The sequence below is a fragment of the Ascaphus truei genome, chromosome 6, assembly GCF_040206685.1.
Source record: "Ascaphus truei isolate aAscTru1 chromosome 6, aAscTru1.hap1, whole genome shotgun sequence".
NCBI classification, from domain to species: domain Eukaryota; kingdom Metazoa; phylum Chordata; class Amphibia; order Anura; family Ascaphidae; genus Ascaphus; species Ascaphus truei.
The window spans coordinates 139,004,465-139,076,553 of record NC_134488.1 but is presented as its reverse complement, the minus strand read 5'-3'; the positions used below and the strand labels follow the sequence as shown (position 1 = coordinate 139,076,553).

The window sequence follows — 72,089 nt, the reverse complement described above, 5'->3', positions numbered from 1 at the left end:
CCCTGTAATAATCCCAATGGGATCCCCCTCTCTCCTCACTCTCAGCCTATCCTTTACTATCACCCTGTAATAACCCCAATGGGACCCCCCTCTCTCCTCACTCTCACCTTATCCTTTACTATCACCCTGTAATAACCCCAATGGGATCCCCCTCTCTCCTCACTCTCACCTTATCCTTTACTATCACCCTGTAATAACCCCAATGGGATCCCCTCTCTCCTCACTCTCACCTTATCCTTTACTATCACCCTGTAATAATCCCAATGGGACCCCCTCTCTCCTCACTCTCACCCTATCCTTTACTATCACCCTGTAATAACCCCAATGGGACCCCCCTCTCTCCTCACTCTCACCTTATCCTTTACTATCACCCTGTAATAATCCCAATGGGATCCCCCTCTCTCCTCCCTCTCAGCCTATCCTTTACTATCACCCTGTAATAACCCCAATGGGATCCCCCTCTCTCCTCACTCTCACCTTATCCTTTACTATCACCCTGTAATAACACCAATGGGATCCCCCTCTCTCCTCACTCTCACCCTATCCTTTACTATAACCCTGTAATAAACCCAATGGGTTCCCCTCTCTCCTCACTCTCACCTTACCCTTTACTATCACCCTGTAATAACCCCAATGGGATCCCCCTCTCTCCTCACTCTCACCTTATCCTTTACTATCACCCTGTAATAACCCCAATGGGACCCCCCTCTCTCCTCACTCTCACCTTATCCTTTACTATCACCCTGTAATAACCCCAATGGGACCCCCCTCTCTCCTCACTCTCACCTTATCCTTTACTATCACCCTGTAATAACCCCAATGGGACCCCCTCTGTCCTCACTCTCACCTTATCCTTTACTATCACCCTGTAATAACCCCAATGGGATCCCCTCTCTCCTCACTCTCACCCTATCCTTTACTATCACCCTGTAATAACCCCAATGGGACCCCCTCTCTCCTCACTCTCACCTTATCCTTTACTATCACCCTGTAATAATCCCAATGGGACCCCCTCTCTCCTCACTCTCACCCTATCCTTTACTATCACCCTGTAATAATCCCAATGGGACCCCCTCTCTCCTCACTCTCACTTTACCCTTTACAATCACCCTGTAATAACCCCAATGGGATCCCCCTCTCTCCTCACTCTCACCCTATCCTTTACTATCACCCTGTAATAACCCCAATGGGATCCCCCTCTCTCCTCACTCTCACCCTATCCTTTACTATCACCCTGTAATAACCCCAATGGGACCCCCTCTGTCCTCACTCTCACCCTATCCTTTACTATCACCAGGTAATAACCCCAATGGGATCCTCTCTCTCCTCACTCTCACCCTATCCTTTACTATCACCCTGTAATAATCCCAACGGGACCCCCATCTCTCCTCACTCTCACCCTATCCTTTACTATCACCCTGTAATAACCCCAATGGGACCCACTCTCTCCTCACTCTCACCTTATCCTTTTGTTGCCCATGTGAGTTGCTATTCCTTTATCGTACATAGGGGGACATGTAAAGATGCAGCCGCCTGTATCCCACCAAACTGAATGGGACGGCAGGGACCCCCGCTGTGTTAATGCGATGGGATTCTGGCTGCAGAATCTCACAGAAATGTAGCAGTGTTACTGGGAGAGAGCCCCAGTATTTCCCAGGCAAGTCATCGGATACCGGTGGCTGCATCTGTATGAATCTCCGTTACATAGAAAAGCACGAGACTTGGGGCACAATCATTAAGTGTCGGTACTGGTTATTGCACCAGTTCGGGTGTCAACTCTCATTGACTTGAATAGGCGTTAACCCCGTAACGTGTGGTATACCCCTACCGATACTGGATGAATGTGCCTCTGGGTGTGGGACAGGGGCAGTTTCATCTTGTTTCTCCTATTAGGTTACAGTGTCGGCCGTGTAACACAAGCGTGTAACATAAAACCAGCTTCTGTTACAGCGGAGAATATCTCTGACACTATTATATCCTTGGGTTTATATTTAAACATTTTTTGTCCATTTGCATAAAATTATTAATCTCCATCATATCTGTGGAAACCAAATGAAACCCCATCAGTGACGAGGAGGCAACAACCCCGCAAAGTACGAGATGTTTGCAATAAACACGTGTTGTAGGTTTGTCGATAATAGTCTAAATAATAATTCCTCCAAATTTAAATAATAAGAACCCAAGCAGATAAATGGTAACGTCAGCACACGGGGGTAACAGAGGCTTATGTACATGCATTTAGATTGTAAGCTCTGAAGGACAGGGAGTCCCTGTGAATATATCTCCCTTGGGACGTCTTGTCACATAATGACTACATATGGACCTTTAATGGCATTGAGTGCTCTCCCTGCCTCTCAGATTTAGTTTCCTTTGCTTCTGAGTCTCTCTCTTTTTTTAGCAGAGATAAAACCCCCAGAGTGTGTTTGCATGTTTCCCACAGTTCAGTTACACAAACCTGCATTATTCTCCCCACTGTCACATGTCACACAGAGGTGCGGCTGCAGAGAAGGATTCTGGGTAGTGACATGCAAATGAGCACCTCAGTGACAGTTTCCACTTAATGAGGTGGATTCCCAGGAACATGAAACAGATTAGAAGAGATGGCGGAGCAGAGGAACCGCTTAAACACGTCTGTTTCACTCTGTAGGACTCATCAGTTTGATCTCAGTCACTGGACCTGCTTTATGAAGCTGGAAGTGGTTACATGTCAGACACTCAGATTATGGTGCGCAGGAAAGGAACAGATTTAGGAATTGTTTCATTAAATTAAGCATTACAGTCAGCGCTATCCTATATCTTTCTAACAGGATTACTGTGTCTCTGGTATACCTTACCTTCAGTTCAATCAGCCATTCATTCTCTCTTATCATTTTGAGTCTATCATCTTCCATCTTCTCCTTCAGCATCTTCTCATGCTGCTCATAAATTCTCTTCTGAACTTCCATGAGCTGCTGCAGACGTTTGTTATTCTCCTGCAGGATCTGTCTGTCCCTCTCTGCGGCCTCAGCCTGGGATCGCTGCTCTGGGGAGGGAAGTTATATAAATATGGAACGTACTCTACATCACAAGCGGCGCCTCTCCACATCCAGCGCTCTTACACTACTCCCCCTCACCCAGCTCCGAACACTGCTCCCTGCATCTCCCCCACACCCAGCGCTCTTACACTGCTCCCTTCAGCTCCCCCACACCCAGCGCTCTTACACTGCTCCCTGCATCTCCCCCACACCCAGCGCTCTTACACTGCTCCCTGCAGCTCCCCCACACCCAGCGCTCTTACACTGCTCCCTGCATCTCCCCCACACCCAGCGCTCTTACACTGCTCCCTGCATCTCCCCCACACCCAGCGCTCTTACACTGCTCCCTGCATCTCCCCGAAACCTACCGCTCTTATACTTCTCCATATATCTCCCCCACACCCAGCGCTCTTACACTGCTCCCTGCATGTCCCATACACTCAGCGCTCTTACACTGCTCCCTGTATCTTCCCCACACCCAGCGCTCTCACACTGCTCCCTGCATCTCCCACCCACACCCAACGCTCTTAAACTTCTCCATGCATCTCCCCCACACCCAGCGCTCTCACACTGCTCTGTGCATCTCCCCCACACCCAGCGCTCTTACACTGCTCCCTGTATCCCCCCCACACCCAGCGCTCTTACACTGCTCCCTTCATCTCCCCCACACCCAGTGCTTGTACACTGCTCCCTGCATCTCCCCCACACCCAGCGCTCTCACACTGCTCCCTGCATCTCCCCCACACCCAGCGCTCTTACACTGCTCCCTGTATCCCCCCCACACCCAGCACTCTTACACTACTCCCTGCCTCTCCCCCACACCCGGCGCTCTCACACTGCTCCCTGTAGCTCCCCCACACCCAGCACTCTTACACTACTCCCTGCCTCTCCCCCACACCCGGCGCTCTCACACTGCTCCCTGTAGCTCCCCCACACCCAGCGCTCTTATACTTCTCCAAGCATCTCCCCCACACCCAGTGCTCTCCCACTGCTCCCTGCATCTCCCCCACACCCAGCGCTCTCCCACTGCTCCCTGCATCTCCCCCACACCCAGCACTCTTATATTTCTCCATGCATCTCCCCCACACCCAGCGCTCTTACACTGCTCCCTGCATCTCCCCCACACCCAGCGCTCTTACTCTGCTCCCTGTATCTCCCCCACACCAAGCGCTCTTACACTGCTCCCTGCATCTCCCACACACTCAGCACTCTTGCACTGCTCCCTGCATCTCCCCCACACTCAGCGCTCTTACACTGCTCCCTGCATCTTCCCCACACCCAGCGCTCTCACACTGCTCCCTGCATCTTCCCCACACCCAGCGCTCTCACACTGCTCCCTGTATCTCCCCCACACCCAGCGCTCTTACACTGCTCCTTGCCTCTCCCACACACCCAGCACTCTTACACTGCTCCCTGCAGCTCCCCCACACCCAGCACTCTTACACTGCTCCTTGCCTCTCCCTCACACCCAGCACTCTTACACTGCTTCCTGCATCTCCCCCACACCCAGCGCTCTTACACTGCTCCCTGCATCTCCCCCACACCCAGCGCTCTTACACTGCTCCCTGGATCTCCCCCACACCCAGCACTCTTACACTGCTCCCTGCAGCTCCCCCACACCCAGCACTCTTACACTGCTCCCTGCGTCTCCCCCACACCCAGAGCTTTTACACTGCTCACTGCATCTCCCCCACACCCAGCACTCTTACACTGCTCCCTGCATCTCCCCCACACCCAGCGCTCTTACACTGCTCCCTGCATTTCCCCCACACCCAGCGCTCTCACACTGCTCCCTGCATCTCCCCCACACCCAGCGCTCTTACACTGCTCCCTGCATCTCCCCCACACCCAGCGCTCTTACACTGCTCCGTGCATCTCCCCCACACCCAGCGCTCTTACACTACTCACTGCATCTCCCCCACACCCAGCGCTCTCACACTGCTCCCTGCATCTCCCCCACACCCAGCGCTCTCACACTGCTCCCTGCATCTCCCCCACACCCAGCGCTCTTACACTGCTCCCTGCATTTCCCCCACACCCAGCGCTCTCACACTGCTCCCTGCATCTCCCCCACACCCAGCGCTCTTACACTGCTCCCTGCATCTCCCCCACACCCAGCGCTCTCACACTGCTCCCTGCATCTCCCCCACACCCAGCACTCTCAGCTCCTCCTCTCACCTGCTATCTCTTTTTCTTTCTTTGTCAGGGTATTATCCGCCTGCATAATGGCATCTTCAATGGGTTTTTTGTCTAGGAGGAACCTCTGCAGCACCTCAAGGGCCTGGGTAGGAATAGACAAATATTTTAATGAGGAAATCACTTCTACGCCTTCATTCCATAATGATAATATACATATATAAATAATATTCAGACTTGCATACTCATTAGCTACTTACTTGCGTAGCTTAGCATATAGCTGTTTTGAGTTAGTCAAGTGTCACAGAGGTAGTTCCTGTCATTTTTTAACTTTTTTGTATTGCCCTTTAAGAGATGTGCAATAAATTTGTTATATTTTGGTACACCCGTGTGCTCTTATGGGATACTTTTCTGTTTGTGTCATATATATATATATATATATATATATGTAACCCACAGACCCCCATCCCCCTCCCGGTCGCATATCGGACCCCTAGGGTGTGCTAAGGTCTGGCTACATGTGTCTAGGTGGTGCATACCTGTGAGGAACAGGAGGGCCTGAGTCACCCGCGATGGTATGGGGGACAACAGGGACAGGTTTCTGGGGTTCATGCCTTCATCCTTGCTCAGTGGTGCAACGCCTCCATCTCTGGTAAGCCCTATCAGGGTAGGGTGAAATCCTTCCAGAGAACCCCACTCCGGGGCGAGAGATTTCAGTCTCACACAGTCTCTTATAAAACAGCAGCAGCTTTCTTTATTGCTCACAGCACCCAGCAGAGTAGCAACAACAACAACAGCAGCACACGGTATGGCAGGTACAGGGTCTTCTCTTCCTCCAGACTGCACCCCTTCAGGATGGGCTCTCTGGGGCTCTTTGTTCCCTGCCTCCACCCCAAGTCACGGGCACTCAGGGTGGGGCTAGCTCTTCCCTCACCCCCTAAGCAGGGTGAGAGGCACTGGTCCACCGTAGCTCTATAAGCTCTACTCAGGGCCTGTCTGAGCTCCTCCAAATGTCCCACACCAAAGGAACTCTCCAACTCAGAACTCTGACTCAAAAACTGAACTGAAAAGGAACTGACAGGAACTGGCAACTAAATAGAGACAGCCCTGCCCATCATGACATCAGCAGGTACCGCCCCTGTGCCACTGCCTTCCACACAGGGTCAGGTGACCTACTTCCACCACTCAGAGCAGGGCTTGATGTGGGGGAAACCCATGATAACTACTGGCAGCCTGCCCTTACCAGGGCTTATACCAGTAGGAGGAAAGACATATAGCCCCCATTTCTTACCGGGCCTACACACACACACACATATATATATATATATATATATATATATATATATATATATATATATATATATATATATATATATATATATATATATATATATATATATATATATATATATATATATATATATATATATATATATATAATACTGAGTTAAGTTAAGCAAAGGAAAGCAAATATGCAAATACAACTGTATGCTCATCTGCATGTCTTAGGCAGGTCTGCAACCCCGCCTTTCCCCATTATCACCCAGCATACAGCACTTCCACTGCAGCAAGGGATTCTGGGAAATGACATGCAAATGAGCACACAGTGTCACTTTTTGCCTCAATAACCATTTTTAACATGGTTCCCTATAGGCTTAAGCTTGCTGCATGGTCACAGCTTTGAGCACAGCCAGGGTTAAGGTGCATACCCAGAAAACCACCCACAGACAGCTGTTTCGACCTTGATGGGTCTCATCAGTGTGGGGTTGATTTTAACTGGATATGCATAAGAGGCTATGGGATAGGCTATACCATAATACTGAGTTAAGTTATGGTGAGTAAAAAAAAGTGACAAAAACCCTCCACATGAAAGCAAATATGCAAATACAACTGTATGCTCATCTGCATGTCTTAGGCAGGTCTGCAACCCCGCCTTTCCCCATTATCACCCAGCATACAGCACTTCCACTGCAGCAAGGGATTCTGGTATATAAATATATATATATATATATATATATATATATATATATATATATATATATAGTTATACGTTACCGTTCCAAGGATTGGTAAACAAGAGACAGCACTCAATGTTGAAAATCAAAGTGTATTAGTGAAAGCAAAAATACATCCAGAAACCCAACGTTTCGGTCCTACAGAATGGGACCTTCCTCAGGGGGATACCTGAGTGCTGTCTCTTGTTTACCAATCCTTGGAACGGTAACGTATAACTACATTCTCTATATGGGACGTGCACCTGTGGCTTACCAGCACCTATTGGAGTGCCAACTGCCTTATCTGACTATATATATATATATATATATATATATATATATACAGTGGTTGACAAATCACCAAAAAATCTACTCGCCACACAAAAAAATCTACTCGCCACCTAGTACCAAACGTGTGCTGCTTGGGCCAATATTTACTCGCCCGGGGGTTAAATCCACTCGCCCGGGGCGAGCAAATGTATAGGTTTGTCGAACACTGTATATATATATATATATATATATATATATATATATAAAACACAAACAACTAGTATGCTAATTAGTGAATGATGTATAGGGAAGTGTGCCAGAACGGAGTGATGTAAAGGAAATCAATGATATATAATATACATTTTAAACTCGTGTATAGTGTAAAAAAGTGGAAGGTATCAAACCAATATTGAGATGGAGCAAGATGATGAAAAAAAAGTCCAGCGTCAGTGTGACAGGGTAAATAAAAGCCACCAGTTATATGCCTTGAAAACCTATGTCTAGTCTGCAGTGCAGCACTGACTAGGTTAACTTCAGCTGGGAACCTCAGGACAATTAGTTGGATCCCAGCTGCCTAATCAAGATGTGTTAAAACCCAGGCTGTAGACACATGGAGCCTGGTTGTTGAGGAGAGAGGAGTAAGCTGCTAAAGAGATTCCTGTAACAAGGTCTGAGTAGCAAGGTAGTTGAATTGTGAACTGTCTGTCCCCTGCATAGGAAAAGGGTAACTTCCTGATTTATAGACTGTCTGCTAAAGAGAAACTGTTTTGTTTGGTTTGCGGAAGAAAAATCCATTTTCGTTTGTTGCTGATGAAAAGCTATTTTTGTTTGTTGCTGATGAAAAGCTATTTTTGTTTTGTGTGCTGTATATCTTTTACGGCTAAATAAATAAGCCTTGTCAAGAAACCCACGTGTGTAGTTGCATGTACCCTGCAACACATGGTGTCAAGAAGTGAGATTTTTAAAGGCCCCTGCAGTTAAAGGGCCATACATACACACAAGAATGAAAAAAATTGAAGATTTTTTAAAGAGTTTTTGTGCGAGCAGACCAAACAGCAGGGACAGTTAATGCAGGAGCAGGCCCGGCTACAAGCAGAGAGAGATGAAAGACTTTTGCAGCAGCAAACCCAGCTCCTAACCCAGCAGCAGGCAGCACAGGAGGAGCGAATGGCCAAGCTGCTGACCCAATTCCAGGGGTCTGCCAGTCCAGAACTTGCAGGATGTTTGAACTGGGGCGCTCCCTAGATTTATGTGGCTAAAAAATGCTACAACGCCTTAACTCTATTAAGGATAATAAAAATATGAATGTGAGGTAGTGTTCGTGGTGTAAAAGAGTATATAGAAATATATACTGGCCCTTTTGATGATTTTGTGGTTGCTGCTTGACCTTGAAGAAGGGAACCCCGTATCCTTCTTAACATGGCAGTGGTAGTGTAAAGATGGTCAGCGCAAACCTCATGGACCTCACGATATTGATGGAACCGGATAAAAATAAAAAAGAATAACAGAGGAATAAAAGAGGAATAAAAACACAATATTAGTGCATCATATCCACATGTGTGGGGTATGGGGGGGGGGGGATGGGGGGGGGGGGGGAGGGGTACGAGGGGGTGATGGGTGTGAAAGGAGGATACGCTGAAAGGGTTGATGGTGATTTTCCACTATCTAATCAAAGAATACATAAATATATGGATTCAGTGACTCACACAGGCTTGTGTGGTGTCTCTCCCTCAACGCAGACTGTAGTGGGTTAATGCAGACTCATAAACTGGAGTCTCAATACACATAAAACTCACACGGCCTAATGTGAGTTCTTGCCCTCAGAGGGTGGTGTCCTGTATGGATGGTGGCTGGTCGTCTCAGCAAAATATCCCCCAATAGGTGTGGTGTGTGAGTGTCTCCTCTCCCCGTTTCCCAGAAGACCAAAAAGAATGTGTGCAAACCAGGGTTAACAATATAACAGGTCTTTATTCGGTAAACAGTGAAGACATAAGCATAAAACATGCATACATGTTGTGAAACATAAAAGATATAAAAAGCAATCTATGACACAATGAACTAGACAAATTGCAATGGAAATAAAACAAAACAAAAAGCACACTCACACTTTATAGCAACTTCTGTTGCCCAGCATCGGCCGCCTGGTACACTCCTATGTGATCTCCTCCTCCGTTATTGCTCTCACTGGCGCGTCCGGCAGTGGAACCGGAAGAGGGGATCTGCACCGGATGTCCTGCGGTGTGCTGGGTCCCTCTCTCAATGAGCTCCGGCAGGGAACAACGCGTTTCGCAATAAGCTTCGTCAGGAACCTCATTGAGAGAGGGACCCAGCACACCGCAGGACATCCGGTGCAGATCCCCTCTTCCGGTTCCACTGCCGGACGCGCCAGTGAGAGCAATAACGGAGGAGGAGATCACATAGGAGTGTACCAGGCGGCCGATGCTGGGCAACAGAAGTTGCTATAAAGTGTGAGTGTGCTTTTTGTTTTGTTTTATTTCCATTGCAATTTGTCTAGTTCATTGTGTCATAGATTGCTTTTTATATCTTTTATGTTTCACAACATGTATGCATGTTTTATGCTTATGTCTTCACTGTTTACCGAATAAAGACCTGTTATATTGTTAACCCTGGTTTGCACACATTCTTTTTGGTCTTCTGGGAAACGGGGAGAGGAGACACTCACACACCACACCTATTGGGGGATATTTTGCTGAGACGACCAGCCACCATCCATACAGGACACCACCCTCTGAGGGCAAGAACTCACATTAGGCCGTGTGAGTTTTATGTGTATTGAGACTCCAGTTTATGAGTCTGCATTAACCCACTACAGTCTGCGTTGAGGGAGAGACACCACACAAGCCCGTGTGAGTCACTGAATCCATATATTTATGTATTCTTTGATTAGATAGTGGAAAATCACCATCAACCCTTTCAGCGTATCCTCCTTTCACACCCATCCCCCCCTCGTACCCCTCCCCCCCCCCCCCATCCCCCACACATGTGGATATGATGCACTAATATTGTGTTTTTATTCCTCTTTTATTCCTCTGTTATTCTTTTTTATTTTTATCCGGTTCCATCAATATCGTGAGGTCCATGAGGTTTGCGCTGACCAGTCCAGAACTTGCAAGCAGACCCCCGATACTCCTGAGGAAAATGGCTCCGAACGAGGATCAAGAGGCTTTTTTTACTGACTTTTGAAAGAGCTGCCGAAGCTCAGGGCTGGGCTACAGATCGCTGGGCAACTGCTTTGGCCCCGCTCCTCATAGGAGAAGCCCAGGCCTCATATCAGGGTCTCCCAGCAGATCAGGCAATGGACTACCGCCAAGTAAAAGCCGCCATACTGGATCACTTAGGTCTGACCCCAGAGACCTACCGGCAGTTCCGGAACATGAAGTACACCGCTAAGATGAGACCCCGGGTCCTCGCTCAGCGATTATTGGACTTGTGTACACGCTGGATATAACCTGAGGAGTGCACTAAGGAGGCAATTCTGGAGCAGGTGGTTTTGGAACAATTTCTACAAATAATACCCCCTTACGCACGCTCGTGGGTAAAACGCCACGCTGCTGAAACCCTAGCTTTGGCGGTCCGACTCGTGGAGAACTTCCTTGGGGCTGAGCAGCAGGCGAGTGTCCTGGACCCGACTCCACCAGCACTTGCGGACGCCCAAAGAGGGAGGTCGGATCAATGGGGAACCTACGGCCCATCACGGAACCGCCAAGTCCAACAGAAGGAGCAGTCGTTCCAGCAAGGACGGAGTTCAAATGCTGGTCCCCGCAGAGACCCTCATCTCCTTCCAGATGTCGGCTCGTCGCAAAATGAGATGAACTTCCGAGGACGTCGCCCACAGGACCCACCAGATGCCTGGTCTCCAGTAACCGGTCCAGCGGAGCGCTATCCACAGCCCCCTCCTGCGAGGGAACCCTCTCCATGTTCCGCCTGCGGAGAACAAGGCCACCGGTATGTGGACTGTCCACTGATGGATTGTTCATTCAGCAGAACCGTCGCCTCGGCTTTTACTGGGGAAAATGACAAGCCCTGGCTACTTCCAGCCCTGATTGGGGGAAAAAACGTCCAGGCCCTTGTAGATTTGGGCTCTGGGAAAACTCTGGTCCTCCAGGAACTGTTAACGCCCAACGTGTGTTCTTTTGACTCCCCATGGAGCATAGAATGTATACACGGCGATGTAAAACGCTATCCGATGGCCAAAATCCGGCTACAGGTAAAAGGTCAGGAGGCTTACATCGAAGTAGGAGTCTCTCCTTGGCTCCCTACCCCCGTTGTGCTCGGTCGGGACTGGCCTTTCTTTTCGGACCTAATGGCCCCAGTCTTTCACGAGGAGCCTCCTTCTAGGGCTCAGGAGAACCCTGCCAAACTGTTCCCCTTCTCTGCAAACCTTTTTCCCAGTAGACATCGGGTTCAAAAGACTCGGAAGCAAAGACGCTTGGACAAACAGGACTGGTTGCAGAAATCTGGGTCTCAAGGTGACCATTCTAGTAGTCAGAGGTCACAAGTGATGGCTGGGGATGGCCAAAGGGAGGGGGATATGGGCCCTGGAGATTTACCAGACCTGTACCTCCCTGACTTTCGCCAGAAGCAAAGGGAAGACTCAGTTCTTGCTAGACAGTATGACAAGGTGGTGAAAATTGATGAGCAGATTGTAGATGCACAGGGGGTGATAGTATTCCCCCATTTTGAGCTATCAAATGATATCCTATATAGGGTGAATAGGCAGACACAAACAGGGGAGGTCACCAGACAGATATTGGTTCCCAAGGCGTTTGTTAAATCTGTGTTCACTCTAGCCCATTCTGTCCCTTGGGGTGGTCACCTGGGCAGGGATAAAACAATGGACCGTATTTCATCCCAATTCTATTGGCCAGGGATGCATAGTGATATTGCTAAGCTATGTGCAGCATGTCCGGAGTGCCAGCTAACTAGTCCAAAAGGACAAAAATCAGCCCCTTTGGTTCCTCTACCCTTGGTGTCAGTTCCCTTTGAGAGGACTGGGGTAGACTTGGTAGGACCTCTAGAACCTTCTGCGAAAGGACACAGGTTTATCCTTGTAATAGTTGATTATGCGAAAAGATATCCTGAGGCGTTCCCCCTGAGAACAGCAACGGCGAAGCAAGTAGCCAACAAGTTGTTGGAACTGTTCTCACGGATTGGACTTCCCCAGATTAAGTTGACAGACCAAGGTACAAATTTCATGGCTAAACTGATGCAGGATGTCTTAAAGTTACTAGAGGTCAAGTCTGTTCGGACATCGGTCTACCATCCACAGACTGACGGATTGGTGGAAAGATTTAACCGAACTCTAAAAGGGATGCTGAGGAAATTTGTAGATTCAGAGAAGAGAGCCTGGGATGAACTTCTCCCTTTTCTGCTGTTTGCAGTGCGGGACGTTCCCCAGGCCTCCACGGGATTCTCTCCATTTGAATTGCTCTATGGCCGCCAACCCCGGGGTATCCTAGACCTCCTAAAGGAGTCCTGGGAGGAACAGCAGTCCCCTTCTAAGAATACCCTGCAATATGTACTAGACCTTAGGAAGCGCCAAGATGTGGTCTGCCATTTTGCCAGGGAGAATCTTAGATCAGCCCAGGACAGTCAGGAGAGACATTACAATCAGAATGCTCGCATGAGAGTATTTCACCCAGGAGATCAGGTGATGTTGTTGTTACCCAGTTGCGAGAGTAAACTCCTGGCCAAATGGCAGGGCCTATTCGAAGTACTCCGCCGTACGGGTGATGTGGATTACGAGATCGCTCAACCAGGGTCCAGGAAAGGTAAACAAATTTACCATATGAACTTGCTGAAACCCTGGAAGATGCAGCGGTCTCTATTCATCCACCCGGTGGAGGAGGAAACGGACTTGGGTCCTCAGCCTCCACGGGAGAACATCGTGAGTGACGATAAAATCCCAATGGGTAAACAGTTGTCCTCTGAACAAAAAGGGGACTTGTTAACAATAATTATTCAATTCCAGGATGTTTTTTCTGACTTACCAGGACAAACTAACTTAATTTCCCATGCAATCGAGACAGCACCTGGGGTAAAAGTACGTTCCCGTCCTTATAGGTTGCCTGAAAGCCGTAGTGCTCTGGTAGAGAAGAAGGTACAAGAAATGTTACACTTAGGAGTGATTGAGGAATCATGCAGTGAGTGGTGTAGTCCACTAATTATAGTCCCTAAACCCGATGGGAAGGTAAGATTTTGTGTGGACCTCCGAAAGGTCAATGCGGTATCCAAGTTTGACGCATATCCGATGCCAAGGGTGGACTAATTAATTGACGCCCTTGGTAACGCGGAATATATATCCACGTTGGACTTGACAAAAGGATACTGGCAAATACCCTAAGAGGAAAAGTCCAAATGCAAAACAGCCTTTTCCACTCCCATGGGTTTATACCAATTTGTGACAATGCCATTTGGACTGCATGGAGCCCCAGCCACATTTCAGAGACTCATGGATAAGGTACTGAGGCCCCATAGGACTTATGCCGCAGCCTACCTAGATGACATTGTCATTTATAGTAAACACTGGTGGGCCCATCTAAATAGGCTGAAAGCGGTCCTCAAATCTCTAAGAGAGGCAGGGCTCACAGCCAACCCTAAGAAATGTGCCTTGGGTAAAGCGGAAACCAAATATTTAGGGTATGCAGTGGGAGGTGGAAAAGTAAGGCCACTAGCCGACAAGGTAGCTGCCCTGAAAGAAGTTCTGACCCCCCAAACAAAAACGCAGGTACGCTCTCTGCTGGGTTTAGCAGGGTTCTACCGGCGGTTCATCCCAACTATTCGGAAGTGGCAGCCCCTTTAACAGACCTCACAAAAAAGTGTGCCCCTACACAAGTGGTGTGGTCAAGGGATTGTCAGAGAGCCTTTGAGGACATAAAAAGGTGTCTATCAGAGGGTCCCATCCTTAGAAGCCCAGACTTCAACAGCCCTTTTATAGTGCAAACAGATGCATCAGAGATAGGGCTAGGGGCAGTGTTGTCACACAAGTTTGAGGGAGTTGAACATCCTATCCTTTTCCTGAGTAGGAAATTATTCCCAAGGGAAAAAAACTACTCAGTGATTAAAAAGGAGTGCCTCGCAGTAAAGTGGGCAATTGAGCCTTTGAGGCATTACCTGGCAGGAGTCCATTTTACTCTGATGACGGATCATGCTCCACTGAAGTGGTTAAATAGCATGAAGGATTCCAATGCTAGATTGACTAGGTGGTATATGGCCCTCCAACCATTCTCATTTGAGATTCAGCATAGGCCGGGAAAAGAGAACGCAAATGCTGACTTCTTTTCTAGAGAGGGGTGGATGGTCGGGCTTCAGCTGTGCGTAGCCCCAGCCAAACACTAACAGGGGAGGAATGTGACAGGGTAAATAAAAGCCACCAGTTATATGCCTGGAAAACCTATGTCTAGTCTGCAGTGCAGCACTGACTAGGTTAACTTCAGCTGGGAACCTCAGGACATTAGTTGGATCCCAGCTGCCTAATCAAGATGTGTTAAAACCCAGGCTGTAGACACATGGAGCCTGGCTGTTGAGGAGAGAGGAGTAAGCTGCTAAAGAGATTCCTGTAACAAGGTCTGAGTAGCAAGGTAGTTGAATTGTGAACTGTCTGTCCCCTGCATAGGAAAAGGGTAACTGCCTGATTTATAGACTGTCTGCTAAAGAGAAACTGTTTTGTTTGGTCTGCGGAAGAAAAAGTCATTTTCGTTTGTTGCTGATGAAAAGCTATTTTTGTTTGTTGCTGATGAAAAGCTATTTTTGTTTTGTGTGCTGTATATCTTTTAAGGCTAAATAAATAAGCCTTGTCAAGAAACCCACGTGTGTAGTTGCATGTACCCTGCAACAGTCAGGAACAGTCCATAAGGAGGAGGAATTTTGGTTATTTTGGCCAAACCCTTGGAAGATGCAAATCGCTATACGCAAAAAATAATTCTGCATATATTAACGGCGGCTACGTGTGCTGTAGCAGCTGCCTGGAAAAAGACAACCATCCTCCAGAAGAGAAGTTATTAGTAGGGTTTATGATGTTCAATTGATGGAAAAACTTACCTCATTTCTGAACCACACCACTAGGAAGTATGAAAGGGTCTGGAAGCCACGGGATGCTAGATAGGGGCGGGCTCCCGGGAGAGAGTGTTGTGTGTTAAATATGGTGTTTACCAAAAGGTGTATGTGCTAATTAAGTTGGTTGGGCCAGCCAGGTGACTTTGTAAAAGTATATAAGTAAACTCACAACAGCCATTGCTGCCTGCAGCCATGCTCCTTAGCAGAAATTATTTTAAGTAGAAATCTTTAAAGTAGTGAGGAAGTTTAAAAAAGGAAGTTCAAAAAGAAGTGGAAAAGTGGACACCACCTACTGCTTCTGATTCCTGCATTTGAACTACGCTGGAAAGGAGGATATCATCCCAGACTGCACATCTCAACACATAACTATTGCTGTGATGCCACCTTTACTTTTTATATTTGCTGTAACCTCACTTATTTTTAAATTATGCACTTCCTTCCACCAGCCTCATCATGTCTCTAACTCTATTCATATTTCTCCATCTCTCCTTCCTTCACCACTTCTCTGTTCACATGAACTCCTTTCTTACCTGCACCCTCTGTCGCCACACAGTTATACCCTCTGCACTAAAACACACCACTACAAATCATCCTCACACATCCTCTTTCTGTCCATGCTTCACCTCCTCGCTTCTGGGGATATCTCTCCCAATCCCGGTCCCTGCCTTATTTCTACTTGCTCTCGTCCTCGCCTTCCACATGCAACTTCTACTCCTTCTGGTGTAAACCCCTCCAACCTCATACCCATCCCCTGCCACCCTCCCTCCTCTCTCCCCATCCCCTGCCACCCTCCCTCCTCTGTCCCTTTCTCCTGTGCCCTTTGGAATGCTCGCTCCCTCTCAAACAAGTGCCTCTCTGTGCATGACTTCTTTCTCTCTCACTCTCTGCTCCTATTTGCCATAACTGAGACCTGGCTCACTCAGACTGACTCTGCTCTGGAAGCTGCCCTCTCCTATGGTGGCCTTTCCTTCTCCCACACTCCGCGCCCTGATGGCAGGGGTGGAGGCGTGGGGCTCCTGCTCTCCTCTCTCTGCCGCTACCGAACCGTTCCTATTCCTCCCTCTCTTGCTTTTCCCTCCTTTGAGGTTCACACAGTCCAGATCTTCTCCCCTCTCCCTGTCCATGTGGCTGTCATCTATCGCCCACCTTCCTCTACTCATCCCCCTTCTGCCTTTCTCTCTCACTTTGAATCCTGGCTCTCTTTCTTTCTCTCCTCAGATTCCCCTGTTCTTCTCCTTGGGGACTTCAACTGCCACATTCCTGCTTTCTCTCTCTAACCTCTTCTTTTGGCCTTCAACAGTGGACTGAAGCCAGCACTCACAAGGATGGACAATACCTAGACCTGGTTTTCACTAAAAACTTCTCTCTCTCCGATTTCTCCATTTCCCCTTTTCCTCTCTCTGACCATCACCTCATCTCATTTTCTCTCTCTCGCTTCTCTCCATCTCCATCTCGCCCTCGTTTTTGCAGAAACCTGCGCTCTATTAACCTACCAGCTCTTGATTCCACTTTATGCTCCTCCCTCTCCTCTCTCAGTTCTGCTTCAGACCCTGACAGCCTGGTCAGAAACTACAACTCTGCTTTATCTTCCTCTCTTGATCTTCATGCCCCGCTTTCTCTCTGCCGTCCTCGCCCTTCTAACCCCAGACCCTGGCTAAACTCCCACACACGCATGCTGCGTTCCTCCACTCGTTCCTCTGAACGCCTCTGTAGGAAATCTCATACGCTCGCAGACTTCATTCACTACAAATTTATGCTATCCTGTTTCAACTCTGCCCTCTCTCAGGCTAAACAAACCTACTTTTCATCACTAATCAACACACACAAGTCTAACCCACGCCGACTCTTTTCTGTCTTTGACTCTCTACTCAGAACACCCTCAGCTGCCTCCTCTTCTTCCTCCATCTCACCTCTGGACTTTGCTGACTTTTTTAAGGAAAAGGTGTAATCCATATGTAGCCATGTGTAAAATTGGTGTACAGATCTCCCTCATGCTGGCAGTAATCCTGGTAAGCAGGCAGGGTTGCCAGTACTTATTATGGAGGTTTGCCCTCAAACCCTGGTGATGTGTCATATGTAGCAAAGGAAGTGACAGTATGTTTTGAGTCCACTGTTAGTGACACAAGAGGTGGGTCTTTTCTAGAGTCTATATAATACACAGCACAAAAAACGATGAGTTTGTAGGCGGTCACTGCATAGATAGGAACTCAGCCAAAAATGAAGGTAAAATCAGCTTTATTAAACAAAGGTGCTGGACATCACAGAGAGACCTCTGACGCATTTCGTCCCGTCCTGGGACTACAGAGTGACCGCCTACAAACTCATCGTTTTTTACTACATATCTTTTGGCCGGAGCACGCAGACAATCCTATCTGCATTAGAAGCTGAAGTCATGGTGCCGCCCCCCTGAGGTTGCAAAGAGCGCCAGTACGCAAGGCACGTTTGGAGTCCGTCCTGGAGTAAGCTGTTCAGTTATTGCAGTGACGTCACATCCAAGCGCAGCGTATGCAGAGCTGGGACCAGCAAGCCTACGAAGGAGCAGTGAAGATACCAGGTCGGGTTAGGGCAGCAGGCTTTAGTTGTTCCGTGAGTACAGGAGAGGGGCTTGCACGGCTTCTTATCCTGTCTCTATACTATGCCCTGCACAACTGGCCCCCCACCCAGGTCATTAGTCTGTCTCCCCATTCCTTCTTTATGACATGAACTGTTACTTATCATATTAGCTGCAGTAGGATTGTCCATATTCCATCCACATGCTTATCTGAGGTTGCAATTAACCCACACACAGTCACATACACTGCGTTTTAGAGCACCGGACATTACGGGGTTCGTTCCCCTTATTCTATTATACACAGCACAGCCTAAAGTTAGTCTGTCTGTCTGTCTGTCTGTTCCACTGTTGAGTTCAGATCTAGTTCTAAGAAGTGTGCAGTTCAAGGTTCAGTTCTGCTGGTCAGAGTCTACACACTGTGTCCAGGGACCTGGCACAGATGGTGATCTCCCTTAGGGGAGAGGTGGAAGAGCAACTCAATTAAGAGAGAGAAGGAACCTTCTGCATGGAGTACCTTCACAGAATGTGCGGCTAGTGTCGACCGCTATGATGGGCAGTCTGCCAATGGAGATGTCATTAAAGATGCCCTTGTTCAAGAGATCCTTCCTGTGTGGGTTTGGAGTTATTCCTCAGGAAGGTGCACCGAGGAGTTCCCCATCAGAGACTCCTCCCTGCCGCCACAGGGATCGTGATGGGGTGGAGGAGCTTTACCGAATGTGAGTAGGACTCAGAACACTACCTCCAGACGCCTTTCATGGTGATATCCCCACTAACAACCAATGGGAGACTCAGGAGTCCTGTAAGCCAGCAGGTGCACCACAATACACTGACATGTAATTGGGGTGGTTTCTTACATATGGGGGTCAGGATCAGAAGGGCCCAGGAAACACCATTACACATACATCAGAACATCCCATCTGTTGCCTCCTCCCATCCCACACTGCTTCCCAACTCTTCTCATGCCTTTCTTGACTATTTTTCTGCTATCTCGGGGGAGGATGTGTCACTGCTGATCTCCTCCTCTACCTCTACCACTTGCCCTCTTGATCCCATTCCCTCCCATCTCCTAAAACCTCTTGCTCCTTCTACAATCCCTATGCTCACAAAGATCTTTAACTCTTCCCTCTACTCTGGTACCTTTCCATCCTCCTTCAAGCATGCAACCGTTATACCATTACTCAAAAACAGCAAGCTTGAACCTACCTGTCCTTCTAACTATCGACCTGTCTCCCTCCTGCCTTTTGCCTCCAAACTCCTTGAACGTCTTGTATTCTCTCGATTGCTACACTTTCTCAACATCTATTCTCTTCTAGACCCTCTACAATCTGGCTTCCGCACTGCTCACTCTACTGAAACAGCCCTCACTAAAATAACTGACGACCTCCATGCTGCCAAAGACAGAGGTCATTACACTCTGCTCATATTACTCGACCTCTCTGCAGCATTCGACACTGTGGACCACCCTCTTCTCCTTCACATTCTGCATACTCTTGGTAGTCAGAATAAAGCTCTATCCTGGATCTCCTCTTACCTCTCCCATCGTACTTTCAGTGTCTCTTTTGCTAACACCTCCTCCTCCTCTGCTGTATATATATCTCTCTGTGGGGGTACCCCAGGGCTCTGTCCTGGGACCCCTTCACTTTTCTCTTTACACACTCTCTCTAAGTGACCTAATCACATCTTTTAGGTTTAAATATCACCTCTATGCTGACGACACACAAATTTACCTTTCAACCCCTGACCTTACACCTGCTATACAGACCAAAGTTTCTGAATGCCTCTCTGGAATATCATCCTGGATGGCCATCCGCCGACAGAAACTTAACATGGGAAAAACAGAGCTCCTTATACTTCCTTCCAAACCTGGCCCTACTACCTCCTTCCACATTACTATTGGAAATACGATCATTCACCCAGTAGCCCAAGCACGCTGCCTAGGGGTTACACTTGATTCCTCTCTCACATTCTCCTCTCATATTCAAAACGTTTCTAAAACTTGTCGCTTTTTCCTCCGCAATATAACAAAGATACGCTCTTTCCTGTTACTCGACTGCTAAAACTCTGACTCGGGACCTCATTCTCTCACGTCTCGATTACTGCAACCTCCTGCTGTCCGGCCTTCCTGCCTCTCACCGGTCTCCCCTACAATCTATCCTAAACGCTGCTGTCAGAATCACTCTACTCTTTCCTAGATCTGTCTCAGCATCTCCCCTCCTGAAATCCCTCTCCTGGCCTCCGATCAAATCCCATATCTCACACTCAATTCTCCTCCTCACTTTTAAAGCTTTACATTCTTCTGCCCCTTCTTACATCTCAGCCCAAATTTCTCGCTATGCACCATCCCGACTCTTGTGTTCTTCTCAAGAATATCTTCTTTGTACCCCCTTTGTATCTAAAGCTCTCTCCCGTCTTAAACCTTTCTCACTTTCTGCCCCGCACCTCTGGAATGCCCTTCCCCTTAATACCCGACTAGCAACCTCTCTATCCACCTTTAAGACCCACCTTAAGACACATCTGCTTAAAGAAGCATATGAATAGCACTGGATAATCCTGGACACATGATACATAAAGCTTGGCCCCCTGCAGACGCACTTACTAGAATTCCCTCTTACTGTCTCTGTACGTTCTCTCTACCTACCAATTAGATTGTAAGCTCCTCGGGGCAGGGACTCCTCTTCCTTAATGTTACTTTTATGTCTGAAGCACTTATTCCCATGACCTGTTATTTATATCATTTGTTATTTATATGATATGTATTACTACTTTGAAGCGCTATATACATTTATGGCGCTATATAAATAAAGACATACAATACAATACAAAATATGGTGTTTACCAAACGGTGTATGATTTGTAATGTGATTGTTGTTGTTGGTAAGAAGTTTGATACAAAATGGTTGTTCCCCCCATTCTTTTTATTTTTGTATCCCCCCCCCCCCATATCAATCTGTAAAAACTAATAAAAATATAAGTTTAAAAATATATATATTTTATAGATACATTATAAAATAAAATCTCACCTTTATCCCCTTTCCGGGCTTCGTGTTATAAGCCTCCAACAGTTTGAGTTTCTCCTTTAGGAAGTGTTTGTGTCCTCAAGGTCTGGAATATTTTCCCTGTGATAATCCTTTCTCCAGAGTGACGCTCAGCTTCTGGATCAGAGCTCTGCATAGATCCGCTGACACCTCCTCGTTACGTTGGGAAAAGTCCTTCATTTTCTTGTCTAGTAGTTTCTGTTCACATAGAAAACTCAAGTAATTACTAAAATAACAGGAGGAGCTCAACGCAGTGCTGAGAAGGTCTCAGGGCAATGTTAGTGCTGAGAAGGACACCGGGCAGAGTTAGCGCTGAGAAGGAGTCAGGGCAGTGTTAGTGCTGAGAAGGACTCAGGGCAGTGTTAGTGCTGAGAAGGACTCAGGGCAGTGTTAGTGCTGAGAAGGACCCAGGGCAGTGTTAGTGCTGAGAAGGACTCAGGGCAGTGTTAGTGCTGAGAAGGACTCAGGGCAGTGTTAGTGCTGAGAAGGACTCAGGGCAGTGTTAGTGCTGAGAAGGTCTCAGGGCAGTGTTAGTGCTGAGAAGGAATCAGGGCAGTGTTAGTGCTGAGAAGGAGTCAGGGCAGTGTTAGTGCTGAGAAGTTCTCAGGGCAGTGTTAGTGCTGAGAAGGACTCAGGGCAGTGTTAGTGCTGAGAAGGACTCAGGGCAGTGTTAGTGCTGAGAAGGACACAGGGCAGTGTTAGTGCTGAGAAGGACTCAGGGCAGTATTAGTGCTGAGAAGGACCCAGGGCAGTGTTAGTGCTGAGAAGGACTCAGGGCAGTGTTAGTGCTGAGAAGGACACAGGGCAGTGTTAGTGCTGAGAAGGACACAGGGCAGTGTCAGTGCTGAGAAGGACTCAGGGCAGTGTTAGTGCTGAGAAGGACACAGGGCAGTGTTAGTGCTGAGAAGGACTCAGGGCAGTGTTAGTGCTGAGAAGGACTCAGGGCAGTGTTAGTGCTGAGAAGGACTCAGGGCAGTGTTAGTGCTGAGAAGGACTCAGGGCAGTGCTAGTGCTGAGAAGGACTCAGGGCAGTGTTAGTGCTGAGAAGGACTCAGGGCAGTGCTAGTGCTGAGAAGGACACAGGGCAGTGCTAGTGCTGAGAAGGTCTCAGGGCAGTGTTAGTGCTGAGAAGGACTCAGGGCAGTGTTAGTGCTGAGAAGGACTCAGGGCAGTGTTAGTGCTGAGAAGGACTCGGGGCAGTGTTAGTGCTGAGAATGACTCAGGGCAAAGTTAGTGCTGAGAAGGACTCGGGGCAGTGTTAGTGCTGAGAAGGACTCAGGGCAGTGTTAGTGCTGAGAAGAACTCAGGGCAGTGTTAGTGCTGAGAAGGAATCAGGGCAGTGTTAGTGCTGAGAAGGAGCCAGGGCAGTGTTAGTGCTGAGAAGGACTCAGGGCAGAGTCAGTGCAGAGAAGGAGTCAGGGCAGTGTTAGTGCTGAGAAGGACTTGGGGCAGTGTTAGCGCTGAGAAGGACTCGGGGCAGTGTTAGTGCTGAGGAGGACTCGGGGCAGTGTTAGTGCTGAGAAGGACTCAGGGCAGTGTTAGTGCTGAGAAGAACTCAGGGCAGTGTTAGTGCTGAGAAGGACTCAGGGCAGTGTTGGTGCTGAGAAGGACACAGGGCAGTGTTAGTGCTGAGAAGGACTCAGGGCAGTGTCAGTGCAGAGAAGGAGTCAGGGCAGTGTTAGTGCTGAGAAGGACTCAGGGCAGTGTTGGTGCTGAGAAGGACACAGGGCAGTGTTAGTGCTGAGAAGGACTCAGGGCAGTGTCAGTGCAGAGAAGGAGTCAGGGCAGTGTTAGTGCTGAGAAGGACTTGGGGCAGTGTTAGCGCTGAGAAGGACTCGGGGCAGTGTTAGTGCTGAGGAGGACTCGGGGCAGTGTTAGTGCTGAGAAGGACTCGGGGCAGTGTTAGTGCTGAGAAGGACTCAGGGCAGTGTTAGTGCTGACAAGGACTCAGGGCCGTGTTAGTGCTGAGAAGGACTCAGGGCAATGTTAGTGCTGAGAAGGACTCAGGGCAATGTTAGTGCTGAGAAAGACTCAGGGCAGTGTTAGTGCTGAGAAGGACTCAGGGCAATGTTAGTGCTGAGAAGGTCTCAGGGCAGTGTTAGTGCTGAGAAGGACCCCGGGCAGTGTTAGCGCTGAGAAGGACTCAGGGCAGAGTTAGTGCTGAGAAGGACTCGGGGCAATGTTAGTGCTGAGAAGGACTCGGGCAGTGTTAGTGCTGAGAAGTTCTCAGGGCAGTGTTATTGCTGAGAAGGACTCAGGGCAATGTTAGTGCTGAGAAGGAATCAGGGCAGTGTTAGTGCTGAGAAGGAGTCAGGGCAGTGTTAGTGCTGGGAAGGACTCAAGGCAGTGTTAGTGCTGGGAAGGAGTCAAGGCAGTGTTAGTGTTGAGAAGGACTCAGGGCAATGTTAGTGCTGAGAAGGACTCAGGGCAGTGTTAGTGCTGAGAAGGACTCAGGGCAATGTTAGTGCTGAGAAGGTCTCAGGGCAGTGTTAGTGCTGAGAAGGACCCCGGGCAGTGTTAGCGCTGAGAAGGACTCAGGGCAGTATTAGTGCTGAGAAGGACTCGGGGCAAAGTTAGTGCTGAGAAGGTCTCAGGGCAGTGTTAGTGCTGAGAAGGACCCCGGGCAGTGTTAGCGCTGAGAAGGACTCAGGGCAGAGTTAGTGCTGAGAAGGACTCAGGGCAGTGTTAGTGCTGAGAAGGACCCCGGGCAGTGTTAGCGCTGAGAAGGACTCAGGGCAGAGTTAGTGCTGAGAAGGACTCGGGGCAATGTTAGTGCTGAGAAGGACTCGGGCAGTGTTAGTGCTGAGAAGTTCTCAGGGCAGTGTTATTGCTGAGAAGGACTCAGGGCAATGTTAGTGCTGAGAAGGAATCAGGGCAGTGTTAGTGCTGAGAAGGAGTCAGGGCAGTGTTAGTGCTGGGAAGGAGTCAGGGCAGTGTTAGTGTTGAGAAGGACTCAGGGCAATGTTAGTGCTGAGAAGGACTCAGGGCAGTGTTAGTGCTGAGAAGGACTCAGGGCAGTGTTAGTGCTGAGAAGGACTCAGGGCAGTGCTAGTGCTGAGAAGGAGCCTGGGCAGTGTTATTTCTATTTGAATGATTCAGATTATCTCTACTGTGTTAATGACCTAACCTTATAATTGCTCTATAAAGGTTTGAGCCTGGTACCATTGCTATGGGAAGGTCTCTTAAATCAGTATATTTTTTACATGTAAGTATTAAATCAGTATCATTACTCTGTGTGTGTAAGCCAAGTGTCACACATGAAGTCTCTGTGGAGTTAATATTGGAGTTAGAATTGGAGGTGAATACTATAAGAAGAACTGGAATCTGCACTTCAACAACAACAACATCTTGCCACTGTGAGAACTTGGCGTTCTAAATGCTCTGACTTTCTCCGTATTTTTACTACAGATGCAGCGGCCGTTATTCGTACAGTTACCTGAGTACATCTCGCGTCACGCCGTGTGGTGGACCCGAGATGGTCAGTTGCAGTTGCTTTGTTTACATCCCACATGTATTTTAACATGGGGATACCAGCACCCCATACTGGGGCCTGTAACTTGGGAAGTAGGGGGTCCCCGGGGCTGAAATCAACGTTGTTCAGCTACGGAGACCCCCTGCTACATTACTGTAATGTTAGCATTTTAATAAAACCCCCGCGATCGCGCGTCTATTACTGACAGGCAGACCCGGAAATAATCACCCCTGCTGTTTTAATCCGAGGCGCCTTTAGTCTTCCGCGGCTAAACGGTGAGGATCACGGTCATATATCGAAATTCCATTTCGAGATTTGTTCGAATAACGGCCGCTGCATTTGTATGTGTGTGTAAGCTAAGTGGCTACACTGCCCTCCCAGGCCTGATTTATACACCTTCTCTATCAACTCCTACTCTTCCTACCCTCCAATACCTGGGAACTCTCTCCTCCTACCTCTCTCCCTGCCTCTCACTTTGTCCTCCCTATTTGCTGTTTCCTCATTCCTTTGTAAAGTTTTCCCTTCTCTTCAACTTCCCCACTACCCTCCTATCCACACCTCTTCCTCTCTCCTCCCCTCCCCCTATACATGTGCACACACACTGCACCACTATTTGCACACCTCTTTCCCAACAAATTCTACACCCCTCAATAAAAAGCACCCCCATAAATCCTCTATTCACCCCCACTTTCTCTCTCTGCTCCTCCTTGCTGCTGGGGCTATCTCTCCTAATCCTTCACCCAGCCATATACACACCTGCTCTCTCCCCTCCTCCCTGCCACCTCTTCCCACCGCGAGTCCCTGCCACCTCTTCCCTCCCTGCCACCTCTTCCCACCGCGCCTCCCTGCCACCTCTTCCCGTGCTAATGGTATTAACCCTTTTAATTTAATACCGACCAACCTTAAAACTCACATCACAAAAGATCACAAAAGAAGCATCCCAACAGCCCGGACTCCTGGCTTCTGTCCGACACCCACAGTCGCTCCTACCCACCAGTGCGGCCAAGCACTGCCATCTACTGCCCTTATTCCCTCACCTGCTGTCTCTGTAAGTCTCCTATCAGACCACTTAGATTGTAAGCTCTCCGGGGCAGGGATTTCCTTTCCTGTTGTCTGACTTTGCTGCGCTTATTTTATTATTATAATTCCCTGTACTGTATTCTTTGTGAAGCTCTGAGTACACTGTTGGTGTTATATAAATAAAGATATACATACATACATGTGAAAGTATTAACTCAGAATCGTTGCTATGGGAAGGTCAAAGCTCAGTATCATTGTTACGGGAAAGTATTAAATCTGTTTCATTGCTATGGGAAGGTCTTATCTCCGTATGCTTGCTATAGGAACGTCTAAGCTCAGTATTATTGCTATGGGAAGGGCTCAGCTCAGTATTATTGCTATGGGAAGGGATTAGCTCAGTATCATTGCTATGGGAAGTTTTAGCTCAGTATCATTGCTCTGGCAAGATCATAGCTCAGAATTATTGCTATGGGATGGTCTTTGCTTAGTATTATTACTATAGAAAGGTCTTAGCATAGTATTATTTCTATGGGATGGTCTTAGCTCAGTATTATTACTCTGCCAAGATCATAGCTCATTATTATTACTTAGGGAAGTTCTTAACTCAGTGTTATTTCTCTGGGAATGTCTTTGTATTGTATTGTATGTCTTTATTTATATAGCGCCATTAATGTACATAGCGCTTCACAGCAGTAATACATGTGGTAATCCAATAAATAACAGATAATATAAATAACAGATCATGGGAATAAGTGCTTTAGACATTAAGGAAGAGGAGTCCCTGCTCCGAGGAGCTTACAGTCTAATTGGTAGGTAGGGAGAACGTACAGAGACAGTAGGAGGGAGTTCTGGTAAGTGCATCTGCAGGGGGCCAAGCTTTATGTGCCATGTGTTCAGAATAGCCACAGTCCTATTCATATGCTTCTTTAAGCAAGTGTGTCTTAAGGTGGGTCTTAAAGGTGGATAGAGAGGGTGCTAGTCGGGTACTGAGGGGAAGGGCATTCCAGAGGTGAGGGGCAGTCAATGAAAAAGGTTTAAGGCGGGAGAGGGCTTTAGATACAAAGGGGGTAGAAAGAAGACATCCTTGAGAAGAACGCAAGAGTCTGGATGGTGCATAACGAGAAATTAGGGCTGAGATGTAAGGAGGGGCAGAAGAGTGTAAAGCTTTAAAAGTGAGGAGAAGAATGGAGTGTGAGATGCGGGATTTGATCGGAAGCCAGGAGAGGGATTTCATGAGGGGAGATGCTGAGACAGATCTAGGAAAGAGTAGAGTGATTCTGGCAGCAGCGTTAAGGATAGATTGTAGGGGAGACAGGTGAGAGGCAGGAAGGCCGGACTTTGCTGAGTATTACTGCTATGGGAATGTCTTAGCTCAGTATTATTTCTCTGGGAATGTCTTAGCTCAGTATTATTGCTATGGGAAGGACTTAGCTCAGTATTATTACTACGCCAAGATCATAGCTCAGTAGTATTACTCTGGGAATGTCTTTGCTCAGTATTATTAATCTGGGAAGGTCTTTACTCAATATTATTGCTATGGGAAGGTCATAGCTCAGTATTGTTACTCTGGGAAGGTCTTAGCTCAGTATTATTACTCTGGGAATGTCTTACCTCAGTATTATTACTCTGGGCAGGTCTTACCTCAGTATTATTACTCTGGGCAGGTCTTTCCTCAGTATCATTGCTATGAGAAGGGTTATGTGGGGGGAGCACTTGGGGGATCAGCAGTTTTCAGAGCTGATGTTCAGTTACTCACCTTAAACTGATGCTGGTACTTTTGATTTTCATCTTTGAAGGAACGTCCTAAAAATACTTTCAGTGCCGCCTCCTCACACTCCCTGTGCAGGTTCAGGAACTCTCCCTGTGTCTCTGTGGGGAATTTGGCCACTCGTTGGCCCATCTCAGTGTCATATTTGGACAATGCGTCCTCCATGGCTCCGGTATTCTCAATCTCTGCCAAAGCCAGCACCGCGTTCTCCATGCAGGGAACGGAGCCGCTCCGAATCGCCTCCACGTATGTGACTGCGAGATGCCCCAGAACTGGGATATACGAACAGTGGGAACAGAAGGGAGCACATATATTAAATAAAAGCACTTTTATTTGGGCTACATTAATATCCCTAATAGTGAGTAAAAACACAATGATACACACACACGCACACACACAGTTCAGGAATATTTAAAGAACATACAAAGATACTGATGTTTTATACAGCTTGATGACATCACTAATAAAGAAGTATGTGACTATGAGGAATAATTAGTTACGGAAGAAAATAACCAGATAGAAAAAGATAAGGATGATTATTTGTACAACATGATAAACACCTGGAATCTCCAGAAATCCCCATTTCCCTAATACAAATAAGGACAGGGTCCTGTAGGTACTCTAGACCTCAGGGGTTTTATGGATACAGTATGAATAGCAATATTAATAGACCGGTGAACCCTCAGAGTTTTCAAACGTCTCAGATTTTGGATTTCAATCCTCCCAACTTTACTTCAGAAATCGATTTCTTGCCTTTATACAGAAAGGGACAACACAAGATCTGTTCCCAATCACGATCATGATAATCAATGACCCAAAAATCTGGCACCGAAGCCTAAAAGATTGTCACATACACTGAGATCTGAGCCATGATCATTTTTTTCTATTATTGTTATTATTGTTTTTGAAGGAGGAACCAAAATTACTCTTGTTCTGCCCACGAGAGTAATTTAACCTCACTTTTGAGGGAATTTGAAGATCCGCTGGATATTACCAATTGATCTTGCCGTGTTTGGTCGGTCATTTCCATTTGCCTTTAACTGACAGTTTTTCTGATTACACGTATGATTCTATAGGCGTTTCATTTAGTGGGTTGTCAAATTATTCCCTCTCCCTTCAGACCTAAATCTTGTTTTTCCCCATGGGCAGTTTTGTAGATACAGGACATTGTACACATTAGTTTTCAAGGATTTTCAAAAACTATGTAAGGGAAAGACATATATTAATGAACAAATTATCTCGGGATTAAAAGGCGGCACTTAATGAATAACAAAAAAATAGACACCCTTATCATTAAACATGCTGGTATGGGAGGGGGTATTATAGTCCAGGATAGGTGTATGTGTATAGGTGAAGCAAATACATTGCTAATATCCTACACTAAACCCTCTAAGAATCCCAATAAAGAGTTTCAAATACTCCTTGATTTATTTCTCATGGGGCCATCTATAATCATTACTGATGTCAAATATAAGTTTCTATTTCCCAATCTTTCTGGAAGAGCCAATTTTTTTATCATTCACGGAACATCCGTAAGTGTTTGAAAAACTTGTCAGGCAGGCCCATCATCTCCAGGATGGGGTCGATGAGCTGAAACCTATCCCAGTATGTTGATAGTTATCTTCAGTCATATATCATCTCTCTCAGATCCCATACTACGGTTACCCAGCACGTTATCAGCTCCATATCAGGGATAGCGTGTAAGAGCACCTATCTCTGGGCCACGGACGATGTTCAGTCGCTTTACACGTGTATTGCACATGTTAAGGGTTTTGTAGTTCTCAAACGCCTTTTGAACAAGGAGTTTGCCATGTCTTTTTCATCAGCAATATATTATATCTGCGATCGGTTTATATGAACACAATCATTTTTTATTTGATCAACAATTTTATTTACAGATCTGTTGAATGGCCATGGGTGCCAGGTTCGTCACCAGCAATACTAATCTATTAATGGTTTAATGGGAGGAGAGCCAGGTTTGGACTAGTAACCCACTGGGGGTGGGCATGGTATACTATGGCCGTTTCATAGACGACATCCATATTATTTGGTATAGTGAGGTTGGGAATATTTTGTATTTATTTTTACATTTCAATTCCACGACATTACAAATATATGTATACTGTGAGCTATACAATATTAATCTTATCCACCTACCACATGGTGCGATAAGGAATAAGTGACACTGTCCCTGATCTGCCAGGCAACACATTACAGGAGATTTTAGTAAAACAACAAGGGAACTATGGAGAAGAGTTCTAGAACATGTCAAACAATATCATAATGGTGATATCAGCACGCTCTTGTTTATGGGCATCTATCATTTGAAGGGCACAATGAGGGGAGGAGATACTGACAAAATCTACTCTACGTAGAAGCAGAGTAGATAGATATATAAACTTAAAACCGGAGCCCAATTTGTATCAATGAGGTCTTCACTTCACTGATTAAAACATTATGAAACAAGAACCATCAATGACTACAAATTACTAAACAGAACAGTAGTTACAAATTGCCACTAATGTTCTATTATCACCATCATAGCTCCAATTCTGGTACCTCTTGGTGTTTCAACCAAAACTAAACATCTATATCAGCGGTGCGCAAACTGGGGGTGCAAGCGGGGGGCCGCGGCTAAACATCTATATGATAGAACACTCTACTATATCAAATGTATGTTACCTCAGATCTGTATATACATTGTATGACTGAATTAGCATGATAAATAACAGTCATGCTTCAGAACTAGTAATCATTAATCAGTATGTTTAATTATTTCACTTTGATTTTATATCATATCATTCCAGGACATCTTACATTTAGTGTTACCAAGAATTGCACTTACAAAATTATCCAGCAGGTCTCGCCACTGTCTGCGTTACCATTGCGGGTCAGGCATTATGATACTAATCACTATGACAATGGATAGCTGCTTATACTCGGTCTGGGAGACAAACGCGGATTGTCCCTGTCGAAGCTCCGTAGCTGGAGTGACTGTTTCGGGCACGGCATTATTTGCCACGTTACGGATGCCACGTAATGGATGGGCTTTGAATGAACTGGTGCACGCTTTGAAGAGATTATATACATGTTCGGACACAGTTTGCTATAACAGATTTCTATGTTTTAAGTGCATACTGTAGTTTTTTCTATAATAAAAAGGGGCCTGAGACCCTGGTAGATATAAAAAGTATTAATTATATATTTTGCATATTTCTTGGGTGGTGGAGGTGGATAGTTATGATCAGTGTTCGACAAACCTATGCATTTGCACGCCCCGGGCGAGTGGATTTAACATTGTGGCGAGCTCCTATTGGCCCAAGCAGCACACGTTTGGTACTAGGTGGCGAGTAGATTTTTTTGTTCGGCGAGTAGATTTTTTGGTGATTTGTCGACCACTAGTTATGATTGTAATCTAGTAATATAAACGCATCTAAAGTACCTTGCGGAGGAGAAGGGCGAGTTAGATAGAGTAGCTGTGTGTATTAACCCTGGTTGTATATCTAAGTCACATGCTCACCTATGTGCTGTTTGTGACAGGTGGTATATGGGGACGGATTGAGGAGAGATTTTGTAAATTTGAGGGACTTTAGAGAAGGTATAAAGTGGGTCAGCTTGAGAGCTTTATATTCACCCTTGTCCCGTATGTACGTAAGTCACATACTCACAGGTCTGCAGTACATTACAAGGACATAATATTGTTGAAATCTGTGAACTATAGGCAGAAGAAGCTCAAGTTGATAAACTGGCCTTTTTCTTTTACTTTAACTCTCAAAAATTATTAATACTGAAATTATAATTTACACTGCAATGTCTCACAGGAACAGGAAAGGGTTAAACAAGGAATTCTTGCTTGAAGAAAGGAGAATGGTTTTCTATAATGTACATTGCCTCTTTGCACTCACGTTTCCCACTGATCAGGTGTCCGCCTGCGAGCGTTTTCACTCGGCCATCCTTGAACATGTAAGTACAGAACCTCTGAGTCTGTTTCACAAACTCCTCCTCCAGCTCAGACTCCGGCACCTCCTCCAGGTGCTGGAGCTTTGTCTTATTAAAGGCCGGCCGGTCAAACACAAAGCACTTGTGTGAGTGGAAGAAGCTTATGATGCACTCCCGGGGCAGGTTGTAATCCTTAACTTCACTGGAACCTGGGACAGAGAAACAGAGAACATATATTTAACTAACATATTAACAGCCCTCACTAAAATAACTGACGACCTCCATGCTGCCAAAGACAGAGGTCATTACACTCTGCTCATATTACTCGACCTCTCTGCAGCATTTGACACCGTGGACCACCCTCTTCTCCTTCACATTCCCCATACTCTTGGCATTCGGAACAAAGCTCTATCCTGGATCTCATCCTACCTCTCCCATCGTACTTTCAGTGTCTCTTCTGCTAACACCTCCTCCTCCTCTATTGATCTCTCTGTGGGGGTACCCCAGGGCTCTGTCCTGGGACCCCTTCTCTTTTCTCTGTATACACTCTCTCTAGGTGACCTAATAACATCTTTTGGGTTTAATTATCACCTCTATGCTGACGACACACAAATATACTTTTCAACACCCGACCTTAAACCTGCTGTACAAACCAAAGTTTCTGAATGTCTCTCTGCTATATCATCCTGGATGGCCCTCCGCCGCCTTAAACTCAACATGGCTAAAACAGAGCTCCTCATACTTCCTCCCAAACCTGGCCCTACTACCTCCTTCCACATTACTGTTGGAACTACGTTCATTCACCCAGTAGCCCAAGCATGCTGCCTAGGGGTCACACTCGACTCCTCTCTCACATTCGCCCCTCACATTCAAAACATTTCTAAAACCTGTCGCATTTTCCTCCTCAATATAACTAAGATATGCCCTTTCCTCTGTTGCTCGACTGCTAAAACTCTGACTCAGGCCCTTATTCTCTCCCGTCTTAATTACTGTAACCTCCTGCTGTCCGGCCTTCCTGCCTCTCAACTGTCTCCCCTACAATCTATCCTAAATGCTGCTGCCAGAATCACTCTACTCTTTCCTAGATCTGTCTCAGCATCTCCCCTCATGAAATCCCTCTCCTGGCTTCCGATCAAATCCCGCATCTCACACTCCATTCTTCTCCTCACTTTTAAAGCTTTACACTCTTCTGCCCCTCCTTACATCTCACTCCTAATTTCTCGTTATGCACCATCCAGACTCTTGCGTTCTTCTCAAGGATGTCTTCTTACTACCCCCTTTGTATCTAAAGCCCTCTCCCGCCTTAAACCTTTTTCACTGACTGCCCCCCACCTCTGGAATGCCCTTCCCCTCAGTACCCGACTAGCACCCTCTCTATCCACCTTTAATACCCACCTTAAGACACACCTGCTTAAAGAAGCATATGAATAGCACTGTGGATATTCTGAACACATGATACATAAAGCTTGGCCCCCTGCAGACGCACTTACCAGAACTCCCTCCTACTGTCTCTGTACGTTCTCCCTACCTACCAATTAGACTGTAAGCTCCTCGGGGCAGGGACTCCTCTTCCTTAATGTTACTTTTATGTCTAAAGCACTTATTCCCATGATCTGTTATTTATATTATCTGTTATTTATTTGATTACCACATGTATTACTACTGTGAAGCGCTATGTACTTTAATGGCGTTATATAAATAAAGACATACAATACAATACAATACAACTAAAATTAATTTGAAAATATTTTTGATGGATCCTGTCACAGTGTGTGCTGCAGTAATGCATCCTTACATGGATCCTGTCACAGTGTGTGCTGCAGTAATGCATCATTACATGGGTCCTGTCACAGTGTGTGTGCTGCAGTAATGCATCCTTACATGGATCCTGTCACAGTGTGTGTGCTGCAGTAATGCATCCTTACATGGATCCTGTCACAGTGTGTGCTGCAGTAATGCATCCTTACATGGATCCTGTCACAGTGTGTGTGCTGCAGTAATGCATCCTTACATGGATCCTGTCACAGCGTGTGCTGCAGTAATGCATCCTTACATGGATCCTGTCACAGTGTGTGCTGCAGTAATGCATCCTTACATGGATCCTGTCACACTGTGTGCTGCAGTAATGCATCCTTACATGGATCCTGTCACACTGTGTGCTGCAGTAATGTATCCTTACATGTATCCTGTCAGTGTGCGCTGCAGTAATACATCTTTACATGGATCCTGTCACTGTGTGTGTGCTGCAGTAATGCATCCTTACATGGATCCTGTCACTGTGTGTGTGCTGCAGTAATGCATCCTTACATGGATCCTATCACAGTGTGTGCTGCAGTAATGCATCCTTACATGGGTCCTGTCACAGTGTGCTCTGCAGTAATGTATCCTTCCATAGATCCTGTCACAGCGTGTGTGCTGCAGTAATGCATCCTTACATGGATCCTGTCACAGTGTGTGCTGCAGTAATGCATCCTTACATGGATCCTGTCACACTGTGTGTGTGCTGCAGTAATGTATCCTTACATGGACCATGTCACAGTGTGTGTGCTGCAGTAATGCATCCTTACATGGATCCTGTCACAGTGTGTGCTGCAGTAATGAATCCTAACATGGATCCTGTCACAGTGTGTGTGCTGCAGTAATGCATCCTTACATGGATCATGTCACAGTGTGTGTGCTGCAGTAATGCATCCTTACATGGATCCTATCACAGTGTGTGTGCTGCAGTAATGCATCCTTACATGGATCCTGTCACATTGTGTGCTGCAGTAATGCATCCTTACATGGATCCTGTCATCGTGTGTGCTGCAGTAATGCATCTTTACATGGATCCTGTCACACTGTGTGCTGCAGTAATGCATCCTTACATGTATCCTGTCACAGTGTGTGTGCTGCAGTAATGCATCCTTACATGGATCCTGTCACACTGTGTGCTGCAGTAATGCATCCTTACATGGATCCTGTCACAGTGTGTGCTGCAGTAATGCATCCTTACATGGATCCTGTCACAGTGTGTGTGTGCTGCAGTAATGCATCCTTACATGAATCCTTCCACAGTGTGTGCGCTGCAGTAATGCATCCTTACATGGATCCTGTCACAGTGTGTGTGCTGCAGTAATGCATCCTTACATGGATCCTGTCACACTGTGTGCTGCAGTAATGCATCCTTACATGGATCCTGTCACAGTGTGTGCTGCAGTAATGCATCCTTACATGGATCCTGTCACAGTGTGTGTGCTGCAGTAATGTATCCTTACATGGATCCTGTCACAGTGTGTGCTGCAGTAATGCATCCTTACATGGATCCTGTCACAGTGTGTGTGCTACAGTAATGCATCCTTACATGGATCCTGTCACAGTGTGTGCTGCAGTAATGCATCCTTACAAGGATCCTGTCGCAGTGTGTGCTGCAGTAATGCATCCTTACAAGGATCCTGTCACAGTGTGTGCTGCAGTAATGCATCCTTACATGGATCCTGCCACAGTGTGTGTGCTGCAGTAATGCATCCTTACAGGGATTCTGTCACCGTGTGTGCTGCAGTAATGCATCCTTACATGGATCCTGTCACAGTGAGTGCTGCAGTAATGCATCCTTACATGGATACTGTCACAGTGTGTGCTGCAGTAATGCATCCTTACATGGATACTGTCACAGTGTGTGCTGCAGTAATGCATCCTTACATGGATCCTGTCACAGTGTGTGTGCTGCAGTAATGCATCCTTACATGGATCCTGTCACAGCGTGAGTCCTGCAGTAATGCATCCTTACATGGATCCTGTCACAGTGTGAGTGCTGCAGTAATGCATCCTTACATGGATCCTGTACCAGTGTATGTGCTGCAGTAATGCATCCTTACATGGATCCTGTCCCAGTGTGTGTGCTGCAGTAATGCATCCTTACATGGATCCTGTCACAGTGTGAGTGCAGCAGTAATGCATCCTTACATGGATCCTGTCCCAGTGTGTGTGCTGCAGTAATGCATCCTTACATGGATCCTGTCACAGTGTGAGTGCTGCAGTAATGTATCCTTACATGGATCCTGTCACAGTGTGTGTGCTGCAGTAATGCATCCTTCCATGGATCCTGTCACAGCGTGTGTCCTGCAGTAATGCATCCTTACATGGATCCTGTCACAGTGTGAGTGCTGCAGTAATGCATCCTTACATGGATCCTGTCCCAGTGTGTGTGCTGCAGTAATGCATCCTTACATGGATCCTGTCCCAGTGTGTGTGCTGCAGTAATGCATCCTTACATGGATCCTGTCACAGTGTGAGTGCAGCAGTAATGCATCCTTACATGGATCCTGTCCCAGTGTGTGTGCTGCAGTAATGCATCCTTACATGGATCCTGTCACAGTTTGTGCTGCAGTAATGTATCCTTACATGGATCCTGTCACAGTGTGTGTGCTGCAGTAATGCATCCTTCCATGGATCCTGTCACAGTGGGTGTGTGCTGCAGTAATGCATCCTTAAATGGATCCTGTCACAGTGTGTGCGCTGCAGTAATGCATCCTTACATGGATCCTGTCACAGTGTGTGTGTGCTGCAGTAATGTATCCTTACATGGATTATGTCACAGTGTGTGCTGCAGAAATGCATCCTTACATGGATCATGTCACAGTGTGTGTGTTGCAGTAATGCATCCTTACATGGATCATGTCACAGTGTGTGTGCTGCAGTAATGCATCCTTACATGGATCCTGTCACAGTGTGTGCTGCAGTAATGCATCCTTACATGGATCCTGTCACAGTGTGTGCTGCAGTAATGCATTCTTACATGGATCATGTCACAGTGTGTGTGCTGCAGTAATGCATCCTTACATGGATCCTGTCACAGTGTGTGCTGCAGTAATGTATCCTTACATGGATCCTGTCACAGTGTGTGCTGCAGTAATGCATCCTTACATGGATCCTGTCACAGTGTGTGCTGCAGTAATGCATTCTTACATGGATCATGTCACAGTGTGTGTGCTGCAGTAATGCATCCTTACATGGATCCTGTCACAGTGTGTGCTGCAGTAATGTATCCTTACATGGATCCTGTCACAGTGTGTGCTGCAGTAATGCATCCTTACATGGATCCTGTCACAGTGTGTGCTGCAGTAATGCATCCTTACATGGATCCTGTCACAGTGTGTGTGCTGCAGTAATGCATCCTTACATGGATCCTGTCACAGTGTGTGCTGCAGTAATGCATCCTTACATGGATCCTGTCATCGTGTGTGCTGCAGTAATGCATCTTTACATGGATCCTGTCACACTGTGTGCTGCAGTAATGCATCCTTACATGTATCCTGTCACAGTGTGTGTGCTGCAGTAATGCATCCTTACATGGATCCTGTCACACTGTGTGCTGCAGTAATGCATCCTTACATGGATCCTGTCACAGTGTGTGCTGCAGTAATGCATCCTTACATGGATCCTGTCACAGTGTGTGTGTGCTGCAGTAATGCATCCTTACATGAATCCTTCCACAGTGTGTGCGCTGCAGTAATGCATCCTTACATGGATCCTGTCACAGTGTGTGTGCTGCAGTAATGCATCCTTACATGGATCCTGTCACACTGTGTGCTGCAGTAATGCATCCTTACATGGATCCTGTCACAGTGTGTGCTGCAGTAATGCATCCTTACATGGATCCTGTCACAGTGTGTGTGCTGCAGTAATGTATCCTTACATGGATCCTGTCACAGTGTGTGCTGCAGTAATGCATCCTTACATGGATCCTGTCACAGTGTGTGTGCTACAGTAATGCATCCTTACATGGATCCTGTCACAGTGTGTGCTGCAGTAATGCATCCTTACAAGGATCCTGTCGCAGTGTGTGCTGCAGTAATGCATCCTTACAAGGATCCTGTCACAGTGTGTGCTGCAGTAATGCATCCTTACATGGATCCTGCCACAGTGTGTGTGCTGCAGTAATGCATCCTTACAGGGATTCTGTCACCGTGTGTGCTGCAGTAATGCATCCTTACATGGATCCTGTCACAGTGAGTGCTGCAGTAATGCATCCTTACATGGATACTGTCACAGTGTGTGCTGCAGTAATGCATCCTTACATGGATACTGTCACAGTGTGTGCTGCAGTAATGCATCCTTACATGGATCCTGTCACAGTGTGTGTGCTGCAGTAATGCATCCTTACATGGATCCTGTCACAGCGTGAGTCCTGCAGTAATGCATCCTTACATGGATCCTGTCACAGTGTGAGTGCTGCAGTAATGCATCCTTACATGGATCCTGTACCAGTGTATGTGCTGCAGTAATGCATCCTTACATGGATCCTGTCCCAGTGTGTGTGCTGCAGTAATGCATCCTTACATGGATCCTGTCACAGTGTGAGTGCAGCAGTAATGCATCCTTACATGGATCCTGTCCCAGTGTGTGTGCTGCAGTAATGCATCCTTACATGGATCCTGTCACAGTGTGAGTGCTGCAGTAATGTATCCTTACATGGATCCTGTCACAGTGTGTGTGCTGCAGTAATGCATCCTTCCATGGATCCTGTCACAGCGTGTGTCCTGCAGTAATGCATCCTTACATGGATCCTGTCACAGTGTGAGTGCTGCAGTAATGCATCCTTACATGGATCCTGTCCCAGTGTGTGTGCTGCAGTAATGCATCCTTACATGGATCCTGTCCCAGTGTGTGTGCTGCAGTAATGCATCCTTACATGGATCCTGTCACAGTGTGAGTGCAGCAGTAATGCATCCTTACATGGATCCTGTCCCAGTGTGTGTGCTGCAGTAATGCATCCTTACATGGATCCTGTCACAGTTTGTGCTGCAGTAATGTATCCTTACATGGATCCTGTCACAGTGTGTGTGCTGCAGTAATGCATCCTTCCATGGATCCTGTCACAGTGGGTGTGTGCTGCAGTAATGCATCCTTAAATGGATCCTGTCACAGTGTGTGCGCTGCAGTAATGCATCCTTACATGGATCCTGTCACAGTGTGTGTGTGCTGCAGTAATGTATCCTTACATGGATTATGTCACAGTGTGTGCTGCAGAAATGCATCCTTACATGGATCATGTCACAGTGTGTGTGTTGCAGTAATGCATCCTTACATGGATCATGTCACAGTGTGTGTGCTGCAGTAATGCATCCTTACATGGATCCTGTCACAGTGTGTGCTGCAGTAATGCATCCTTACATGGATCCTGTCACAGTGTGTGCTGCAGTAATGCATTCTTACATGGATCATGTCACAGTGTGTGTGCTGCAGTAATGCATCCTTACATGGATCCTGTCACAGTGTGTGCTGCAGTAATGTATCCTTACATGGATCCTGTCACAGTGTGTGCTGCAGTAATGCATCCTTACATGGATCCTGTCACAGTGTGTGCTGCAGTAATGCATCCTTACATGGATCCTGTCACAGTGTGTGTGCTGCAGTAATGTATCCTTACATGGATCCTGTCACAGTGTGTGCTGCAGTAATGCATCCTTACAAGGATCCTGTGATAGTGTGTGCTGCAGTAATGCATCCTTATATGCAGTGGTTGACAAATCACCAAAAAACCTACTCGCCACACAAAAAAATCTACTCGCCACCTAGTACCAAACGTGTGCTGCTTGGGCCAATATTTACTCGCCCGGGGGTTAAATCCACTCGCCCGGGGCGAGCAAATGTATAGGTTTGTCGAACACTGCTTATATGGATCCTGTCACCGTGTGTGCTGCAGTAATGCATCCTTACATGGATCTTGTCACAGTGTGTGCTGCAGTAATGTATCCTTCCATAGATCCTGTCACAGCGTGTGTGCTGCAGTAATGCATCCTTACATGGATCCTGTCACTGTGTGTGTGCTGCAGTAATGCATCCTTACATGGATCCTGTCACAGTGTGTGTGTGCTGCAGTAATACATCCTTACATGGACCCTGTCACAGTGTGTGCTGCAGTAATGCATCCTTACATGGATCTTGTCACAGTGTGTGCTGCAGTAATGTATCCTTCCATGGATCCTGTCACAGTGTGTGCTGCAGTAATGTATCCTTCCATGGATCCTGTCACAGTGTGTGTGCTGCAGTAATGCATCCTTACATGGATCCTGTCAGTGTGTGTGTGCTGCAGTAATGTATCCTTACATGGATCCTGTCACAGTGTGTGCTGCAGTAATGTATCCTTCCATGGACCCTGTCACAGTGTGTGCTGCAGTAATGCATCCTTACATGGATCTTGTCACAGTGTGTGCTGCAGTAATGTATCCTTCCATGGATCCTGTCACAGCGTGTGTGCTGCAGTAATGCATCCTTACATGGATCCTGTCACCGTGTGTGCTGCAGTAATGCATCCTTACATGGATCCTGTCACAGTGTGTGCTGCAGTAATGCATCCTTACATAGATCCTGTCACAGTGTGTGCTGCAGTAATGCATCCTTCCATGGATCCTGTCACAGTGTGTGTGTGCTGCAGTAATGCATCCTTACATGGATCCTGTCACACTGTGTGCTGCAGTAATGCATCCTTACATGGATCCTGTCACAGTGTGTGTGCTGCAGTAATGCATCCTTACATAGATCCTGTCACAGTGTGTGCTGCAGTAATGCATCCTTACATAGATCCTGTCACAGTGTGTGCTGCAGTAATGCATCCTTCCATGGATCCTGTCACAGTGTGTGTGTGCTGCAGTAATGCATCCTTACATGGATCCTGTCACACTGTGTGCTACAGTAATGCATCCTTACATGGATCCTGTCACATTGAGTGCTGCAGTAATGCATCCTTACATGGGTCCTGTCACACTGTGTGCTGCAGTAATGCATCCTTACATGGATCCTGTCACAGTGTGTGTGCTGCAGTAATGCATCCTTACATAGATCCTGTCACAGTGTGTGCTGCAGTAATGCATCCTTACATAGATCCTGTCACAGTGTGTGCTGCAGTAATGCATCCTTCCATGGATCCTGTCACAGTGTGTGTGTGCTGCAGTAATGCATCATTACATGGATCCTGTCACACTGTGTGCTGTAGTAATGCATCCTTACATGGATCCTGTCACAGTGTGTGCTGCAGTAATGCATCCTTACATGGATCCTGTCACAGTGTGTGCTGCAGTAATGCATCCTTACATTGATCCTGTCACAGTGTGTGCTGCAGTAATACATCTTTACATGGATTCTGTCACAGTGTGTGTGCTGCAGTAATGCATCCTTACATGGATCCTGTCACAGTGTGTGTGCTGCAGTAATGCATCCTTACACGGATCCTGTCACAGTGTGTGCTGCAGTAATGCATCCTTACATGGATCCTGTCACAGTGTGTGCTGCAGTAATGCATCCTTACATTGATCCTGTCACAGTGTGTGCGCTGTAGTAATGCATCCTTACATGGATCCTGTCACATTGAGTGCTGCAGTAATGCATCCTTACATTGATCCTGTCACAGTGTGTGCTGCAGTAATACATCTTTACATGGATTCTGTCACAGTGTGTGTGCTGCAGTAATGCATCCTTACATGGATCCTGTCACAGTGTGTGTGCTGCAGTAATGCGTCCTTACATGGATCCTGTCACAGTGTGTGCTGCAGTAATGTATCCTTACATGGATCCTGTCACAGTGTGTGTGCTGCAGTAATGTATCCTTACATGGATCCTGTCACAGTGTGTGTGCTGCAGTAATGCATCCTTACATGGATCCTGTCACATTGTGTGCTCTGCAGTAATGCATCCTTACATGGATCCTGTCACAGTGTGTGCTGCAGTAATGCATCCTTACATGGATCCTGTCACAGTGTGTGCTGCAGTAATACATCCTTACATGGATCCTGTCACAGTGTGTGTGCTGCAGTAATGCATCCTTACATGGATCCTGTCACAGTGAGTGCTGCAGTAATACATCCTTACATGGATCCTGTCACAGTGTGTGTGTGCTGCAGTAATGCATCCTTACATGGATCCTGTCACAGTGTGTGTGCTGCAGTAATGCGTCCTTACATGGATCCTGTCACAGTGTTTGTGCTGCAGTAATGCATCCTTACATGGATCCTGTCACAGTGAGTGCTGCAGTAATGCATCCTTACATGGATCCTGTCACAGTGTGTGTGCTGCAGTAATGCGTCCTTACATGGATCCTGTCACTGTGTGTGTGCTGCAGTAATGCGTCCTTACATGGATCCTGTCACAGTGTGTGTGCTGCAGTAATGCGTCCTTACATGGATCCTGTCACTGTGTGTGTGCTGCAGTAATGCATCCTTACATGGATCCTGTCACAGTGTGTGTGCTGCAGTAATGCATCCTTACATGGATCCTGTCACAGTGTGTGCTGCAGTAATGCACCCTTACATGGATCCTGTCACAGTGTGTGTGCTGCAGTAATGCATCCTTACATGGATCTCTGTCACAGTGTGTGCTGCGGGTGGGTGTTATCTATCACCCTTGTGTCTGCATAGAGGTTTGAATGATTAGCTGGTCACAGTAGCACTGGTAGATCCGTGCAAGTGGAGCAGTTCGTGTCACCTTAAGCACACGGGCACATGCGCGCGGGCGCGTGTCTACAGTCGTTTGGGTTCAGTTGCTTGGGGTCAGGTGTGGTGTCGGTGGACATTGGTGAGGTTGGGGTAGGTGAATCCCCTGCTGTGGAGTAACACACTCCAATAGCGGAGCATTTTTCTCTCCCCGGCAGAAAGGCGTCTACGCCTGCGGGATGTTTGGAGCTGTAATTGGGAACCAAAGCCTGGGTCGTGGCGCCGTCAGCTTGAATCCCATTGGACAGTTCCAATTCCCTATGCTCCCAGAGTCCTGCCCTTTGAGCCTGTCCTTAAGCAATGTCACCGGCCATGGCCCTGATTGGTCCGTCCAGCCAAGCCCCCAGATCCTGATTGGCTCAGCGGATGGCAGGTCTCAGCTGATTGGTCGTTACCCCTTACCCCATGATTTTAGATGAAACACTGAAGCGGTCTTTGCAAAACTGTAGTGTAGATGCTCTAACACTGAGGAAAACACGTTCACACTAATGCAGTCTGGAGAACCACTGAATTATACCCAATAATGCAGCAAGATCTTTAAATAGCAAAACAAAGAGTCTCAAAACGTTTTTCATAAGGACAAGAAATGTCAAACCGAATGGTTCTCCAGACTATCTCTGCATTAGTGGGAAAGTGTTTCCTTATATCTGAGTGTTAGAAAGTTAATACTGAAGTTCTTAGAGACAGCTTGCTTCTATGTAAGGAGATATGGTACACTTTTGCATTAGCATTATGTTGGTTGATTCAGAGTTTGTTTGATCAAATGGTTATAATATTTAATCTGCATTTTGTTAGACAGCCTGTCTTTATAAAGGTGGTGCCAGACGCAAATGGTGTTAATAGTACCTCACCGTGGGATATCTATTCATTAGGATTACCTATTTTTGTATCTATCCAGAAAGACCACCCAATTCTGTATTTACTGATGTTTGATTTGTTATACTAGGTAACACCTGATGGTGACAGTGGTAAGGGAAGTACCTGGATCGGATTGATCTAAGGGAATGGGCCAGAAGAAGGGGCTAGGTGCCCCGAAATGTTTCCCCCCTTATTTCCCTGTTTTATTCCCCTCCCCCTTTATTTCCCCTTGTTTTTCCCTACCGTCTTTCCCTTCCCCGTTGTTGTTGTTGTTGTTGTTGTTGATAATAATAATATTGTTATTATTATTATTAATATTATTATTATTATACATTTTTGCTCTGTGTGCCTATGTTTTAATGGACATAGTTGGACATATATTTCTGATTCAGTCTATATCAGTATCAAGAAAATCAAGGATATGTGTTGATAATTGCCTTGTGTAATCTTTATATATACTGTAGTGCCGACGAGTTTTCTATGGCTGCGGTCCCAGTCATGACTGTGACACGTGCGCCCGGCAGGGGGGGGGGGGGGGCGGCGCATGCACAGCGCTAACCGAGGGGAGAGAGGGAGCTTGCGACAGGAGGGGACGTGGTCGGGGATTTGCGGGGGCGTGGCCATCACGTCACGCGGCTGGTTCGCTCTCATTGGGTGAACCGCCGGGGGGGGGGCGTGGCCACGCCTCCGTCGCTAGGAGTAAACTCAATTTCCCCTGCCTCCCTTAAAAAGCTGTCGTGCAGAGCAGGAGGAAATTGCGCGTCAGGGTAGCAACTGGGACCGGAGGTACAGGGGGGCGGAGTTTATTCGCACAGTGCACGCCGAGACGTGCGCTGTAGTAATTACAGGGACCGCAGCCTAAAACCAATCTGGAGCAATCACTAACAAGACCCATGGATATTCTGGGTACATGCTGCAACATTTCTGCAGATTGACGAATGGCCCATCGGATTAACAGCAGGGGTCCCATTCAAACTGAAAGGACCCCTGCTGTGTTAATCCGATGGGCCATTAATCTCTGCAGAAATGTCACTGAAATGTTTGCTACATGTACCTGGATCATTTTGGTTATAGCCCCAGATTTTCCAAGGCAAGTTTAAGGCAAGTGTTAGAATACTCGTCGGCGCACCTGTAAGTATGTATCTGTCATGCCTGTATGCCCGCAGACCTAGCAAGACCCCAGTACTGAGGTGGGAACGGTATTACACCACACACCCACAGCAGTGGGAGCTAGCCCGGAGTGTGGTATAGCGTTGCTGGGCCTGTAGAGAGAGTGGTTAATGATATACTTGCAACGTCGGCTGGAGTAAGAGTAAGAATGGTTGTGTCCGTGTGCCAATGTCCAGTGGTCCAGATAGTAGAGTCGTCAGGGTACAAAGCCAGGTCCGAGGATTCCAGAGCAGCAAGGAAGAGTTCGTAGCTAGTTTCAAGGGGTACAGAGAGCAGGGTAATCCAGCACAAGCAGGGGTCAAAGCCAGGGAAATCCAAAGTATACACAGGAGCAGGATACAGCAGGGACACAGAGGGAGCACAGCATAGGTCAGCACACACAGGGAAACAGGAACTATGCAGAGCGACGATAGAGAGGACAGACAGGGGTTATAAAGGGAGACACACCAATAGGAGAGAGGGGAGGAGCAGAGAGAGAAGTGGGTCTATTTTGATCTGGTTTGAAACTGATTGGCCGGCGAAGCCGGTCAATTCAGTTGAACAGCAATTCTACTTGTTGCCAAGTAGAACAAAGATAAACCAGTCAAACAAAAATTAAATGAACCCAACATGTGCACTGATGAAGTGCACTTAAAACAAAAGGGTTAAATCTAAAGAACCCTTGATGGGGGATACCGAGCAAAGCACCCCGCCTAACGCCCACTGGGAGGCAAACTCTGAAACCGTCCCAGTAGACTCGGCGTGCGAGTACTCTGCCCGAATACGGGAGTGCACCAGCGCCCAAAACATGGCCACGATGTTTGTTTGGACCCCCCCCCTCCAAACACTGCTTCCTTGTTTTACAAATGGCTACCTTAGCCAATGCCAGGAGCAGGTTGACCAGGAGATCCCTAGGCTTATCGTTCCGGGACACTGGGCACCCAAAAATAAAAAGATGAGGGAAGAAGTGTAGCCAGAACTGCAGGAGAAGGCTCCTCAAGAAGGAAAAGAGGGCTGCAGTCTGGCACAACTCGAATAAATGTGATACACGAACTCCCGCTCACCACAGAAGGGACAGGCGGCGGGGGAGTCCGTGAAGTGTGCCAAGTACTCTCCTGTGCTCAGTGCACCGTGGAGGACCCTCCAACTCAAATCCCCGGCGGAACCAAGGGGAGAGGTGCAGATGTCACTGCTCGAGATGGGGCAGCGACATCTCCTGCGGTCCCAGGGGGGTCCTGGGCCCCCGAGGACCCCTCTGTGGTGGGCGCAGATGTTACTGTTCGAGATGAGACAGCAACATCTCCTGCGGTCCCAGAAGGGACCTGGGCCCTCGAGGGTTTTTCCTTCTCCCTCTGTTCTTTGGTAAGAGGTACAGACGCCACTGTTCGGGATGGGACAGCGACATCTCTTGCGGTCCCTGGAGGGACCTGGGCCCTCGAGGGCCCCACTGTGGTGGGCACAGCGGCACCGGGTATCTTGGCAGAGGGAGGGGCGGGTGCAGGAGCTGAAGTGGAATTTCTATTCCCTTTGGGGCAACTCCTACGAGTGTGCCCCAGCTCCTTGCACAAATAACAACTAACCCCCTCCGTGCCATAGAACACAGTGTATTGAATGCCCTCGTAGGGCACCCTAAAGGACCCCTCCACAGATTCTGTGCTCCCCGGCAGCAGCAGCTGTACCTGCCGCCTAAATGAGAGCACGTGCCTCAGCGCTCTATCCCTGCAGCCCAGCGGAATTTTTGTTATGGGAGATTTAATATCTCCCAGGGTTTGCAGGCGTGGGCGCATGAGGCTGTCTGGGATGAAGGGGGGCACATTGGACAGGATGATTTTTGTGCCTAACCCCTCCATGGGCTCTATGGGGATGTAGGTCCCCCCTACACTGATGCCTTTCTGCACCAGGGTGTGGGTGGCAGCCAGCATACGGAGGAAGAAAATGCCCCTCCCATACATCTTGCTGGCCACCACCACAGCAGAGGGACCCACAACGTCTGCCACAGCCCTCACATAAATCTCCATTTTGAGGCCAGGTGACATTGGGCACCTCACCCCAATCTTCCTGCTTACACTGGGTGTGGCCCCAGCGTTGTTGTTGCTGGGGTCAACGCCTGCAGCTGCCACCTACGCCCATGTTGGAACTGGGACTGCAGGGGTTAAACTGACAACAGGAGCCAGGGGAGGTGTGGCCAGGGCACTGGATGTACCAGGCCTAGGGCTGTGGTTATTGATCCTAGGGGCCCCAGTTTTTGGGGTACGGTGTCCAGGTGTGGCCCCCGTTGCTGCACTAGTCCTATTCCCCCCAGGCATGATAAAATAAGCCTCTAAGTAAGGGGAGGAAATAGTGCTTAGGGAGAGAGATGCAGAGAGGAAACTGTCCCTTTAAGAACCAATTAACTATCTCTGCACAGGGAGGGGAAGAAAAACAGCTTTTTAAAACCTGCTGTAATCTTCTCTTTTCTCCCCTTATTATTAACTCTCTCTCTTACAAGAAACCACACCACAATATTGAAGGTCTTAAAGTAAGACACAGAGCTCCCAAAAAAACAAATGACAAAAGGAAATCAGGCTTCAAATTAAAGTGAAACTAGAAGTAAAATAAACAGCCAGGGGTAGGGGAGGAGAGAGGGTTTGAGACTGCAGTTTCCAGCCAGCCAAACTGCAGCTTATGCTGGGTTAAAACACTGCAGCCTCTGGGTGAAAACCAAAACGGTTTTTAAACCTCAAATACACCCAAAAACCCTCCACAAAACTCACAGTATACTCCCCCACAGATCCACAGCAAAGTATCAAAAAATAAAGAAAGAATAAAGCTGATTCCTTACCAAATGCCTGGGAGCTCTTCACACACGCTTCTGAGTGAGAAGCAAGAGATTGGTCAGGGAGAGAAGAGGAGGAGACAGAAGGGGCAGTCAGGGGAATGGCCTGCAGGGACTGGGAGGAGGAGTCAGTAACGTGACCTGCCCTATAAGAGGAGCGTGTGCGCGCGCTCTCTGTAAGTTGAAGGTGCGCGCGCACAGGCTGGGACAGTGAGATGGTACAGAGGCACCGAGAGGAGGAGCCAGAGGGACAGCGGGACCCAGATGAGGAGCGTGTGCACGCGCCCTCTGCCAGCTGAGGAAGCGCGCGCACAGGCCGCGTCACCAGGCACGGAGCGCCACGCTGCGGGTACTCTGACAGAGGGAGGCAAAGGAGCGGACGGAGCCGCCAGAGAAGGTAAGATACTGGCCGCGGGTACAACGAGTGTCTGGGAGCAGGGGACATCAGTGCAGGAACTCGAGGACCGTGTGGGCGCGCGGGACATGCGGGGCAAGTGCTGAGGCAGTGGGATAGAAGGAACAGGACAGGAGTGGGAAAGAGGAGAGGGATTGGAAGGAGATGGGACAGAGGGAGAGAAAGAAGGGGAAGGAATCCCGTGAACCGTCACAGTATCAGGGTCTCTCCCCCAGTCCCCCAGTTTCTCTGTCCCCTCAATTACCTCCACTAAAGAAGGGGGTCTTTCTGGCAGTCTTGGAGGGTTGCGGGCAGTTGCGGCAGCCACCGCGTTGCTAGAGGCTCTGGCGGCTCCCGTTAAGGGGCGCCGCCATCTTGGGGGCAATGGGTCATGGGCAAGGAGCCGTGCATGTGCAGAACATCCAGCAGAGGCGGCGATGTTAGTGAGTAGCTCAGCAAGGGACTACAATCCCCAGCAGCGATCACATGATGCGCAACAGCCAATAGGGCTGCAGCCTTTCCCGTGCAGGAGCATTGATACAATTTGCATGCAGAGAGTCACACCAGTCAGAGCTGGGACAGCAGAAGGGTAGGGTGTGTGTGTGTGCAGTGTGTCAGTGACCCCTGCTTGAGACCCCCTTAGGCCTCATCTAGGCCCTGACTCCTCTATCTGTTTGTGGTTGCTGCCGGGACAGGCCCATGAGATGGGGACACTGCCCCTGTAGTACCAGTGATAGGGATCAGGCTAGGATGCGGCTGCATCCTTGCCCTTGGTGATCTGGGACAAGATCACCCATCTGAGAGACTCTCTGCATGGTGGCACAGTCCCCACGGGACACCACCCATCATGGAGGCGGAGACTTCACGGATACCCCCTTGAATTCGTGGATTCTGTCATCATGGCATCAGCACGCCTGGGTGTGGTCACACCTGGCGGGTACCTCATTAAAGTGCACCAACTCTACACGGGCTAGTGGGGCAGCGCTGTCTCACACACTTGGGGGGCTGGTTGACTTTGTGGACACCGGGTTGGTTGGGTGTCCAAGGGCCCCTAGGTACTTTATGGGATGGTGATTACAGTGGGAGATTACGGCCGTGATGTGGCTTGGTGGGTAGGCTGTATATTGTAGCATCTGCCTATAGTAAACTGTTCCATTATACCACGTGTGCATTTCTTATGTGTCGGGGTCATTCTACACACAGGTGGAGGCGCCACCGACCATCACTCAGGTGCACTCCAGGTTCCCAGCGGCGGAGGCTCAGATCTACACACCGTAGCTACACATCTCCCAGGGGTTGGGGGAAAGTGAAAATATTTTTAATGACAATCTATTTCAATTATTTTCATTCTGAGTTCTGGGAACACATCCCTTTGTTCTATATTGTAACTTTGGAGGGAATCGGGGTTCCCCCTTGTTCCCGTGCACCCTTCAGGTATTCACCTCTATATGCTTCATTTTAGGGGCTGCTAAAAACTTTATACTTCCTAGTAACAGTCTGTTCTATCATTGCAAGTTATATTAAGAACAATCTACGTTCTATAGGAAGCTTCTCGTGGGAATAGAGAGCAGAAGGAGAACACGTAGCACTCAGTCAGTGTACGTCTGTAATATGTGCACCTGGAGTGGTCGTACATGTCCCTGCACTGCTCAGTCCTAGAGGATGAAAAAGATAGAAAACAAAGCACTACAGCACCTTGGTGGGGTCCCATGCACCCCTCCATGGAGCTGTTTTTATTTGGAACCAATAAATAGTTTTTTTAATGGGCACGCACTCAGTTTAACCCTTTATTTGCCAATGCATTAGTGCAGTGGTGCTTTGCTTTTCTATCTTTTTCATCTACAAGCCGTGGAAAATGAAGGCACACCTATACCCTGGAACTGATGGACATACGGATTATACCACACAAACGTAAGTTATCATACGCTTGCTTATATACTTGTGCTATATCCACTCCGATGTTTATATGACTGGACACGAGTATGTGTTGATTCTCACCGCAGTACAAGTGGAATCTGTACCAGCTATTCGGAAATCTGTGGAAATCTGATTATTATAACAGTTAAGAAGTGGGGGTATATCAGTACATCCTCAAAGAGTATTTCACTAATGTTTTTCATTCAATCAAACACGCTTATGGAAGCGTGTTTTTCTGTCTGGAGTTTTGAGCATCACACAGCTGTCTGTATTATTCAGTCCTAGAGGAGTCTGGGTGTATAACCCTGCTGTACTGCTCAGTCCTAGAGGTTACAGGCTGTGAGCCATTATGAAGGTACCTGGCTTGAGTTTCAGAGCATTCATTAGATACTCGTCCTCTGTCACTTCCTTGCCGTCCTGCTTCAGAGTCAGAGTGAAGTCTCGGACGCACCATGTGAAGGACGGGAAGATCCTCATGAATTCAGCAGACTCGTCCTCTGCTTCCGCCGGGGACGATTTCAACCTAATCCTCTTTGTCAGCTCCGTCACATAACTGAGAGACGCTAAGGAGGAACTGGCAGAGCACAGATATACCCAGATATAGCCAGGGCCACCAATACTAGGGACACCTGCAGAGCATAATTCATGTGCTGCCAGAGAGATCTGCAGAGCATCACTCTGTTACTATAAAGGATACTGCAGCTGCTCCATGGCTTGCTGGTCAATAGTTCCCATACTATTAAACACTAAATTGCTGCTCAGCAGAACAGCCAGAGAGAAGATCCAGGTGTCATTCCTACTATCTCCCTGAGACAGAGAAACAGAATCATTGTAACACAGAGCGTCCCTGTGCGGTGCTAGAGATGCCCTAATATATACAGCCACTTAGTCCATCTAACACGTACATTAACCCCTTATCTGATAGACCGTTCTGCAGCACTGAGCAGTGTTAACATGCGTCTCCAGCATAGAAGGAACCAGACTGGAGGTCACTGAGACATCTGTCCCCACTCACCTTCTCCACGTCCCCCAGCCCCTCTGTGTCCAGCAGCACCAGGGTGTGTCCAGGTTTAGAAGGGTGAGGGACACACCACATCCAGATCCCTTTAGTCTGAGACTGGATGGTGGATCCCAGAGCAAACCCTGGAGGGAGAGGATAAGAAAGATAAAGACACAAAATAACAAGAACAAAATAAAGAAAGGTCAGTGATAGAGAAACATGAAAGAGAAGCTTCAGGGACGGGATTTTAACTGGCCAATTTATAGTAGGACTTCACTGCTCATCACACAGAGGGGAATATACATGTACAAATTGTGTCAGATAATGACAATTTGGCCAACCTGGTCTATGTAGCTTAATATTCGCTCTAAAACATTACACTCAGTAGCTTGTCTGTGTTTAACCCATCGATACCACGTCAGCCTGACGCGCATCTCTGCAAGGGCAGCTAAAGAGTTAATAAATGTATGTGATTTCCATGGGTAAACGATAAGCATTCTGTAATTCTCTTATTGTCCATACCACTTCTCCTGGGAGCCTGTTCCACGCCTGCACTACGCTTTATGAGTACTCTTCCAGCCGGATAACATACAGTAACCTGTATTGTTGTGTCTGTAATTCTGAGAAGTTCTTCTTGTTTGTACCTTCTCATAATCATGGGGAACAGATAAGGAGGCATGAAAAAGTATTTCCAAAGGGGCTCATTGGGTCTCTCACCATCACTGCGTCCCGCCAATTTATTCATCAGGTAGGATTTTCTGGTCCGATATATCCCTAGAATCGCCACAACGACCACGGGCTGAGTGATGTCAGACAGGATCTGCGCCGCATCCTGATTGATTACTAGCTCCTGTCCGTCCCGGTTCTCTATCAGACACACGGGGAGCGGCCTCGCGATTCCTGGGGCCATTTTCCTTCTGGGGGAATATACATTATATATAGATGGGGAGATCATCCCTTTGTGGGAAAGCCAGAAATGTGACACTATAAACATGTAATCTGTGTGTGTAATTAAACCATCTGTGATAAACCAATCTGTGTAACCACACAGTATACAGTTTGTGAGAATATACACGCCAGTATAAGCACAGGTACATGCAGTAACAGGCTTGGGTGGGTCAGGCCAGCGAGGGTTACAGATCTCACTGGCTCAGGTGCTCAGAAATAACTGTGTATAAGAAACATGCCAGACCTGTGACACTATACTGACTAGAGAGGGACCTATCAGTCATCCGCACCCAGATATACGGAGGCGGATTTGGCAATAGAAACATATGGGTGGAAACATCCTAATCCATAGCCATCTGTTCAGGTTATACTCTGCATTAGCATGTAGTGCGGTCTGGTTATACTCTTCATTAGCATGTAGTGCGGTCTGGTTATACTCTGCATTAGCATGTAGTGCGGTCTGGTTATACTCTGCATTAGCATGTAGTGCGGTCTGGTTATACTCTGCGTCAGTGTATAGTGCGGTCAGGTTATACTCTTTGTCAGTGTATAGTGCGGTCAGGTTATACTCTGTGTCAGTGTATAGTGCGGTCAGGTTATACTCTGTGTCAGTGTATAGTGCGGTCAGGTTATACTATGTGACAGTGTATAGTGCGGTCAGGTTATACTCTGCTTCAGTGTATAGTGCGGTCAGGTTATACTATGTGTCTGTGTCAGTGTATAGTGCGGTCAGGTTATACTCTGTGTCAGTGTATAGTGCGGTCTGGTTATACTCTGTGTCAGTCTATAGTGCACTAGTATGGGTAAGGAGGGGGAGGGGGAAGGGAAGAGAGAAAGCACTTGCATCAGTCGTGAAGTATGGTGCAATAAGGGAAAAAGAACATATAAAGGCTTAAGAAGAACAGAATCCCTTTAGGTATTGTACAGTATCTGAGAGAGGGTGGGAGAGAATGACAGAGGGGGGGTGACAGAGTGACAACAACAGAGGGATGAGAATCACAGAGAAAGGGGGAAGAGAATGACAGTGAAGGAGAGTAAATGACAGAGAGAAGGGGGAGGTAATAACATAGAAAGGTTGTGTGAGAATGATAGAGAAAGGGAGGGAAAGAGTATGAAAGAAAAAGAGGAGGGTGAGAGAATGACAGAGAAAGTGGGGAGAGAATGACAGAGAGAAGTGGAGGAATGACAGAGAGAGGAGGGAGAGAATTACAGATAGAGGATGGGGAGAGAATTACAGAGAGAGGGTGGGGAGAGAACATAGAAAGGGGGTGAGAATGATAGAGAATGGGGGAAAGAGGATGACAGAGAGAGGAGGGAGAGAGAATGACAAAGAGAGGGGAGAGAGAGAATGAGAGAGAGGGGGAGAGAATGACAGAGAAAGTGGGGAGAGAATGACAGAGAGAAGTGGAGGAATAACAGAGAGAGGAGGGAGAGAATTACAGAAAGAGGATGGGGAGAGAATTACAGAGAGAGGGTGGGGAGAGAACATAGAAAGGGGGTGAGAATGATAGAGAATGGGGGAAAGAGGATGACAGAGAGAGGAGGGAGAGAGAATGACAAAGAGAGGGGAGAGAGAGAATGACAGAGAGGACGGGTAAGGAATCACAGGGATAGTTGGGAAATAAAAACAGAGAGGGGGGAGTGAATGACAGAGAGAGGAGGGGGTGAATGACAGAGAGAGGAGGGGGAGAGAATTACAGAGAGTGGAGGGAGAGAAAGGCAGAGCGAGGAAGGGGGAGAGTGACTGCGAAAGAGATGGGGGAGAGAGCATTACAGAGAGGGGGAAAGAGAATGACAGATAGGGGGAGGGAATGACAGAGGGGGGAACAAAATGACAGAGAGAGGGGGAGAGAATGAAAGAAAGAGAGGGGAGAATGACTGAGAGAAGTGGGAGAGAATGACAGAGGGGGAGAGCATGACAGAGAGAGGGGGAGAGAATAAAAGAAAGAGAGGGGAGAAGGACAGAGAGAGGAGGGAGAAAATGACAGAGAGAGGAGGGAGAAAATGATAGAGAGATATGGGCTAGTAACAATAACAGGGGGTGGAGAATCACGAGAGAGAGAGAGAGAGAGAGAGAGAGAGAGAGAGAGAGAGAGAGAGAGAGAGAGAGAGAGAGAAATATATATATATTTCTGAATACTTTGTCATAAACAAGGGCTTAGTGAACTCTCTGGCCACGCTGTGGGAAGCCCATAAGGCAACAATTTGAGGCTCCCTCATTTCCATAGCATCCCACCAAAAGAGAAAAAAGGACAAAATCTACAAGGACATCTTACAGAAAGTCCGAGTGTTGGAGGCCGAACACACAATCAAACCTACAAAAAAAATATACAAAAAGCTAGATAAAGCAAGGTCGTAACTAAAAACCATCCAACTTGAGGAGGTAGAGCGGGCAGGGCAATAAGGCAGACCGGATTTTGGCCAATAAACTTAGAGCTCTAAGGGTAAAATCCCAAATTACAGCAATTCGAACAAAAACCGGCTTCAAAACATTTAAAGAAAACGAAATTGCCCAAGAATTTTCGGATTACTACACTAAATTATATAATCTGAACCCCTCGCAAAAAGCCCAGTCTGGGTTGACGGCTATCTCAAAATATCTTGAGGAGTGCAGCTTAGCAGCCTTCTCGGAAGAAACCGTTTTGAAATTGAATGAAAAGATAAAATCTGACGAATTAGCGAAAGTTTTGAGACCGTTAAAAACAAATAAGATCCCAGGCCCAGACAGTTTCTCCAATTTATATTACAAGAAGTTTAAGACGGTGCTAACCCCCCATCTTTTAGCAGTTTTCAATGCATTCATGGAAGGGGAAGGGGTGCCGCCCTCGATGTCCTCAGCGAACCTGGCAAAAATTCACAAAGAGGGACGAGACCCGTTAAACTGTGGTAGTTATAGACCAATTTCTCTACTTTATTCGGACCTAAAAATCTATTGCAAAATATTGGCTAACAGGTTAAATCCAATAATACCGAGTTTGATCCACATAGACCAGGTGGGATTCATTCCGGGCAGACAAGCCTCGGATAACACTCGCAAAATTATCAATATTGTCGACCACGTGCACCTCTCAAAAACGAAAGCCTGTTTGTTGAGCTTAGATGCGGAAAAAGCACTTGATGGGATTTTCTGATTCAAACATTAATCAAATTTGGTTTAAGCGGACCCTTTCTACAGGGGATCAGAGCTCTATATCAGAACCCATCAGCATTTGTGAAGCTCCAGGGTGGAAGCTCAGTCCCCATAAAAATAAGGAATGGCACGAGACAGGGTTGCCCCTTTTCCCCACTCCTCTTTGCCCTATTGATCGAGCCCCTCGCAGAAACAATCCGAAAAGACAAAAATATAAAGGGTATTACGATAGGGGAGAATAGTATACAATTTCGCTGTTTGCAGACGATGTGATTCTGTCTCTGTCCTCTCCCCTGATAACCCTTCCAAACCTTCAGTCCCCGCTTAAAAAACTTGGCCAGGTGTCGGGGTATAAAATCAGCAGCGACAAATCTGAAGCCCTGAACCTATCCCAGAGAGAGGGTGGGGAGAGAATGACAAAGAGGGCGGGTAAGGAATGACAGGGAGAGTGGGAAGAGAATGACAGAGAGGGCCCCTAAGGAATGACAGGGAGAGTGGGAAAAGAATGACAGAGAGAGGGGTGACGATTGAGGAGGGGGAGAGATAATGACAGAGAGAGGGGGCGGGAATAACATAGAGAGGGGGGTTAGAATGACAGAGAGAGATTTGGGAAAGAATGACAGATTGAGGGTAGCGAGAATGACAGAGGGAGAGGGGGAGAGAATGACACAGAGAGGGGTAATAACAGAGAGAGGTGGGAGAGAATGACACAGAGAGGGGTAATAACAGAGAGAGGTGGGAGAGAATGACAGAGAGTGATTGGGTAGAGAATGACAGAGAGAGAGGGGGGAGCATGACAGAGAGAGAGAGGGATAATGACAGATAGGGGGAGAGTGACTGAGAGAGAGGGAGGAGAAAAAGACAGCGAGAGAGAGGAAGTGGGAGAGAATGACAGAGAGATGGGGAGAGAAAGAAAGAGAGAGGAGGGGGAGAGTGACAGAGAGAGATGGGGAGAGAGAGACAGAGAGACAGAGAGAGAGGAGAGAATGACAGGGAGAGAGGGGGAGAAATGACAGAGAGGGTGTGGAGAATGACAAAGAGAGGGGGAGAGAATGACAAAGAGAAGAGGCAGAGAGAATGACAGAGGGGGGAGAGATTGACAGAGAGAAGGGAAGAGAAAGAATGACAGCTGGGGGGGCGATTGAGAGAGTGAGTGGGGGACAGAGAGAATGACAGAGCGAGGGGGGAGAGATTGACAGAGAGAGTGGTGGTAGAGAATAACTGAGAGGTGGGAGAGAATGGCCGTGAGATGGGGGGGAGAGAATGACAGAGAGAGAGAGGGGAGAATGACAGAGAGAGAGAGGGAGGAGAGAATAACAGAGAGAGGGGGAGAGAGAAAATGACAGCCAGGGGGGAGATTGACAGAGATAGAGGGGAGAGAGATAATAACAGAGCGAGGTGGGGGAAATTGACAGAGAGAGGGGGGGCATAATTACAGAGAGAGGGGGGGAGAGAATGACAGAGCGAGGTGGGGAGATCAACAGAGAGAGAGGGGGAGATAATAACAGAGAGGGGGAGAGAATGAAAGAGAGAGGTGGTGGGGGGAGATTGACAGAGAGAGGTGGGAGAGAATGATCATGAGAGGGGGGGGAGAATGACAGAAAGAGGGGGAAGAATGACAGAGAGAGGGCGAGAGAGAATAACAGAGAGATGGGAAGAGAGAGAATGACAGAGCAAGGGGGGAGATTGACAGAGAGAGAGGGGGGAGAGAATAACTGAGAGGTGGGAGAGAATGGCCGTGAGATGGGGGGGAGAGAGGGAGGGGGAGAGAATGACAGAGAGAGGGGGGGAGAGAAAATGACAGCCAGGGGGGAGATTGACAGAGGGAGAGGGGGCATAATTACAGAGAGAGGGGGGGAGAGAATGACAGAGCGAGGGGGGAGATCAACAGAGAGAGGGGGGGAGTGAATAACAGAGAGGGGGAGAGAATGACAGAGAGAGAGGGGGAGGAATGACAGAGAGGGTGTGGAAAATGACAAAGAGATATGGGGTAGTAACAACAACAGAGGGACGAGAATGACATAGAAAGGGGGAGGGGAGAATCACAGAGAAAGGGGGAAGAGAATGACTAATAGGAAGGAGGAGAGAATGACAGAGAAGGGGAGGGAATAACATAGAAAGGGGGTGTGAGAATGACAGAGAGAGGGGGGAAAGAGTATGAAAGAAAAAGAGGAGGGGGGAGAATGATAGGGAGAGTGGGGAGAGAATGACAGGGAGAAGCAGGGGAATGACAGAGAGAGGAGGGAAATAATTACAGACAGAGTATGGGGAGAGAATAACATAGAAAGGGGGTGAGAATTACGCAGAGAGGGTGGGAGAGAAAGACAGATAGAGAGGGGAGAGAATGACAGAGGGAGGGGAGGGAATGACAGATGATAGGGAGAGAATGACATAGAAATGGGGCGAGAATGATATAGAAGGGGTGGAAGAGGATGACCGAGAAAGGAGAGGGAGAGAATGACAAAGAGAGGAGAGAGAGAATGAGAGAGAGAGGGAGAATGACAGAGAGGAGGGGGAGAGAGAATGATAATAAGGGCGGGTAAGGAATGACAGGGAGAGTGGGGAAGAATGACAGAAAGAGGGGTAAAGAATGACAGAGAGAGGGGGAGAGAATGACAGAGAGAAGAGGGGGAGAGAATGACAGAGAGAAGAGGGGGAGAGAATGACAGGGAGAGTGGGGAGAGAATGACAGGGAGAAGCAGGGGAATGACAGAGAGAGGAGGGAAATAATTACAGACAGAGTATGGGGAGAGAATAACATAGAAAGGGGGTGAGAATTACGCAGAGAGGGTGGGAGAGAAAGACAGATAGAGAGGGGAGAGAATGACAGAGGGAGGGGAGGGAATGACAGATGATAGGGAGAGAATGACATAGAAATGGGGCGAGAATGATATAGAAGGGGTGGAAGAGGATGACCGAGAAAGGAGGGGGAGAGAATGACAAAGAGAGGAGAGAGAGAATGAGAGAGAGAGGGAGAATGACAGAGAGGAGGGGGAGAGAGAATGATAATAAGGGCGGGTAAGGAATGACAGGGAGAGTGGGGAAGAATGACAGAAAGAGGGGTAAAGAATGACAGAGAGAGGGGGAGAGAATGACAGAGAGAAGAGGGGGAGAGAATGACAGAGAGAAGAGGGGGAGAGAATGATAGAGAGGGGGGAGAGATAATAACCGAGAGAGGGGGGAAGAGAATGACAGAGAGGGGGGAGAGATAATGACAGAGGGGGGGAGATTGACAGAGAGGGGGGAGAGAATAACACAGAGAAGGGAAGAGAGAGAATGACAGTGGGGGGGAGATTGAGGGAGAGAAGCGGAGAGAGAGAATGACAGAGCGAGGGGGAGATTGACAGAGAGAGAGGGGGGAGAGAATAACTGAGAAATGGGAGAGAATGACTGCGAGAGGGGGGCGAGAATGACAGAGAGAGAGAGGGAGGAGAGAATAACAGAGAGGGGGGAGAGAATGAAAGAGAGAGGTGGTGGGGGGAGATTGACAGAGAGGAGGGGGGAGAGAATAACAGGGAGGGGGGAGAGAATGAAAGAGAGAGAGGTGGTGGGGGAGATTGACAGAGAGAGGGGGAGAGAGACAGAGACAGGGAGAGGGAGAGAGAGATTGACAGACAGAGAAAGAGAGAGAGGTGGTGGGGGAGATTGACAGAGAGAGGGGGAGAGAGACAGGGAGAGAGAGATTGACAGAGAGAGTGGGGGAGAGAATGACAGAGCGAGGTAGGGGAAGAGAATGACAGAGAGACAGAGAGAGGAAGGGGGGGTGAGTGATAGAGAGAAGGGGAGGGAATCACAGAGCGAGGTAGGGGAAGAGAATGACAGAGAGACAGAAAGAGGGGGGAGGGAATCACAGAGCGAGGTAGGGGAAGGGAATGACAGAGAGACAGAAAGAGGAAGGGGGAGTGATAGAGAGAGGGGGGAGGGAATGACAGAGCGTGGTAGGGGAAGAGATTTACAGAGAGAGGGGGGAGAGAATGACAGAGCGAGGTAGGGGAAGAGAATGACAGAGAGACAGAGAGAGGAAGGGGGAGTGAGTGATAGAGAGAGGGGGAGGGAATCACAGAGCGAGGTAGGGGAAGAGAATGACAGAGAGACAGAGAGAGGAAGGGGGAGTGACTGATAGAGAGAGGGGGGAGGGAATGACAGAGCGAGGTAGGGGAAGAGAATGACAGAGAGACAGAGAGAGGAAGGGGGAGTGAGTGATAGAGAGAGGGGGAGGGAATCACAGAGCGAGGTAGGGGAAGAGAATGACAGAGAGAGGGGGGAGGGAATCACAGAGCGAGGTAGGGGAAGAGAATGACAGAGAGACAGAGAGAGGAAGGGGGAGTGACTGATAGAGAGAGGGGGGAGGGAATGACAGAGCGAGGTAGGGGAAGAGAATGACAGAGAGACAGAGAGAGGAAGGGGGAGTGACTGATAGAGAGAGGGGGGAGGGAATGACAGAGCGAGGTAGGGGAAGAGAATGACAGAGAGACAGAGAGAGGAAGGGGGAGTGAGGGATAGAGAGAGGGGGAGGGAATCACAGAGCGAGGTAGGGGAAGAGAATGACAGAGAGAGGGTGGAGGGAATGATTGGATTCTACAAACCCGCCCACGGGTTGCGGAATCTGCGGAGTGTATTGGTAATAATAATACAGACGCCACAAAATGCGAACCGCCCCTTTTGACATTAATCTGCTAAACCAGTGTTTCCCAAACTGTGCGCCGCGGCGCCCTGGTGCACAGTGGCTTGGCTAGAGGGGCGCCACGATCAGGGCCGCCAGCAGCGGGAAACAAGGGCCAGCAAATTAAAAAAAAAAAAAAAACGCTGAACCCGGCGCCGGCTCTCCCTGCGCGCGCTGGAGGAGCAGCACTAACACCTCACCCCCCCGGCAAAAACCGCCACCCCCCAGCAGCATCATCACCCTCCCCCCCACAGCACTCTTCACCCCGCGGGGCAGGAGATGGGAGCGGGGATGTCCCTCGGGTTCCCGCTTCCCCCTGTCAGCCCGTGACAGCCCGCGTTGCAGGAGATGGGAGCGGGGGTGTTCTCCTGTCCCCGCTTACCCCCCGTGTCAGCCCGCGGGGCAGGAGATGGGAGCGGGGATGTTACAATACCCCGTATTATCATCTATGCTTCTTTTCTCCTCCTCCCTCACACAAACCTCAGCCCTAGAAGCCACAGGAGTGTGGTTATCACATGTATGATCATACAGTATGTAGCATCATGTGGAACCCTGCTATAATTCTCTCTGATCCTCTCTCTCGCTCTCACTTTCCTGCTTCTCCTTGTCACCTTTACTCCTCCTGTCCATTATCGCCTTATAATAAGATAAATCTCAGAACATGCAGCCGCCTCTCAGAACATGCGGCCGCCTCTCAGAACATGCGGCCGCCTCTCAGAACATGCGGCCGCCTCTCAGAACATGCGGCCGCCTCTCAGAACATTCGGCCGCCTCTCAGAACATGCGGCCGCCACTCAGAACATGCGGCCGCCACTCAGAACATGCGGACGCCTCTCAGAACATGCAGCCGCCCGCCTCTCAGAACATGCGGCCGCCTCTCAGAACATGCGGCCGCCTCTCAGAACATGCAGATGGCCGCCTCTCAGAACATGCGGCCGCCTCTCAGAACATGCAGCCTCCTCTCAGAACATGCGGCCGCCTCTCAGAACATGCGGCCGCCTCTCAGAACATGCGGCCGCCTCTCAGAACATGCGGCTGCCTCTCAGAACATGCGGCCGCCTCTAAGTACATGCGGCCGCCTCTCAGTACATGAGGCCGCCTCTCAGTACATGCGGCCGCCTCTCAGAACATGCAGCCGCCTCTCAGATCATGCGGCTGCCTCTCAGAACATGCAGCCGCCTCTCAGAACATGCGGCCGTCTCTCAGAACATGCGGCCTCCTCTCAGAACATGCGGCCTCCTCTCAGAACATGCGGCCATCTCTCAGAACATGCGGCCGTCTCTCAGAACTTGCGGCCATCTCTAAGAACATGCGGCCGCCTCTCAGAACATGCGGCCTCCTCTCAGAACATGCGGCCTCCTCTCAGAACATGCGGCCGCCTCTCAGAACATGCGGCCGCCTCTCAGAACATGCGGCCGCCTCTCAGAACATGCGGCCGCCTCTCAGAACATGCGGCCGCCTCTCAGTACATGCGGACGCCTCTCAGTACATGCGGCCGCCTCTCAGAACATGCGGCCGCCTCTCAGAACATGCGGCCGCCTCTCAGTACATGCGGCCGCCTCTCAGAACATGCGGCCGCCTCTCAGAACATGCGGCCGCCTCTCAGAACATGCGGCCGCCTCTCAGTACATGCGGCCGCCTCTCAGAACATGCGGCCGCCTCTCAGAACATGCGGCCGCCTCTCAGAACATGCGGCCGCCTCTCAGAACATGCGGCCGCCTCTCAACACATGCGGCTGCCTCTCAGAACATGCAGCCGCCTCTCAGAACATGCGGCCGCCTCTCAGAACATGCGGCCGCCTCTCAGAACATGCGACCGCCACTCAAAACATGCGGCCGCCTCTCAGTACAGTACATGCAGCTGGCCGCCTCACATAACATGCAGCTTGCCGCCTCACAGAACATGCGGCCGCCTCTCAGAACATGCGGCCGCCTCTCAGAACATGCGGCCGCCTCTCAGAACATGCGGCTGCCTCTCAGAAAATGCGGCTGCCTCTCAGATCGCACGTTTCTGAGAATCTCTTCCTATTAAAATCAAAACAAAATGTAAATCCTACTTTTACCTTTTAGAAAGCATTGCTCTCAGTCAGTGACGTGTTCTCTCTGTGTCAGTGGTGTGTCCTCTCCGTGCACTGCCGTGTTCTCTCCGTGTCACTACCGTGTTCTCTCTGTGTCCCTGTTCTGTTCTCTCTGTGTCCCTGCCGTGGTCTCTCTGTGCTTTCCTTGCTTCCTCTCATGTATATATCCTGCATCACATGGCTTCCGTGCCAGGCTTTGTACAGACTGAAAGTGAAACTTCTTCCCATTTTATAGGCAAACATTTCTCTAGCAAACATTAATCCTGTGACTCATTATCTCCTCAGCATAGGCAGGCACCTCTGCTACTGCAGCGCTTATACGGGGAGGGGGGGGGGCAGTTATAGGGAGGGGTTATATGGGTAATAGGAGGTGTTATAGGGAGGGGTTATATGGGGCAATAGGAGGTGCTATAGGAAGGGGTTATATGGGGTAATAGGAGGTGTTATAGGGAGCGGTTATATGGGGTAATAGGAGGAGTTATAGAGAGGTGTTATATGGGGTGATAGGAGTTATATGGGGGGTTTATATGGGGTGTTAGGAGTTATAGGGAGCGGCCTGATCCCAGTGTGTGTGTTGGTGCAAACACTGAGAGGGGGAAAATACACATATACTTGGGGACACACATTTTGTGCTGAGGCAGGGGCATAAAAACAGTAATGAACATTATTCCAGTTAACCCCTTGCCTCCCCTACGAGGGTAGCGGTGGCCAGCTGGGGTGTAACCCCTTTATTATCGGGCCAACCCCCCTCCCCCGCTACACCCTTGCCCGGCGACAGAATGTCTACCCCCCTTTAGGATACCTCCCCATTTGCTAGGCACACTGTTTTAATTTACTTTCTGGCACTTCACACTTGGACCGAGTCGGCATCTATTGAAGCTCTGGACCTCTGCAGACATCCTGGAGCCATCTCCACAGGGTGTCTCAGAACTCCGGACCTGCAGTTATGCATGAGTCACCTCTGGAATGGCTACATGATGCATTCTTAATGTGTCCGGGGTCCCTCCTGGCTGACATGTACCTTTCCCAGCTCACATACCTTTTAATATGCCCAAAGCAGGGCTATTGTATTGTATGTCTTTATTTGTATAGCGCCATTAATGTACATAGCGCTTCACAGTAGTAATACACGTGGTAATCCTATAAATAACAAATATAATATAAATAACAGATCGTGGGAATAAGTGCTTCAGACAAACGTAACATTAGAGGAAGAGGAGTCCCTGCTCCGAGGAGCTTACAATTTAATTGGTACAGTATGTAGGGGGAACGTATATAACACATTTTCAGGGCAGCAGTCAGCTTTGGACCGCAGAACTGACACTCCAAAAATACCTTTTATGACTCAGGTGCACCCAGCCGGGTAGAATACCTTTATTTCATGGCAAGGGTACCCCTTCACCGCCACAATCAGTTTGTCAGACTTGTTCTGCTTTTCCTCCATGCTAGCATTTGAGGTGTTGGCCTTTACCAGACTAGTCATCACCTCCTCCAACTCACTCCATAAGAGACGCTCTGTTTTCTTCAAAGCGTAATACTCATTTAAAGCTGGGAATATATTCTTCTGTAAAGCGGCGTTAGCCTCCTGAACCTGGATGTTAATCTCTTGCTCCTTATCCAATTGTTCCTGCATGACATTATAATCATGGTAGGAGTTTGGAGTGCAGAAATTAAGGCCTCTTTTGATGAGACAGAGGCCCCAGAATTGGGTCGTAGGCTCCTTAAGGGCTGCGACGTCCTGATTGGCGTGAGCTGGGGGTTCGGATAACCCCCCTTCCCCCACGGAGTGGGAAGACTGCCTGTCCCCTCCCATCTAGGGGGAGGGGGGTGAGAGGGTATAAAGACAGGGTCCCTCGGGGGAAGAGTCAGAGCTAACGGAATTTTTTCCCTTACCTTACAGGATTTTTGCTGCGGATCTGCACATCTTTCCAGTATGATGAAAGGCCTCGTGGATTACAGCAGCTCCCCGCTGTGTGAAGACCCCTCGAGCCCTGCCAGCGTCACCCACCTGGATCCTGATTCCGATGCTGTGGCTGCAACAGAGGATCAGGTAAGTGTCCCTGCCCCGCGCAGATCCCAGCACAGAGGTGAGGGCAGAAACCCACGTGCCATTCCCCCAGCCCGGCCAGATTCCCTGCCAAGCGCAGACACCGCCCGCCAACGCCCGCTCCTTCCCCTGTCCCCTCCGCTGCTCCCAGGCCATCCCCCAAGCACCCCTCTTCCCGCGGTCGCCTCCCATTTTGGGCCCCTGCAAAGCCCCACCGCCCGTGTTCACCTTCCCCTGCCCAAGTGCAGTCTCGCCGGGCTCCCCGCCGCCAGCCTTCCCGCCCAGAGGACCGGGTCTCTGGGGAGAGCCGCTCCGACCTCAATAATGTATGGCTTTGCCTCCGCCAGCCCCCGCGTTGCCAGCCCGCTCACCCCCTGCCGGTGATGGCAACGCGCTACCCGATGGCCAAGCCCCCCACTACCAGCCCCCTCAACCCGACCGCGGGAACCATCTGGCACCACCTGTGCCGGCCGGAGCGCGCGCTTGTCGGGCCCCGCTCCCCCTGCTCAATCACCCCCCCCCCCCCCCCGGCTGCGGCAACATCCAGCTCCACCAACCTCCTCACCCCGATCGCGGGGAATATCAGGCGCCGCCCGGTGCGCACGCTGGCCAGGTCCCCCCCTTCCTTCTTTCTCAACCCGATCGGGGGGACTGCCAGGCGCAGGGCCGGGGGTTGGGAACCGCTCCCCCTGCTCACTTACCCCTCCGGCCGGGGTCCACGTGCGCCGCTGCTGGCTCCTCGGCGCCATTACTCACCTCCCTCCCATGTGCAGCAGCAGGGGAGGGAGGGGCGCTCCCTGGCCCCCCTGCTCCCCTCACTCTACAGGCTCCTCCCCCTGCTCCCCTCACTCCACAGGCTCCTATGAGCAGGGGAGGGGGGGGTTTCCCGGGGGGTTTCCCGCCCCATGTTTATTAAAGAGACAGGAGGTCACAGGCAGGTCTGCAGAGGCAGGCTTTTGCCTTGGCCCTTCAATGCAGCAGCGCCACCATGAGGCCCCTAGCGGTACTGCAGGGCGACCTCAATTTCACCCCTCAGGGCGACCTCAACCTTACCCCTCACAGTACAGGACAGACTGTGAGCAGAGTTACAACTGTGAAGCACCAACATATTACATACTGCCACACGTTATACCCAACCATCCCACCTATGTACCTCCAGCTGGCAGGGGCACGGGCGGTCCAGTGTATAACCGCCCCAGCCACCGTGGGGCCTCTGCCCCTCCCACACAGGGGTCACATCAGGTCAGGGGATTTAATGTGACCCAGCCCCTGGTTCCCGCATGGGAACCGCAGGCTGGGTCTTCTCAGTTTACTCAGGAAGCGGCGGCCAATGAGTGGTCATCTCATGCCTGGGAGTCGGACCAGGACACCTACCCGCCTTCAGCGGTGGACGGCGTAGAGGACAATAGACACCGCACCCAGTGGACATGCTCCACTTCTGGGTCAGCGCAGGATGCTGACCCGACCGATGGGATTCAGGGTAAGGAAATGAATCCTATGTCTAGTACTGAAAGTAGCGATTCGAATAGTGACAGCGACATTTCAGAGTCAGAGAGTGCAACGCGACTACACAAGACCCCGATGTATATATTCCTAAAGAAACAGCTAGTGGGAATTAACCGGGCACTTAAGGCTAGGCCAAGCGGGGCAACGTAGGAGGCAGCGGGGGAGAGCAAGGCCCCAAAAATAAAGGACGGTAGCGTCAGCCTGCGCTATGACCTCTCTCTCCAGTCGGGTTACACCCAAGGTGAGAAAAGCAATTATAAAAGGGAAATTCACAGACGTATACGACCTTTCTACTGAGGGGTTGCAGGCCAAGAAGAAAGCGAAGGCTGCAGGCGATGAGGGCGGTAACAAGCATAAAACCATGGACAACTGGCTAAGGGGTTACCTAGTGTTAGCCAGCTGCCTGCTGGAGAAGCACCCAGAGGAGGGCCTGAATGTCCTTAAATACATTGAACTGATACACGACACACACAACACGTATGGGGGCGCAGCGTGGCACGAATACGATGAGGAGTTTAGGCACAAGATGCACGGTAACCCCGTTCTGAATTTTGGCACTAAGGACCTGGACTTATGGATCCGCCGGGTTACACCGGAGAAATTAGCTCCCTTTGCCAGGGGGCTGGGTGGGCGGCCAGCAAATCAAACACCGGGTAAACCAAAGAGATCAGAGTGCTGGGACTTCAATAAAAACCCTTGCTCAAGGGGAGGGGAGTGTAGGTTCCTACACGTTTGTTCAATCTGCAGCGGCGGCCACCCAGCGCAGAAATGTTTTAGAAAAGCCAAGACCACCGGCAAGCAGGCTGATAGTGGCCCCGTCAAGGCCAATTAAATTAGAATGTATGCTGCCATGGCTCCAGGCCTACTCTTGTCAGGCGACAGCGGATTTTCTCGAGAAATGTTTTAGGGAGGGTTTGTCATTCCAGTTGGGTCCAATTTGGTAACCACCCGCGCAGGTCGCAATCTTAAATCCGCCTCGAGTTACCTGCACGTTGTGCGGGAAAAAATTAACAAGGAGGTAAGACTGGGACGCATGGCAGGGCCATTTCACTCACTGCCCATACACAATTTAATCATATCCCCCTTAGGGGTAGTTCCAAAGAACGTACCCGGCAAATTCAGGCTCATTCAGCACCTATCTTACCCCAAGGGCAGATCCATCAATGACGCGATCAATCAGCAGGCGTGCCATGTCCAATACCAATCGTTCGATAGGTCCATCACCATAGTCAGGACTTATGGGAGGGGGGCCCTTGTGGCCAAGCTGGACATAGAGTCAGCATTTCACCTTTTACCATTACACCCAGACAGTTTCAGGCTCATGGGTTGCAAGTTCGAGGGGGCTTACTACGTGGACATGTGCCTCCCCATGGGCTGCGCCATTTCCTGCGCCTTTTTTGAGGCATTTAGCACGTTTATACACTGGTGCATAATGGAGAGTATGGGGTGTGACACTATAGCACATTACTTGGATAATTTCCTCCTCGTTGGGGCCCCTTAGTCCACACTTTGCAAGAGGCTCTTAGAGAGCAGCTCTGCGCTAATGTTAAACATGGGGATACCCATAGCTGAGGACAAAACAGAGGGCCCGGTCAGCACCTTATCATTCCTAGGGATCGAGATCGATTCGGTGGCCGGGGAATCTAGGTTGCCCAGGGATAAAGTTATCAAACTGAGGGGTCTTATTCAGGAATGCAAGGGTGCTAGGAAGGTTACACTAAGGTAGATGCAGGCACTGCTCGGGCTCCTAAATTTCACATGTAGGGTCATACCCATGGGCAGGATTTTCAGCAGGAGATTAGAGAGGTCGATCGCGGGGGCATCCCGACCACTGCACCGCATCAGGGTCACTAAAGAACTTAGATCAGACCTGGGTGTCTGGGAAGCTTTTCTCCAGGACTTTAATGGCAAAAAGCTATGGATAGAAGGTGGCCGTAGTAACAAAGAGCTAGAGTTGTTCACAGACGCGGCGGGGTCGCTTGACAAACAAACAAACAAAAACTGTTCCTTTTCCTTGGAGTTAAAGATCGTCAGTAGTTTTTTGTTTACATTCAGGACTCCCCGTCTGAATAGTCATACGATTGGCCGGACGGGCCGTCACGTCATGAATGGGAGGATACATTACCTCCCCTGTAATCACACAGTGAAGTACAGCTGGCTATGTTTCAGGCTTACATGCCTCACATTAGCTAAAGGGGAGTGACGCCTCCCATGCTTCCGATTGGCCCTAGTAACGCAGCGTCATAGGATATGACAGGGAATTGTGGGTATTTACACTGGCGACACACTTTATTCGATCTCGGCTAGTCCCACGAATTCGGGTATACCCGGGTGTATTGAGGTTTGTGACTGTTTTCTGCCCGAGTGCATTGAGGTATTTTCCAGGCAGGGATTGAAGCATTTTATTCCCGCTGGCTGCAATACTGCACAGTATATATATATATATACTGCATTACAATTCATGAATTTATGCCATCTGGTAGACACGCGAAGCATTGCAGCCTATTAAATCCTAATCATTATTATTTAACAGATCAGCCGCCCATCAGCCAGGCATGAACCCAGGCTGGGAAGGCAAACGCAACGGGGCTTGTCAGAGGTGAGGAGCGGCGCATTCCAGGTATCTGCCAGGTACATACTGGGTATTTGCTCGAATAAAGTGTGTCGGTGCAGTAAGTATACGATCGTTTTGTGATATTTTCTCTTTGATAAAGCGTGGGATACCAAGTGAAATGCATTAGAGTGTTCTTTTGGCTGTTTTTAATATGCCCCAAATACGTTTTTGCACCTAGTATTTTTTGCAGTTTGCAGTTTGTGGTTCAATTCTTCTACAGCAGCAGCCGATGCACCGCTGTTCTTCCTGCATTTTTTTTTTTACATAACAGTTTATTTATTATATTACACTTATACTTTACTACCATTAGTCCTTGTTACATGTGCGTGTGTGTGCGTGCGCGCAGGATGACCTCACTAATCGAACAAAAAAAAGCCCAGATGTGAATGACTTCTGAACCTGTTAATTAGTGTCAGGATACCCCCTCTTCATAATTTCTAAAGCAGCAATCCCGCCTGGGATTTTACCTGATCCGCAGTCCCTCAAGGTACTATACTGGAGGGGAGGTGTTCCCTACCTGTATTCCGATGTCTCCCGTGTGAAACTTGAGAGTCAGATCTGGAAGAAAGGATGGTAGGTTACTTCGGTGTAGGAATACGGCAGTTAAGATAAGACAGGGAGGAAGAGGGAGACAGAGAGGGAGACGGAGAGGGAGACAGAGAGGGAGAAGGAGACAGAGAGGGAGAGGGAGACAGAGAGGGAGAGGGAGACAGAGAGGGTGAGGTAGACGGGTGAGGGAGAAAGAGAGGGTGAGGGAGACAGAGAGGGTTACAGAGAGGGTGAGGGAGACAGAGAGGGTGAGGGAGACAGAGAGGGTGAGGGAGACAGAGAGGGTGAGGGTGACAGAGAGGGTGAGGGTGACAGAGAGGGTGAGGGTGACAGAGAGGGTCAGGGTGACAGAGAGGGTGAGGGTGACAGAGAGGGTGAGGGTGAGGGAGACAGAGAGGGTGAGGGTGACAGAGAGGGTAAGGGTGAGGGAGACAGAGAGTTTGAGGGTGAGGGAGACAGAGAGGGTGAGAGCGAGGGAGACAGAGGGTGAGGGCGAGGGAGACAGAGAGGGTGAGGGCGAGGGAGACAGAGAGGGAGAGGGAGACAGAGAGGAAGACAGAGGGTGAGGGAGAGAGAGACAGAGGGTGAGTGTGACGATCGTGAGGGTTTGGCCTGGGATTAAAGGGGTTACACCCCAATTGGCCACCCTCTAACCTCACCAGGGAGACAAGGGGTTAACTGGGCTGAGGTCCAGAACTGTGATTTAACCCTTGTTATAACATGTAAATGTATTTTCCCCTGTTCCCCTGTTCCATTGTAATGTCTGGTTTAATCAGTGTCTGCATAACACACCCACTGGGACTTAAGGGGTTAATATTATATGCAGTGCTGAATAAACGGTTCCCTGAAAAACTGATAATTTGGGAACAGAGTGAGCCCGCACTCTGATTCTTGGTGGACAGCCTCAGCGTAAAACCCCCAAGGACACCCCTATTAAAAATATAACTTTGTCATAAGGGGAACATATATTTTTGATAAAGTGCCTTCCTGTTGTAGTTTTTTAAATGTACAGGCAGAATGCTAATTGTCTCTGCCTGCCCCCCTTTGTAATGCAAGCAGGACAGCTTGCTAGAATTTACATAGCCCTGATCAAAGGGTAATTACCTAATTGCTTATGCGAGACCCAGAAAGCAGCAAAAGGTATCCTGCCCTGAGTAATCTGAAACCAGGTGCCAAATGTCCTCCCTGCTTCAAAGGGTTTATTGATGGGGGCTACCCAAGGAAGAATTCAGAATGAGTGACCTTAGTAAATATAAGAATATTATGAGATGTCCTTGGCTGAACATGCTAAGAGTTACATATGTGTATTCGTGACCCCAAGCCCCCCCTGGGAAGTCTAAACACTTTATCCCTAACAGCTACTAAGTGCCAGATATTAATATCTCTATTCATTTTCATATTACACTGTAATGTTTGGTCTCTCTGGGAGCGCCAGGTGTGACGGAATGTATTAATATATCTCACCTGCCTGTACATAAAACTGAACTGAAGTTATGAAGTGATTTGCAGTAAATATGAAATTTTGGTTGTTTCTGAAACCTGCAACCTCCCTGTTATGATAATGAGCAGGAAGGCTAGAATTTACATAGCCTGGTCATCAAAGGCTAAATTGCTAATTGTTTATGCTTGGCCTAGTGACCAAAGGAACTGACAAGTTTAAGTGTGACATTTCATACGAAACAATGGAAGTCCCAAAATCAGCTTCAAAAGCTTCAAAGGGACTTTTGCTAGACGGCTCGGCGCCGTAACTGGAAAAGAAGGGTTAAAATGATATACAAGTCAGAGCCACCCTTTTACCCATGGTCTTCATGATCTTCATGTCTGCATGTCATCAGGCCTGTGTCTTTATGCAAGGTCTTGGGATGATGCAGGTATTGCTGTATGACCTGCCTGTCTTGCTGTGATGTCAGCTGAAATATGGAAGAAATGGCCCAGTCTGTAATCCTGATGGCTTTCTGTCCTAATCTTTAAGTAAGTGTCTATATTTTGCTGCTATTTGTATAATCTGTTGTGTTCACCTTTATCAAGGAATAAATTATATTTTATCATATCTAAGTCTCGTCCCAGTTCAAACCCAGGTATATATATATTTATATATATTTTTGGTGTAAATTACAGCCTGTCATAAGCTACCGTGACAGTGAGGCAGAGAGAGACAGAGGGTGAGAGTGAGGGAGACAGAGGGTGAGGGTGAGGGAGGGAGAGAGAGACAGAGGGTGAGGGTGAGGGAGAGAGAGACAGATGGTGAGGGTGAGGGTGAGAGAGACAGATGGTAAGGGTGAGGGAGAGAGAGACAGAGGGTGAGGGAGAGAGAGACAGAGTGAGGGAGGGAGAGAGACAGAGGGTGAGGGTGAGGGAGGGAGAGATACTGATGGTGAGGGTGAGGGGGAGAGAGACAGATGGTGAGGGTGAGTGTCATGGTAACTTGTGACAGGGTATAATATACACCAAAATATCTGGGTTGAATTGAACACGACTTAGATATAATAAATATAGTTTATTCCTTAAAGAAGGTGGACACACAAAATGATACAAATAACAGGCAAAATAGGCACTTAGTTAGGGTTGGAATGATGAAGTAATCAGGTTACAGGATTAGCAATTCATACAGCAATCAGGCATCAAATAGTTGGTAAAATCGAAGACACAAAAGACACTGAGTATAGAGCTTACACTCGTTTATATGGAGTTTCACTCCTATACTCTGGCATTGAGTGCAAGTCATTGGAGAAAAATTATCTGCACCCAATCCCTCCTGGCCACCTCACTTGAGGGGCAACGTAATACCTGCCCACTGCCCCCTAATCAGGGGCTTATTTCCTTAGCCCCCCTCCCACAATACTGGCGTCTGAATGTCTGCTTGGGCCAGGAAACCCTTTGTCTTGAGGTGTGAAACACGACACTTATCCTAATGTACCCACATCCTGCTTTCCTTTGTGATAGCATACACAACCAGGGTGGTGGAGCCTTTGAACAAGGGTTTATTGTAGACTATTTGTCTCTCCCCTGAGCATTAACATACCATATGGGCTCTGGGTTTTTCTACCAGACCCAAAATACAATACATGCTTTAATATACTGTATACACATGTTAAAATAATCCGTTCTGTGGGTCTGAGTGGGCTGAAACTTGCCATGTCCTCATGCCGGAATACCTTTGCCAAAGTGGCCAAGTTTCAGCCTTCCACGACCCCCAGAACCGGAGATACAAAAAACAAGTTAAAATCCCCTATTAAATTTAATGCAGGATTCTCCGCTATAGCTAAAAGAAATCTCTGCTTTTCACTCTCCCATTGAAATCAACGGGCTCCGCCGCTATAGGCTTTCAATGGAGCAACTCCGCCGTTGAAGTCAATGGGCTCCGTCGCTATAGGCTTTCAATGGAGCAACTCTGCCATTGAAGTCAATGGTAAAATTCACAATCTTAACATTTGCTTATACTCCGTCTGGTTGATCGGAGAGGGCTGGAAATGGCCATGCAGTCATGCCAGAACAGTGACTACATGCAACCAAAATCCCAGCCCTCTGGTCCTCACAGAATCGGAGATATGGGCTAACACTTTTTACACTGTTGGACTTAGCCGTTTTAAAGCCACGCGGCTTTCCCCCATTGGAATCAATGGCCGGCACCGCCATAGGATTCAATGTGACCTCCGCTCGTGGCGAGCGCGACCCTTTACGGGGGTCCTTAATCCTCGGACCCGGTGGTGGTCGAGTGTGGGGGTTCCTAGGGTCTAGGGGAAAAAATTATTTTATTCCTGGGTGCCCTAGAACCTAAGTTTCCCACGCCAATTGTATTTGAACTTGAACTCAGTGTGATCAAAGCTCTCTTTTAGACAATGTTTCCGCTCTTGCGGTCTGCGCCTTGGATGGCTGCCAACCCGTTCCTGGAGGTCAGCGTCGAGGAATCCCCATTGAAATGAATGGCTCCATTGACTTACAATGGGAACCGCCGCTCCTCCTCTTGGGCGCCACTTGCAGGTCTTCTACCGAAACGGGTCCAAATCGCCGGAATCTTCATAGGGTTGCATTGGGCTGCAATGGCGACCAATGGAGAGCTGCAAAATGGAGCCTGAAAAGGTGGGAAAGTGGAACAAAGGGGTATAATCACTCTATAACTATTAACCCCTTCCCTCCCGCATCAATCCCAGTGTATGTGTTGGTGCCGACACTGGAATGGGAACAATACATATTTAAAGGGGAATACACATTTGGGTACTGAAGCAGGGTAAAACACATTACTGGACCGCAGTCCAGTTAACCCCTTGCTTCCCAAGTGAGAGCAGGGGGTGGCCAAATGGGGTGTAACCCCTTTAATACCGGGCCAAACCCCCTCTCCCATGACAGTGAGGGTGAGGGAGAGAGAGACAGAGGGTGAGGGAGAGAGAGACAGAGGGTGAGGGAGAGATAGAGAGAGACAGAGGGTGAGGGAGAGAGAGACAGAGACAGAGGGTGAGGGAGAGAGAGACAGAGGGTGAGGGAGAGAGAGACAGAGGGTGAGGGAGAGAGAGACAGAGGGTGAGGGAGAGAGAGACAGAGGGTGAGGGAGGGAGAGACAGAGGGTGAGGGAGAGAAAGACAGAGGGAGAGAGAGACAGAGGGTGAGGGTGAGGGAGAGAGAGAGACAGAGGGTGAGGGGGAGAGAGACAGAGGGTGAGGGTGACGGAGAGAGAGACAGA

At 48.5% G+C, this 72,089-nt stretch overlaps 1 protein-coding gene across 1 annotated transcript; it reads right to left on the bottom strand.

The window, feature by feature from the left end:
• Positions 1 to 18,572: 18,572 nt before the first annotated feature.
• LOC142498182 (guanylate-binding protein 1-like) lies at positions 18,573 to 60,965 on the bottom strand. Its single transcript, XM_075606694.1, is given in 9 exon segments — positions 18,573 to 18,599; positions 21,062 to 21,274; positions 27,325 to 27,608; positions 31,242 to 31,484; positions 49,237 to 49,430; positions 49,575 to 49,684; positions 49,893 to 50,020; positions 50,595 to 50,794; positions 60,681 to 60,965. Coding segments are annotated over 9 exon segments (1,413 nt in total). The 5' UTR covers positions 60,695 to 60,965.
• Positions 60,966 to 72,089: the final 11,124 nt, after the last annotated feature.